This window comes from Pezoporus wallicus, unplaced genomic scaffold, assembly GCF_028554395.1.
Source record: "Pezoporus wallicus isolate ANWC-B61680 ecotype Strahan unplaced genomic scaffold, APGP_CSIRO_Pwel_v1 contig_9101, whole genome shotgun sequence".
In the NCBI taxonomy this organism is placed as follows: Eukaryota; Metazoa; Chordata; class Aves; order Psittaciformes; family Psittacidae; genus Pezoporus; species Pezoporus wallicus.
The window spans coordinates 240979-301520 of record NW_026637394.1 but is presented as its reverse complement, the minus strand read 5'-3'; the positions used below and the strand labels follow the sequence as shown (position 1 = coordinate 301520).

Genomic DNA, 60542 nt, shown 5'->3' with positions numbered 1-60542 from the left:
CTGATGTGTCACTCGGGCAGAGTGCGGGCCCGCCTGGCGCTGTGCCTGAGCCGGGCCACGGCGCCGCAGGTCCCGTTAGCGCTCGGTCGGGGTGTAAGAGCCTGAAATAGGGACTGTGCCGTGGCAAATCCAGCCTCGCTGAACATAGCTTCTGCGATTGAAGTACAGGTCAGGGATGTGACTGTGCTGAAAATGCGTCTAGGCTTCTGTAAAGCTCCATCCTCCTGTAAACTGTGTTGATATTCATGGTACATAAGGATCTACCTTAGTACGGTTTCTCTGCAGGACCTTCTAATGTGGAGTTTGGTTTTTTTGTTCGGTTGGCTTTAATGATGAGTGTGAATCTTGTACTAATGTTTCACATTACGCTGTAAGTGACCTGAAGGCAGCTGTCTACAGATAAGCTTTTTTTCAAGTAAATGATGACAAAAATGTTATTTAATACAAGTGAATGGATTTATGTATGTCTAATTTTACTTTATTAAAAAAAATAGAATATCTGTTACTAAAAAGCAAAACAGGAATCTGTGATTTGTGAAGAGTTATGTGAGATACAGGAGAAAGCTAAACCTGATTTTATTAATTTAATGTGTATCTTAATAGCGAGGCCAAGGTTCTACTTAAGTTGTACCTTGTGGCACCAAACAGAAGGTGATTAAGTCTTCTGAAAAGCACTGTTAACGAGCTGTTGAAGGTAAAAGTGTGTTTTGTTGTTGGGGTTTTTCCCCTTGTCAAGTGGTTGAGTGCTCCACTAAAAAGTGATTCTGAAAACTGTTCTCTAGTTGAGGAGACCAGAAAACCTTGACTTTAGAAGATCTGTTAATTGGCTGCTTAAGCACTTGCAATATGTTCTCTCTCATGTAATCGGTGTTGCTTCATTTCCTTTCTAGATGCCATACCAAGTGCGGATCAGATTCGTATAACAACATCTTTGAAAAGCCAAAGAGGGTCAGTGTGGACAAAAGCTAAGTCAATATTTGAATTTTGGGAAGTCGAAGTGACCTTTCGAGTTACAGGAAGAGGCCGCATTGGAGCTGATGGATTGGTATTAAGAATTTGATCTAACTGAAAAAAGAAATTGGACAAGCTGTAAAAAGTGATTATTGACTTGTGACTCTTACTTCTTTCTGTAATAGGCAATCTGGTATACAGAAGAGCAAGGCTTGGAAGGCCCTGTTTTTGGGGCAGCTGATCAATGGAATGGTGTTGGAATTTTCTTTGATTCCTTTGACAATGATGGAAAGGTTAGTTGAAAAAAGAATCTTCTGGCAAACTCTTCCTGCTTGTTTCGTACCTATCACTTGGCGGGGGGAAGATGATGTTATTTTCTTATTCTTTTGCTTTGAAGGGGTAAATTAAAATACTCAATTTTCCCTTTCATAATTTTTAATCGACTGTTTTACGCTTGTTTTTTAAGCTTGCAAGTTGAAGTGTGGCACATAATGTACCTCCTCTGAACATTGATGCATGGGTCTGGTTTGGAGGGAAAATAGCATATGTAACTGTATAAGCTGGAATTTGGAATGGCCATGTATGATTTGAAATGTTGATATGTGTGTGCTTTGTAACAGGCTTATTATGACAAAATATGACACTACAGAAACACTAATTTCTGTCTGTCTTCAGAGATGCTCTTTTTCTTGGAACACATCTTCCTTGAGTAGTTCAGCAGTGAAAAATCCGTAGCAGATGGGGATGGCAGTTGCTGTTTTGAATTTCCAGTTTCAAATCCAGCATGATCCCTAGAAACTTTAACAATAGATAGTGTGTCTCTTGCTTTTTTTTGTTGTTGTTGTCACAACCTATCAGAAGGAAAAGAACCACAGTTCTGTTGCAATTTGGTTCTTTTTGAAAACAAAGGACTCCCCTACCCCACCATTGTGAATTGAGAAGGACATTATTTTTTGAGTTCTTGAAATCTGTTTTGTTTGGTGTTTTTTAAGAGCTGGTAATCTATGTAGTGGTACAGTGTATTCCTTTATATCATGGGTTAACCCTTGTAGACAGCTAAGCACCATATGGCCAGTTACTTATTTTCTGATGGGATGGGGGATAAAATCAGAAGGCTAAAAGTGAGAAAACATGTGGATTGAGATAAGCCCAGTTTAATAGGCAAAGCAAAAGCTGCATGCTCGAGCAAAGAAAAAAATGTATTTGCTACTTCCCACTGTCAGGCAGGTGTTCAGCCGTCTCTAGTACCTCATAATGATGACTTGGGAAGGCAAAGTGCCATAAGTCTGAATGTTCCCCCTTCTTATTCTGAGCATGATGCCATATCTGGGATATTCCTTGGTCAGCTGTCCTAGCTGTGTCCCCTCACAACTCCTGCACCGCGGCCTACTCACTGGTGTGAAAAGCAGGAAAGGCTACTGCTGAACCCAGGACACCTGTGTAAGCAATAACTAAGACGTTGCTGTGTTGCCAACACTGGTTTTTACCATAAATCCAGAACATAGCCCCATACCATCTACAGTGAAGGAATTCTGTCTGTAGCGTAATGGTATCAGGTGCCTTATTGCAGAAAGGCTAACAGCGATGTTACTTACGTTTCCCATTGAATTTAACTTCCATTTTTTTGCTATTTATTTTTTCTAGAAAAACAATCCTGGAGTGATCGTTGTAGGCAACAATGGTAAACTTCTGTATGATCATCAGAAGTAAGTTTATTTTCAGCATTAACGATGGATGTTTGCTTTTGATTGATGAAATGTTGCATGAAACCCTTAAGAAACATTATTGTGAAAGTTTCTTTCGTGTGAAACCTTGTTTCCTTTGTTTGAGTTTTTCTATTTGTTAAAACACTGTTATGGCAGTAACAGCACAGAAATTGGCAACTGATGGATGTTAAATGGTATGTGTCCTTTGGGATGAACGAACTCAGATAAATGGAAGAACAGACTTTTTGCCTCTTTACTACCTGGTGGTATCTTCCACGCACAGCTAATAACAGACAGAAGTGACTGAAAGCTAATTGCTTGCTACTGCAATTAATTGGTTTAATTTTGATTTCAGATTGTTTATAGTCAGCAGCACAGCTGACGTATTTTTGGGTTCCGAGAAGCGTCTAGCTTAGTTGATGCTGTCTGGACTACAGCTTATTTCCATCTCAGTTTGTGTCTAGCTTCATTAGTGCAGTCCAGACTATAGCTTATTTCTGTCTTAGTTCACAGGTGTGGGAATATCTCTAACCTTGGAGATTTCCCCTGTGTTCAAGTTTCCCCGTTACTGCTGTCTAGCTGTAGTGCCCTGTGTAAAACATCTAGTACTGTTGATCTCAGACTTCAGAACACAGTGCAGTTGTGGGACAGCTTTTGAAAAACGTACATATTGACAAACTACCATGATGTTGCTTAGTGATATATTGATGCTTTTTTGTCTTAGCTGATAAATCATAAGATATAGTTTTATGCAAGTTGTCTTCTTGCATAGTGATGGGTCCACACAAGCATTGGCATCCTGTCAGAGGGACTTTCGTAACAAGCCCTATCCTGTTCGAGTAAAGATAACATACTACCAAAAAACCCTGACTGTAAGTACTCCGAAATAACATCATTATGTTTGTTTCTTGGCCGCTTAAGTGTGAAATTGTTGCAACTGTCTGAAAACCCAAAGCCCCCGTATGTTAATTCTGGCACGTTTGAAAATGTGGAGCTTGGTAGCAGAAGTTGGGAGGAGGTGCAGGGTTCAAACACTGGTCAGATTTTCAGCTACATTAGTGCATCTATAGGTTTAGGAGCTGACTTGGTAGATATTGCTGATTTCTCTGATGTTACTTAGGAGTCGGTTACGCTAAGTCATATGTGCTCGCAGCCTTCTGTTGCTGTTGACTTGCCTGTAGAGGTGTCTTAAAGCCAGCATGTTTCTCAGCTACCAACTGATTGAGCAGCTCCTCGACTTGAATGGTAGTTTTCAAGCTGACATGAGAGCTATGCAGGGTTTTGTAGCTGATCTGACCTGTAAGAGGCTCTTGAAATGTGTCAAAAAAAATGAAGCTCGCTCCCTGACAGTAGATTTAAATTTACTACTTGAGGCTTCCCATCTCCAAGAAATAATGGGGCTTTGAAGATGAAAGGTAGGAAAACAATGCTGTAAGAGAGTCTTCAACACTTCCTAAATACTGTTAGGATGATTGTGAATTCCTTCTAGATAAGGAAAGAATAATGTTATTATGGTGCTGGGTTGTAATGGCTACAAAGTGTGGATTTCTTGCTTTCTGAAAAGGTGCTATTCATAGGTATTAGCCATAAAATGCACAGCTGTTACTTTATAGTAAAAGTTTCTCTAAAAGTAAGCATGAATGCTCCTAGTAGAGGGTGGACCTTGTACTGTGTTGTAATGGTAAAAGCTATTTAACTTTTGAATGAAAATGAAATTTCAGACTCCAAGGCTGCTCACTTCTGGAATGTACCTGGTCCCTGATGTCTTATCTAGGAACTCCTCCGTCCAAATGTTGCTGTTAATCTTAGCAGTTCTGCAGATGCATCTATGCATTTTCTTTGTTAAAAGCATCTTTCAGGAAAGAAATAGTTTTTGCTTTCTAGTATCGGCTGTTAAATTATCCGATTAAGTTGTATTTGTGATGGTTACTGTAAACTGACAAAGCAATTAACACTAATAGATTTATGTGGTAAAATTTACATGTTTATCCTTTTAGGTATTAATTAATAATGGCTTTACTCCGGATAAAGAAGACTATGAATTTTGTGCAAAAGTGGAAGATATGGTGTTGCCATCACAAGGCTATTTTGGAATATCTGCAGCAACAGGGGGACTTGCAGGTAGAAAATGTTAAACGTTGTGACAAATTGTGTGGGGGCTTGCAAGAGATGGGGTTTTGTGTGTTGGCTTTTACTGCTAGTCTTGATGCATTATACCAACTTTTGACCATGATGATCTCATTAATTCTCTCCCATTCCCAAATAACTGGTATGCTTAGGCCTTTTCCTGGCCAGAGCAGGACTTTCAGTTTATCCTGAAAAAGATGTTGTGCAGTCTCATTTCCCACTGCATAAACTTTTGGGAGGACTTTGGGAGGATGCTGTTGCCTGAAGACCCTTTGCAAGTGCAAGGCTGGCTTGAGAAGTACCAGGATTTGTAGCCTGTAACAGTAGCAATTAACAGCGTGCTTTTGTTTTGTTGATTACAGATGATCACGACGTCCTGTCTTTTCTGACCTTCCAGTTGACAGAGCCTGGGAAAGAAGCAGTAAGCATCTTTATGCATAATTAATAAAATATGTGACTGTATGTATCTCGTATGTAGCACCTGATGATGGCGTTTCCTCTGAAGTCGTACTTGTCACCCCTGTTTCAGGATTTTGGCATGTGCTGTCATCCATTTTAGAAAAAGGAGACTAATAGTGTAATGTTTCAGTAATAATTCCATTTTCAAGACCAGAGCTCTTGAAGCAGCACCAAATCAACAGAAATCCTGACATTGAATCAAAACATGCAAAGAAAACAAATCGAGAGGTACACTTTGGGAAGTGGACAAGTAATCTCTTCTTGCCTTCAGCTTCTTATATCTCTGGAACAGTCTGTACTACCTAACAACGTCTATCCTTGTAAAACTTGGTTTCCTTTTAATCACAGAAAGTATGCATATATCAGGAAAAAGCTATGGGTCTCCAGAGGAATGTCTGGTTACTCACTTCAACTTAAACATGTTAATATGAATTAATATTCTGCTAATTGTGTTATGTCTTCAGATCTGAAGTACAAACAGCCTTGCTTAAGAGTAAGTTATATAGGAATGGTGGAGACGACCATGGGAAAAAAAATCTCTTTTCTCTTTCCCCCACCCCAATGTTTTAAAGCCAACGCCAGATGCAGAAATTCCTCAGAAAGATAAAGAGAAGTATCAAGAAGAGTTTGAGCATTTTCAACAAGAATTGGATAAAAAGAAGGAAGAGTTTCAAAAGGAACATCCTGACGTGCAGGGGCAGCCAGGCAGGTTATTTGAGCCATTTTTCACTTGTCAAGGAAAACATTTGCTTTCCAGGATACTCAGAACTGGGGCCTGATGCTCTGACTGATCTTCCTAAGCTTCTACTGGTGTTACCTACTTTAAGAATCTTTGGGGTTTTATTTGTAAACTGTTTTCTGAAATACAAAGTCCCTGTTGTCACGGCTGGATTGAGAATAAAACAAACAAGAGGAAACATGCTGGGAATGATGAAAGTCTTCTGGACTTTCTTCTTCTGATATTGCTGAAGCTGTGGAGAAACCCAAACGTGCAGTCACTCTCTATTTCAAGCTACATTTTAAAGCTTACTTTTTCTAAAAAGTACCTATTACTTAATACCTGCAATTTCCTTCTGAAGGATAGTTGGTAGCAAAGTGCTAGCTTGTGGAAAGATAGCGGCATCCTGTTTCCATTCTATGTTGCATATTGCCCAAATATTAAAATAGGAACTCTACCTTAGAGTCTGGGTTTGAATGCTTGCTTATCTCTGTTCAGTTGTGTCCCATTTGAGTCTCCTTTGCCATGGCAATAGCAAAAATTCAACACCAAATATATCAAATTATAGGGGGGAAAAAAAAGTATATTTGTGTGGAAACTTGAGGGGTGCAAGAGAAATGACACAATGCATATATGCAAGAGGAATGCTTATATGTAAGAACTCCTGTGCTTTTTTTTTTCCTTATCAGCGGATGATCTTTTTGAAACTGTAAGTGATCGTGAACTGAGGCAAATCTTTGAGGGACAGAATCGAATTCATCTTGAAATAAAACAGCTGAATAGGCAATTGGACATGATTCTGGATGAGCAAAGGAGATACGTCTCTCTAGTGACAGATGAGATTGCTAAAAGAGGAGCTGGTTTGCCAGGTCAACAAGGGCAGGTAAATAAAAACCCCCAACCGTCATTGCTGTCAGCCTAACTTCAGCAGCACGATTGATTTGCTTTTTCCAAGATATGTTGATCTTTTTCTCACACTCCCCTCCACCCACCAGGTTTCCCAGCAAGAGATTGAGACAGTTGTGAAAACTCAAGAAGAGGTTGTTAGACAAGTAAATGAAATAAGGTAAGTGTTTTCTGAATAGTAAGGCTGTGTCTTGATTTCTCTATTATTTTCCACCTTTTAAATCCTATTTATTATTTCAGTAGGAGAATACTGACAAACTTGAAATTTCTCTGTGCCAGTTTTTTAGTGACAACTCTCTGCGTACAGCTGATTTCTAGAATAACCCAAGTTCATGTACTGAGTGTGTCTGAGCTCTGAATTTGCCTCTTTTTGTGTTGTTTTTGTCATGATAGTCCACTTTCCAGTTAAGTCTATTCCCTTTAAAAACAATCCATTTCTACTAATGTGATAACCTTCTACCTTGTGGCAATCTGTTGCTCTGACTTAGGAGTATTGATAACAACATGAGCATAAATGCTCTGGACTTACAGCTAGTGAACCTAAAGGAGAAAAAGGGTATCTTGTCAATGTACTCAGTCTACTCATATATTAATAACCCCACGTAATCATTATATTAATAAAATGGATAATATTACGTTTAGATAATATTATGAGATATATTTGAGGGTTTTTTTAGTGTAAACAACCTGGCAAAGAAAAAGGCACTCTAATATGAAATTGCTGTCACATTGCGTAGTTAAGACAGAAATGTATTGGTTTAGTTGTGCCAATGCAGTGTATAGACCACTTTAGTGATTTGTCCCCATTTCTTACAGATTAAATGGGCTCTTTCTCTTTGGCTGGTTTGTTCTTTTGTTGGAGGACTTTCTGCCAGTGAACTTCCTCAAGGAACTTGTGTATCTGCACAGACGATTGCAAGTTCCCGATTGCTTATTAATTTTGCTTTTTCAGATGCAGTTTTTTAAAATGGATTGATTCAAATTATGTCTCCAAATGAAGTTAAGTCTTATTTTGACAGTGCTATACTTGTAAAGTGGATTGGAGAAAATTCTCGTGTTTGATAGGGATGGTTGTGTACTGCTTCCAGGATGTTTTACAGTTCCTGCCTTTAGCAGGAATGGCTTAAAGTTGGTTTAACCCTTCATTTTTAGTAGTTAAAAAATTCCTTACCTTGGGCTTAGAGTAAGGAGAAAAACAATTCCTACAGTTGTGGGGGTTTTTTCCCTGCATTAGTTCAAGGGCAGCTCTTGTGATTTATCTAAGTAGGTCAGGTTTTCTGTAGGATGAAGATTAGAGTGCTTCCATTTTTGCATTTGTTCTTCCACGAAAGCTTTCATGTTAATATTCTTGACAAATCTTTATACCTTGCAAGCAAATTAGATTTTCTTGTTAACGTTGGCAGTCTGCCCTTTTAGCGACTACTTATTAGGTATGAGTTTGCGTAACATCATCTTAATATTTTTCTTAGATTAAAGAAATGTTTTATTTAGAGAGAGAAATGAACAGCCCGCTGTTGCATTCCTGGTCATCCCGGAGGAAAAGGACTTAGTGTCTAAGTAATTTTCTTGTCAAGATTTGTGGATTTCTTAATCATCTGATTACAGAAGAATCTTGCATGTTCATACAATAGGAACTGCCAACATCGTATTGTTCATGCAAAAGTAAATGTAAATTAAATTTGATGCAGACCGTTATCTATTTAGGGAAGTTGTTTTGCCTTGAAGAGACACTGGATCAGTCAGAGGGAAGGTGGGTGTGCAGGTTTCTGTAGTTTCGTAGCCATGGTGGTATGAGGAGCGCAAAGAACAAAATGAGTATCACACTTTTCTGCCTTTTTTTTTTTTTTTTTTAGTGTTGTAGCACTAAAAGTAGTGGGGCAAGATAAACAGTGAGGTGGATGTGGATAGGCAGAATTGAGATCAGTGTTTATTAGGCAGTGGTCATGATGGTGGTTGCATGGGTTATTTAAGAAAGAAGCCTTCCAGTGGAAAACTTAACATCTAAAATAGGTTATTATAACACCAATTCAAAGTACAGGTTAACTATTAATCAAATTACTTTAAAATAATCTATACCATGATGATACAAAAATATAATTTCTGGCTAAGGCTAAATTAAGCTAGGACAGGAAGAGGGGTTTTGCATTCAGTGTGTGCGTGTGGGTTTGCTCTGTGTGTTGAATTTTAGTGGCATGAAGAGCAGCTGATACAAAGCTGAAAGACGGGCATCGTCCTTACAGAGCTTCCTTGAATCTTAACTAGCCATTTTCACAATGGATATGATCCGTTTAAATCACTAATGTAATTTTGTGTTTGGTTTTGGTTTTAGTTTCATTTCCTTTATGTGACAGTTAAAAAAGTAAGTATTCAAGGCCAGGTTAGATGGGGTTTTGAGGCATTGAAAGAAGTCCCTGCCGACAGCAGGCGGGTTAGACTAGCTGATCTCCAAAGATCCCTTCCAATCCAAACCACTCCATGGTACTATGACAGATTGCTGACCACTGTACAGTTAGGACTGTATCTTGAAGGCATCGAAGTAAGCTCTCTCATCTGAACAAAATGTAAAGTTTTAAGTAAATTAAAAAGAAATCCAAAGACAATCTATTTTGCTTGCTCTGTTAATAATGAAGAGATTAACATTCACATGATAAATATTTTAGCTGTAGAATAATCTTCTTTGCAACTGAAAAGAAACATCACAGTAGGGAAAAATTATATAAACATATTGATTAGAGATTAAGGGGTTTTCCTCTCATTGACTAGTTTACCTCAAACAAAATTAGTTATGGAACCTCAACTTTTTACAGATTTAATTTGATTTGATGTAGTAGCAAAATGAATTCATATGAAAACAATATTAAGTATTATGACAATGCATGTGGGAAATGAGTTTCTCGTATAAATGATTATCGTGAAGGAAGGATGTATCTAAATCTTTTCTTATCCCTAAAGCCTCTTCTTTATTTTTATTTCTTACATGACTGCTTTTATTTATTTATTTTTCAAATAGCTTTTGGTTTTCTTCAAAGATTGCATTAAACTCTGCTTATCCTAAAGCCTTCGCAAGAGCCTCAGATAAAACGCTCGGTTTTAGACTTCATCAGTCAGGCAAAGCGGATGCCTAGCCATAGAATATTTGCCAGATCTTGTTCTCCACGTGACTTTGAGAGATGGTACACTGGACAAATTGAAACTGCCTAACCCACAGTTTGATGAAGGAATTATTTCCTGATAGGTATTCTTGGAAACTAGAGCAAATGTTTTCTGCCTAACTGTTCTATGATTTGGGACAGCTCTGTATTTCAGACTAACCTTAATGGCCCAAAAGGTGCCCAGAGGAAGCGCTATTTGTAGAGAAGCTTTTCTATGCTGAAATGTTTTGTGTCTGTCTTTCTTTCAGAAATTCTGTGGCTGATACTCTGAGGTTGATCAGTGGTGCTCAACATCCTGGCTCTGCTGCCGGAGTCTATGAAACAACTCAGCACTTCAATGACATCAAAGAACACCTTCATGTAGTAAAGAGGGACATTGAGCATTTAGTACAACGAAATATGGTAATTTATGTGCTGGTAGCGTAAAGCATGGCTGTAATACTACTTTTTTTTTTTTGGCTGTTAGTGAAAGGCTAGGACGAGCCAGCACACAACTTACGGAGTAATTAATCCTTTATTAAGCTGCTTTGCTAAAACTGCACTGCCTTGACCTAACTGCATGATCTGTGTCTTGATGAGAAGTTTTGCACAAAGAGCATGATTTTTAGTCTAATTTCCTGTGGAAACAAGGTCAAGCAATTAGGTTTTCTGGGTGCTTTTTTATGTGTTTGTCCCCCTCCTTAACGGCTCTATACAGAGGAGATTGTTGCTTCTGCAGAGAAGGGAGAGCTTTAATCAGGGGAAAGTTGGGCAGACTTCACTTAAGGCCTCCTAAGTGTGAAAGATGACTGTGTTCACGTTCAAGAGCACCTTAGTCTAGCCTAGGTAGCAATTGAATGAGTTTATGATCCCATAGAAGGCTTTTTTATTATTTCCCCCTCAGGGTAGTGTCATTTCTGCCTCTTTTCTGCTTGTTCTTACTTTGATATCATGCTTTAAAGACCTAGTTTTGTTTCTTGCATGTAACAGTCTTTTGATGGCATGTCTTATTTGCTCTTTTCTCAAATATTGTTTTTCTTGGGTTTTAGCCATCTAGTGAGAAATCAAAATGTCCAGAACTGCCACCATTTCCATCCTGCTTATCTACGATGCACTTCTTCATCTTTGTAGCAGTGCAAACAGTGCTATTCATCAGTTATATCATGTACAGGTAAGTCCCTTTTTGTTTAAAGACAACAGGGCGAATGGTTTTGGGACTTCTGACTGGAAATAAAGTTGCAGTGATATGATTATGTTAATCACCTTTAAAACAAGCCATCATTCAGATGGGAAGAGACCTTGGGAGGTCTCTAGTTCAGTCGTCTGCTCAACGGAGGCTTAACACTGAATTCGCTTAGTCACTTAGTGTTTAGACTGCTCAGATCTTAACCTCCAAGCATGGAAAAGGTGCCACTATTACAGACCCCCCTGGGAATGTTTAATTCTCATAATGCAGTTTTAGCCTTCCCCCGCAGTGCACCAAGTGGGAACCTGCCTGGTTTCGGTTTGCATGTTGTCTCGTGTGGTGTGTGTCTTTGTGAAGAAACTGCCTCTGTCCCCTTAATAACATCTTATAGGTATTGGAAAGCTGATGTTAGACCTTTTGAAGCCGCCTTTTGTCCAGGATGAACAAGCCTAGTTCCATCCCTCCCTTCTCTTCAGGCGTGTGCCTCAGCTCTTAACCTCCACCCTTGTGGTCCTCTGGACTCACTGAAGTTTATCAATATCTTACGAAAACATGACGTGATTTTTTTTTTCCTTATTTCATGTGCTTGGTAGTCTTCCTTCTTGCTTCTCACAGACACTAATCAGGATAAGGAGCAGGGACCGGAACAGCTGCATTGCTCTTCAAAGGGAAAATGCTGTTTGCTACCTCTCTGGAAGGATATAAGACCACTGCTGCTGATTGCAGTAGTTTTTGTATGTCTCTTTCTCCACAAAGTGGAGAGAGCGTGTTTCCTACATATGTCATGTTATTCCATCAACTGAAATGATGGCTTGCAAGGCAAACAAGGACCCGGTCCCCACCAGTTTTTTGATGCCCTTGTAATTCTAGCATCTGTGTGTGGCTGATCCACAGTATCCACTAAGAAAATAAATATGTTCTGTGCTAGAGGGAGAAGGAAATCCCATTTGAAGTAAATTCTTCCACTGTTTGGTTGCATACATTTCCTTCTGTGTGATGGTTTTTAGAGCAATCAGGTACAGAGAAGCTTTAGAAAACTTTAGTTCCAACATTTTAAGAGTCATTTTGTATGTTCTTCCACAGCTTCTGGTTTGTCTGGGATGTCGTATTTCCTTCTGTGTCTGATGCAAAATTGAAACTAAAGTGATGATACTAATATCCTTGTAAATAGGAAAAAATGTACCCTGCTTGTGTGATATGACTTATATTTGATTTCCCTAAGTCTCCATTGACAAGGAATGGAGTCTTTTAATCCCCAAATAAATATTTAAACCGGTTAGCTAGCTTTATACTAAAAGTACTTAATGAATTCTCTTCTGCTTTCTCTTTCAGGAGTCAGCAAGAAGCAGCAGCCAAAAAGTTCTTTTGATGACCTGTTCCCTTTGTGTGTACGTTAACAGCAGTATGTATGCACAGAAAACTTTTATAAATGAGGGAAAACTTAGTGTTTGATATACTTCAATATTGTAAATTATTGAATTTTGTTAAACCAAATGAGTTCCTATTTAAACTGTTAATGCTAAAGTTACAAATGGACTGGGGAGCAGCAGAACAAATGCCAGATAGGGGTCACAGTCTTCCCTTATCTAGGTTGTGTTTTCAGCTAACTTCTCATAAATACTGGAAGGCAAATGCCATATTCCTCTTCTTTTGTTAAGATTGCAGAGGAAGGAATTGAAAAACCTGGGTTTGGTTGCTCATAAAGAGATTTGCAGTTGTATGATTTGTGCAAAAACCTTCCTATTAAGTGTCCTGACAAGCAAATAAACAAAACGCGTCCAAAAAAGCCAGCAACAACAAAAAGGACCACCAACCAACCCCAAACTGTTCTGTTTGTTTTTGAGGGGGCTGTAAAAGTGGTTTTTATAAACACTTCTTGACACTTGAATTTAACAGTTTAAGAATTACTATGTTAATTCTAACTCTTCACGAAATACAGATTTAAACATTTCTTAACATGTGGACACAAAGACAGACCTTTAACAGTCTGGCTGTTGATACCTGACGTAGAAAACAAAATATACTGAACAAGCAAATAAAGGCTAATCTCCTTATTTGGGGTTTTAGGTAGTGAGAAAAAACATGATAAAGTAGATTCTTCAAGTATATTGTGGACTGAGTTCTTTTTCATAGTTACAAGTGTGTCTGTAATTCTACTTGGAGATTTGTGGAACTTCTTCAGCAAAGATATCATTGCTTTATACCTCTTCAAATCTGTTTTTATTAAGGGTATGTTTAGTGTATAAATGTCTTATAAAACTGTCTTCTCTCTTTCATGTATCAAATACAAATGCTTTAAGTCTTGACATGGCAACTGTTCTGAACTACAGCTATTGAGTGTTTAACCCATTTCTTCACAGGCTGTTGTTTCAGACATGTTTGTTAGTCCAGTAGCTATTGTAGAGCCAGTATTGTGTGTCAGTTCCTGCTTGGTGTCAAAAGCATGAGACTGAACATGTGTGTTTGATGCCGCTTATCGGGTGAACATTTGCTTCAGGAAAGAAACAAAGTGGAGAGCCCAAAATAGGAATGTGAAATGAATTCATTTGGCCTTGTTTACGCATCTGTGGTGACTTTGTCCTTAGGTTGTTCACGTGTAGAGCTAGAATAGGGGGGTTTGGTTTGGGTTTTTTCTAATTCGATAAAGTACACAAATGCATTGGGATATTTCACTTTTAATTAATCTGTTTGTCTAGATCTGCATAAGTTACCTGGAATCTAGCATACTACTGCTGCATTCCTACACTCTACTCCCTTGGGGTGCAACACATGCTGCCAAATTTGCTGTAATGAAGAACACTTCAGTATTGTGCCTGTCAGTTTGGAGAAATGATAAATCTATGCAAACTATTTTGTTACTTACTGTGTTCAAAAAGTGGATATTTCTGCTATACCAATAGAACTGCCTACACACCTATTTACACAGCTACAGTATATAGTATACTGTATGTGGTATAGCTTTATAGATTCGTTTCTGAGTTTGAGAGGATTTTGCTGTGCTAATCAGAAACCACTGCTTCAGGCTGATCTTGCTGGATAAATAGGGTAAATCCTTACTTTCAACACCAGCAAATACTTACAGGTGCCTTGAGTCTAAGCTATTACAACCCTGACTCTTGTAACTAAACTTAATACATTTTCATAAATAGTTTTGAAAGTGAAGTGTTGTTCCTTTCAATTGCAGGCCTTCCTGTGTCAGTGCAGCATCTAAAGAGAACTCCTTCTCTCACAGCAGGCTTTGCAAGGCTTTTTGTACAGAAAGGCTAGCAACTTTATGTCTTAAGTAGGTGCACAGATCTGGGATAAGAGGAACAGCTCTAATGCATCGATTGGAGAAGGCCTGTACTTTTGTTACTGTGAATTTATCCAAATAGAACTTTCCTTTTAAAGCTGGAGCAGCCCATACCTTTGTGTCTTGTCTCAGAAAGATGATAAGGCTGGGGATGGTGTCTAGGGGGACAACCTGCAATTGCCTCTTCAGTATGAGGCTCAGCTCATGTGTTTGCTACTAACTGATCAGACACATCTCCCACGTGCAACTAGGAAACTTCAGTATTGGGGAGAAGAAGTTCCAATATGTAACAACCAAAAACTGATAATTTTGCTTCGTGCTTCATTTCACAGTTGTCTCCTTGGAACTTCCATAACTGCCTTGTCGCTCACTGGATCAAAGGAAAGCTCTCAATTGCCCAGCTCAAATTTTGTCCTGTATGTTCTTGAACTGATAGCACCAAATCTGTACCGTACGAATGTTAGTCAATGTAGCCTCCTGTTACAGCTGGCTACCAGAAGTTTCTTTTAACCCTAATAGTACGTTTGATTCTTATCAAATAAGATTTCAGGACTAGGAGAAGACACCTTGGAATTCAGTTTTACAGTATGGGGGAGAACAACTCTAACTACTTGAAGTGTGAATGCTAAGTAGCAAATATTTGGCAGTAATGAGAATTTCATTGTACTGGTCAGAGTATGTTATACGTAGTCACACCTGAATCTTTCAAAAGTAAAACCCACAATATGGTTTGTAAATTGCCTAACTTCCTGTTTGAAGAGAATTTGACACTTATCAATGCATCAGTTACTGTAACACCGAATACTGTCTACTGTTGGGGTTTTTTTTTTCTAATTCAAACAGCTGACATTGTCATATGTTTGTTTCTGACTAATGTAAATTGACACTTGGAGTTCAGAGATATCATTATTTGAATAAAGATGCATATTTTTAGTAAGTTTTTTCTTTTAATTGCGTATATGTCCACGAAATCCAGGCAAGTGCATCTGAAGCATTCTTTACCCTCGATTTAGAGAGTTCGAATACTTTGAGATCCGGGTTCAGTCCTGCCTGACACTGGAGAATTAACAGCATTCAGAGGCTGAGGCTCTGCCTGTGTTGAAGGGGCAGATGACTGGCAGTGGTTAGAAAGATACACTGAATCTAGAGTTCATTCTGCTCAGAGGAATTATATCCTCTGTGTTGTGGTCTAGTGCAAGAGTGGCTCTAACCTAAACCCAAGATTTGCTCTAAAGTTTGTGTTAAGAGTATCAGACTTGCCTTGAGGATCAGATGCTTAGAGTTAAATGTAAAGTAGGATGTCAACTTCTCAGTCTAACAGCCAATCGAGTTCCTTGCTGGTTGCTTTGTTTTTGATTCCCCAAACTGCTGTCACCAGAATGCTCTGTCTCCTTGTTTGCTTTTTGATTTTTGCTTTGGGTTTGGGTTTTAACTGTTCTGCCCAGTAAACTGTGTCTGTTTATTGGGCACAGTAAACTCTGTGGTAAACTCCCACAGGAAGAGTAAGAATTCCCTCACTGACCATCGTTTTTTCCCACCCAGAAGCTGTGAGCACCCCACTGTTGTGAGCAGTGGATGTGAAGGTCAGTGAGATCAAAGCTTTGCTCTGGAGTTGTGATGCACCCTCTGTCTCTATCCACTGTTTCTAGAAATGTGTGAGTGAGTTGACCAAGCACCTTCTCCCCTCACTTAGGCTTATCTGTCTTCTGCACTTGAGATCCACTGTGTTCTGAGCAGGATGGGGCAGGTTACATATTTTAGTCAGGCTGTAGTTTGGGCATTAGCCATTGCTTTTTTTTCCAGGGACTTGCTCTTGGCCAAGCCCCTCTTATATTTAAGTCAGCCCTTTATCTTCACTTCCTCCTTTTAAATTGGGCTGCATAGCAGAGAGGGGCTCCTGTGGACTTGTTCTGGGTCATGGGGTTGCCCTACTGCTCAGCAGTCTCAGTGCTCCTCCAAAGACTCTCCTTGTCCTGAAAGAGATGCTGGATTAGGATTTACTTCTGAAGTGCTAGCAAAGTAGTTCTGTTGTGATTTGGAATTTGTGCTTCTGAGTGTACTCTATTTAAAAAAGTAAGTTTCTTGTTTAATCATTAATAATCCAGGATTGTTGAACGTCCTGCCTTTTTTTTTGTTAACAGTAAGAGGCCTGCTTTAATTGAAGGCTCTAATACAGATTAAGGCCTTAGGCAAATGGGAATCCTCCCATCTCTCAGTGAATTTATGAGTGCTGGGAGAACCATTTAGATAATCAAAATTAGTGTTTCATTAAGGCATGTGCAGTTGGTCACAGTAGGATAAATGCTCAAAACCCAAACCCTGGAACTTTTGAAACCTATCAGGTCATTTTTCTTTCCCAAAATAGCCTGTAGTCTCGATAGCAGATTCTGAAAATCTTTACCTGAATAGACCTGGTGGGGCTACTGATGTGAATAAAAGGTTGAAAGAGGAAGACCTACAGAAGCAATCCACAAACAAAAGCTAGCGAGGGTGTATTATAGCATACAGAATCAGTGAGATTAATTTCTCCTTTACTGACAGTAAAGATTAAAGCCAGCAGGTATTCTGTGCAGCGCCAAAGTGGTGACCTAGATGGAGACAGCCTCCACCTGGAGGAGTTGAAATAAATACTAAGGAGTGAAAAGTAGCAAGATGTGGTTTGCTTTGTTTGCAATTGCTTCCTTGAAAATCAAGTAACCCTAGCAGTACTGCCCTATTCACATGTGAGGCAAACCAACCATACAAAAGGTGGATGAAGAAAAACCATTCCATGTACTTTCTGTCCAAGGTGATAAAATTTTAATGGATAAAAAGGGTCGGGGGTTTTGCTTAATGAGGAATTCTAGTGTATATCCAAAAGGGGTTTTGGCTCAGTAGCCCGAATTTCACTATGAGCATTTAGTCAGCCAGGCTTCTAATTCAGATCTGTTGTGTTCCAGGGAATGTTTTCATCTCTGAAAGTGAGAGTTTCGAGACTTAAGAAGTCAAAATGCTGTTTCACACTATGATTGATTGGTGTGTGTAAATTAGCTTAAGGTATTAATATAAAAAGTAGGTAGCTGCATCTAATGACTTTTTTGGAGTAATCTGAACCATCTGCCTCTAGATATTAAGGAGTTCACTCTTTAATCCAGATTATGGCTGACAAACTGGTTTTGGCATTCACGTTTCACTAGCATTGTGCCCTTGAAGAGCTGATGGGGCTGTAGAAACTCTCTTGCTTATAGTTGCTGATTTTGAGAACGTGTTTGGTTTGGTTTGGCTTTGTTGTAGTTGTTTGCTTATAGCTCCTTTTTCCTTGAAGATGGCTTTTCTAATGAAAAGTATGTTGAGCAACCAGGTAAAGAATTTGGGACTTGGAGGTGGAGGGGAAGAAAGCAAAGAAGAAAGCACTCCTTCTGATCCAGCAGCAGCTGCAGGAATGACCAGAGAGGAGTATGAGGAATATCAAAAGCAAATGGTTGAGGAGAAGTGAGTACCTGTTCCCTTATTATCAGTATGGGGCTGAGTGGTGGTAACTTTGTGCAGATAAAAATAACCCAAGAAAAAGCCAAACATTCGGTGTGCTTCCCTTTTCTTAAAGCAGATGAACCTTTGCTAAAGAGACTTTCCAAAATAAAAGTTCACCAACTGGAAACGATAAATACTATACGTGTCATCTGTCCGTCCGTGTCCCCTGTCGTCCCCCCCAACTCTCTCCTACGCTTCCCTCCTATCTCCACACCTCGATAGGCTGGATTCATTCCTAGTTGATGTTACTTTACCTGTCATTTATCCATAGGAGCAAGCTGTTGTGCAGGAGTTAATTCTAAAATATGTATGATTTGTTCACCTAGAACTCGGTGTGGATACACTTTCAGTACTCAGTCTTTTATTTGTCCGCATCTATTATGGCAGATGTGGAACAAGCAGTGAGTGCTGCTTTAAATGGATGATATTTATCTAGATAAAAGATTTGAGATGATTATTTTTTTTGTAGCTGCATTTTTCAGTTTGGTTTTTCTTTTACGAACTACAAAATCAGCGCTTTTCAACTGATGAATCTCAATCTTTTGACTGTGACTACAATTTTTACCAGTTGCTGTGTTTAAATATCCAACCAGAAGTAAAATAGAGGGACTTGACGGATAGGAGTTCAAATCATACATAATTATAAATAAAACGCTTGACTTTTAAATCTCAAACGCATCTGTTCCTGTAATGGTCAATTACATAATGGTCGTGTAAATCCTTCATGTAAGATGATTATAGGTGAAAGGTTAATGACTGACGGCATTGAGGTATCCGGGTCTGCATTTAGCAGCAGCCCTTTCTGTCATAAACCCCTGAATAGTATCATTTCCTTTGGAACAGAATACAGAATGTTTTGCTGTGCCTTTTGTCAAGGGGTATTTAAAAGGGAGAGAGCCTCCTGGCAGCAGGAAGATGCTTGATTGAAACGGAGAATCAAAACAGTATCCCTGGGATAGGGAAAACGCTTGGAAAAAGGATTCCTTCTGTCAGGTTTTCAAGTGTGGCATGTGTATTACACACTGACCTGTACTGAGGATTCGGTGCAGTACTTTGGGAAGTACAGTTTGGAGCCATGGTAGGAACACATGAAGTACTTTCAAAGAGGACAAAATCTGTGCACAAAAAGCGCAGGTTGCTGTGTCTCAGGAAAACGTCCTGTGCAGAAACAAACGGGTGGCTTGTGCTGGCAGTGTCACATAGAATCTGCTTCCAGCATCACAAGAGTTTAAGCACGAGGTGACCACCGGTTTGTGCTGTGCATCACAGCCTGTCACACAACTACTCTTACACCCGTTTCCTGTTCCTACACGGCTTCATGTTCCAGGGAGTGATTAGATCCTCTAGAACAAAAAGGCTTAAGATTAGGCCAGGCATTGGTGGGAGATTGGCCGACTGAGTTTTGCCAGGTCTTCCCATGATGCCAGAACAAGTGAAAAGCTCCAGTCTACCTGAGCAGAAAATCCCCTCCTGCCCCTCAGCCTCAAAGGACAGCCGAAGGGATGCGCAGTAATGCTGCACACCCACTGCCCTGTGGGAACATATCCCAGTACTGATTATGGCTGCTAATGGCTCCTCTGGAGGAGTGGGCAACATGGGAGGCAGGCTGAGAAACAGAGGGAAAACATGCCAGAGAGGCTCGAAACAATCTTCCTATCAGTGAGTGGCTGAAAGAAGTTTAAGATGGTTTCCAGTTAATTTATTCTTCTGAAACAATAAATGGATGCAGAAAAGAGCAGGAAAAGTCATGGATGACAGAGGCCATCCCAGGCTATTAAAAACAATGATGGAGAGACAATTTCCAGCTCCAGTACCCTACACCACTGATTTTTGGAAGCTGGGCAGTTTTGATGCTTTTGTTTCCATTACCGTCACCTGTGGAGATGGGTCTCCAGGACAGATAAACTTTTGGTCTGACCCAGAAAGGCTATTCTGCCATTGCGTGTGTGGTGGTATACTGAGAATGTCCCATTTGTACAACAGGAGAATTGGCGGGCGGCTGCGTCCTCTGTAAGTGCCTCAGTGGAATAAGCAAGGCATAAGCATAACTGCCCTGTTCTGCTTTGTGGAGTTGTTCATTGTTACAGTGAGCAGTAACAGCTACTACAGATAGAAATGCCAGACAAGCAGTTTATCCTTCCCAGTTGGTTTATCTTTCTTCTTCACAGGACTCAAGGGAAGTGTTCTGAGAACGAGCAGGAGGGTGGGAATTCTGGCCCCTTAGCATCACTTTATTGATATCAATAATTACTCCGTCTGTGCCTTTGGACAAGATCCGTAACTTTGGGAAAAACTCCTCTGTGTAGCTTTATGCAGCCAAGCAACTGCTTCAGTGTAAAAGACTCTATTTTAATGGTATCTTGAAACACTTTTTCTGACTTCCAGGATGGAAAGAGATGCAGCATTTGCACAGAAAAAAGCAGAGCGAGCCTGTCTGAGGGTTCACCTGAGAGAGAAGTACAGACTCCCAAAGGTACGCCTGTAGTTCCTGACCTCACCTAGGTCAGTCGCCAGCTTTGGAAACGCTGCCAACACAGTCCTGAAAATGACAAACTGCCTTCACTAGTGGGATCCCCTCTGCAGTTCAGTACAGAAATGGAGGAGCCCAGAGCTACGGTTTTCCCCAGTGATTGTTTCTTTTAGACCTGTTTTTCTCTGCTCAGTAGGTGAGTCTAACAGAAAGGCACCATAGGGAGCCCTACATCGATGAAATGAATGAACCAGAAGGCACTAACAAGGACCTGCAGGTTGGAGGGTTGTCTTTATTAGAATCGGTGCTGTCTTAAGCAGAGTTTTACATCGTTCTCAGAGATCTCTGTAGTTCCAGAGGTTGTGTTCAGACCCTTCTGAGGGGAGAGCAGGATCTTTGTTTCATGGACTTTCCAAATTATTCTACTATGTACATAACATTCATCGATTTTGTGTTCCGATCTCTTATGTTCCTTTGGTTTAGCCCCGTATGCTGTGTTACTCTGCACTATTTGCACCAAGACACAGATTCTGCAGTTGCTGTTGTTGACTTCATAGATTTACTGGGGAAAGGGAGAAAGATTAAGAGCTGCTTCCTTCCACCCTGACACAGATGGGTAGACCGTGTGTTCCCATAGCCTGGGGTACCACAGGGAGCCTCCCCTCTTCTAAAACCTGGGTTGCATCCATCCCTGAGCTTCAGTCTGTGTGCAGGCAGTGAAAAAAGCTTATTTCTGCTAAGTCTTTGGAGGCTCAGGGTTGCGTAGGCTCCTTACTCATAGATTGTTAAAGGGTCATGTGAGTTCTCCCAGGAATAACTAATCTGAGAATGGTGGTGGTTTATATGCCACTAAACTGCTTTTAGCCTGGTCACTCCTTCATTGCTTATAAAAGATTTCTAAAGAGGTTTATTTTCCCAGCTCCGTTAAGATGTCTTTATCTTGCAGTTATGTCAAGTATGACTTCAGGGACTCGCTCAAAGTTGTTTATTTGAGCAAATGCCTTATTTATCAAAGAATGGCTGTTACCCGGAGTCTTCTGGTTGCTGTTCCCTTCGCAGGCAGTGTCCTGATGGTCTGATCTGTGCGCGCTGGGTTTTCCCAGAAAGGAGGGACCCAGCAGTCAAGCAATTAGAAGCTGATAAAGTCACCTGTGCTCAGAAAGTGACCAGATGCTGTAAATACGAATTACAAATAAGGTCTTTTTTGCAGTGTGCTTGATGTTGTTTCTAAGCCTGAGCTGCCAAAGGCCCTCTAGTGCCACGTTCATCAAATTGCAGCACTCTTCCATCATTTGCTTTAACCCTCGAGGCCAGTTACAATTTGCATGCGAAGTGACTCAGCCTTGGAACTCAGATAAAAGTTATACCACCTGCATTTAACCGTTCGGGCAGGCCTTATAATCGGGGGGGGGGGGGGGGAAATGGCTTTTCTCTGACTTTGCAGCCAAACCCTTGCTAGGTGACTGCAAGAGAGAGAAGTGCTGTTTTAAAGGGGATGCCAGAATGGTTTGAGGCTGGTGCTGGGAGGGGGGAGCAAGAGGAGAAAATGCTGAGGCTTCTCCACAGTCAGTCAAGCTGCCCCTGCTCACCCTCTGCACGCATCAGCGTTGACCAAAGCTTTCAGAAGCAGATTTGAAGGGAGCACACTTCTCTGTAACAACTCGTTTCAGGTCAGCATGCTCTGTCAGGACATTTGACTTTTAAAATTGGCTGAAGGCACAGTTTGTCATCTTAAAAAATGAAGGGACCCCTTCCACTAGAGCAGCTTGCTCCAAGCCCCATCCAGCCTGGTCTTGAGCACTGCCAGGGATGAAGCAGCCACAGCTTCTCTGGGCACCCAGTGCCTCAGCACCCTCGTAGGGAAGAGCCTAAGCCTGAGAGCTCATCTCAGAATCCCCTCTTGCATCTTAAAGCCATCCCTCCTTGTCCTGTCCCTAAGTGCCCTTCATATATAGGGGTAGAAGGAGCAAGGGCAGATTATATGCTAATGCTTGTCTGCATTCATCAGTTGCAATATACCATTTGTTCTAGGCCTGGGTGCTCAGCAGAGTGACAAGGCAGAGGAAAGTGTATCTTGAGGGTGAGTTTAATTACAGAAAGATTAATTATGAAAAGAAAAAAGTACCAGATTTGAAGTGGCTGATTGGATTGCAGGCCTAAACCTCTAAACACCAGCATTTTCATTAGCAGCTGAGCAGTAAAATATCATTAGGCTTTGTTTTCCTTTAGGAGGCGTGCGCTGAGCCAGCTCCTGAGCAGCAGTAGTTTCAAAGGCTTCAGGACAACTTGGTGCCTAGCTCTCAACTCCAGGTCAGGGGAGCTTGGGTGTCTCTGATTTTGAAAGTCTCCCGTCTGTAGTGCTTCCTTCAGTTCTGAGGTGGCGTTTAGGTCTCTGCAGTCGCCGCTGGTGACCTCCAACGAGCACACTGCCACCTCCCTGCACTCGAGAGCATGCTGTGGTGATCTGTCCCATCTTCACAGCATCTTGACTTTGGTATGCGCAGTGCACTTTGGGGGCCAGATTGCAGTAACAGCAATAGAAGGCTTGCCTCCGAGGGCAGGAGGTCTCAGCCAGCAAAGAAGATACGAAGCATCCACTCAGCTTTGCTGAGGTGCAGTGGTTGCAAGTAAAATTTTGCAGGATATGCTTTTTGGCATTTGTGTCTACCTCAGTAGCACTTCTTGAGTGAAGGTCTGTTTTCTTTTCATCAGCCCTTGTGAAAACGTATGTTGTATCAGGAAGAAAATGAAATTATGATGTGCGTGCTGTGTATGTCCCTGATAAAAAAATTCCGCTCTGATACATTCTGGCAGCAAAATGCTCTCAGATGTGTGATAATGCATTAATTATTTTGAAAAATGAAAGTCATTTCAGGTAGCTTAGTAGGGGATAGAAACCCTGAATATTACCAGTATCAATCACTAGCACACATTGTAAATGAAAGCATGAAATTCAAGACTAAGCAGGGCCCCTTTTTCAGTGCAAAAGCTAACGCTCCATGCTCTCTGGGCTAGATTTATAAGAGAAAGCAGTCCCTTAATGAACCTAATCCTATTAACAGAATTGTCAACTTAGGTTTGTCATCAGAAAGATGTTTTTAGCCATGAGACGTTTGATCTATGGACAACTTTTTCATCTCCAGAGTATTCAATACTTCACCTCTATGCAAAATATTTAAAGAAAATAAATAGATAAATATTATAATTAAATAAAAAACCACATCAAACTCTCTTAATCGTTTCTCTTTCCTTAACTGAGATCCAGTAATCAATTACCTTCTGCAAGGTCTAAACACAGGGGTGTGAGTTGATGGTGCCCGGAGAGGAACATCTGACCACAGGCCTGTCCAAGGACCTCATCTGCGGTATGGCAACCTCAGGGCATGCATATTGACCACGGGCCCCACCACCCCTTTCACATCAGTGGTCTGCACATGTATCCACCACGTCACCTCAGCTGGCGCTGCTCCCTGTCAGTGTATTGCCACATCAGTGCTGCTGTTCTGCCCAAGTGCTGGGGGTTGTGTTGTGATGTATGAATTTCTAGCACCTCGGGAAGGGGCTGTGTCATCTGCTCCATGCAGGTGGATCCCTTCCCTAGTCAAAGCACTTGTGTGGGCATTGCTCTGTGAGATTCTGTTACTGAACAGCAGGATGTTTCTCATTCACTGATGTTTAGAGAGAAAGTATTCGGATGCAATCAGGTGTCTTTTCAATCACAAGTGCTGCTGTAGACATTAAAAAGGAAAGTTCTCCCCATGAAAGGGGTGTGTAGTCATGTAATCTCTTGGTCTATTGTGTTATGATGGGAATATTGTCAAGGCTTGATTTCATGAATAGCACCATTCCAGAATTAAAGGATTTTTAACTCGTATGCAGCCCTTGCATAAGCTCTGGCTGTGCTGCAGGGGATGCACATTGACCAGGCAGAAACAGAAACTTGGCTCAGGGGAAGCTCTTCGTAAAGCATACAGGCTGTAGATAAGCATCTGAAAACAAGCATTTGCTAAGCTTGAAGAAGAGCAGGGGCTGTTGGCACATAATGGGTTGGTAAGTGGGGTAACTGGAGGACTTAGACAACAAAAGAGAGGATGAAGGAGAAAGCAAAAGGAGGTGGGAGAAGGAACTGGATAAGCAATTAGAAGGGCTGAGCTGCAGTAAGTGCTGAATTCTTTTGCTGATCTAAAGGATTTTTAGACCAGAGTGAAACAGCTGTGGATCCGCTGTGGCAAAATGGAATCACTGTGAGTGTCAGGAGCAGTGGGAACAGGATTGCTCCTGTTCCTACATAGGAAGATGCCTACGAGGCCCTGACAGCTGGGGTGTTGAGCAGCTTCCGCACACCTTCCTGTGCTGCAAAGTGTGATCCCTGTGCAGGGATGCACAAATGGGTGTTTGGGAGTGGGAGACAGGGCTGCTGGTTGCAACCTGTGGCTCCTTGTGCCTCCCTGTGAGGTACCTGCAGCCCTTGGAGGGCACAGTCAGCGTGGGGCTGCTGTGCTACTTACCAAAAATCCCACTTGCAGGTCAAGGCAGGATGAATTCTGATTTTGTATGTAACTGGAACATTATAGGTGATGACTCACAGGATGAGGTCTGGATTCACCCACCCAAAGGATCTTTGCACATAGCCATAGGTCAATCTTAAGACAGGGTAAGTTAGACATAAGGGAAGCAGTTCATCACACAGTGATGCTGAAAACCGTTTGGCTCCCCTGTGGGTTAGTCTGTGAACTTTGATCTGTTTACAGTCAGCCTTCATATAGACAGGTTTAGGCTGTATTTAGATTATAGACTGTGTTTTCTGTTTACACTTGTGTATCACGTCTGCATAAAGACGTCTGTGTTACATTGCACCTCTCACTAGGTGGATCTGAGTGACTACTCCAGATGCATAATCAGGGTCAAAGAATATGAGCAGTCACTAGGGCTGTATTACCTATGCTGTTGGATTGTCGGAGTAGCGTCTGACCCAATTTTGGCCTGGGCACTCTCCCAGGCACTTCCCAGGGCTGGTCGTGGAGTTAGGACAGGCATTGCCAATGGGCAGTTAGAGGGGACCACCCTGTTTGGTTGGGCAAGAGAGCTCAATGGCATTGCAGTGGGTTGTTCCAGGCCAGCTGGCCTTGGGGCAAGAGACCAGTGCCAGGCATATTTAATTTACTAGAATAGATGTTGCTTCTGTGTTCTCAGAGATCCTAAAAGCGTGGCTGAACACTTGCAGAGACCTGGAGACTATGAGGATTGGAGTCATCAGGAGGGAGGCCAGCCAGTCCAGTGCAGGTTTGGCAGGGTCCAGAGCGGCTTTCTGTATGGGTTTGTTAGAGCCCACAGCCCCAGCTGGCCTGTCCATGAGCTCTGCCTGTTTTGGGTGCCCTCTGTAGTCCAAGCTGAGTGTGTTCTGCTGCGGGGTCGTGCCTCTATCGCTGTCCAGCCCCTCTCTGACCTTCAGCAAGGCACAGTCCCCACATACGTCCAGGTGGGACAGTCAGGATCTGCACACCCTGCTCACACTCTGATTGCAAGCTGCTGTCTGAAGCTAACAGACACAGTGCCTTTACAGCACCACATTTCTGGTCCTGACTTTCAGAAGTGAGAGCTTGGCGCTTGCAACCTCACTGTGGATTTGCACTTGCAGCATTAGCCTGACTTTGAGAACATCCTGTGGGAAAATACTCTGGTCTCTCCTTGTGAGAAAACACGCTTTAACTTACTTCCCCCAGACCTGAAAAACAAAACACAACACAACAGGTCAAATCAGAAACTTCATCCTACATTTCCATTTCAAATCCAAGTAACAGGACGAGTTCTGGCAAATTCTAGAAGAAAGAAGAGGCCACACACATCTTAGGTACTGCTTTGCTTGTGGTTGAGCAGCCCTACCCCGTTGAAGCTCATACTCGGTCTGTTCAAGGACAGACTAAATGCAAAGTGGGTAGAGGCAGGTGACTTGGGCAGAATTGTACTACTTTAGATTGTACTAGATTTTATTTAGAGCTGTGCTACTTTAGACTGCCTCTGAATGTGCTCTTCTTTGGTCAGAGACCACTTTGAACACCAAACCGGGCTGTGCGTCACATTTCAGGCTTCTGGAGGGCAGGGGGCTTTGGGGCAACAACGCCCCGAACAGCCGTGCATGTTGCCAGAGTGGCCTTTGTGTGCACTGTATAAAGAACCCTTTTGCCAATTGGGATATTGTTTCTAGCTCCCACAGATCTGCCAGCAGCAAGCCTCACCCAGAGGAGTCAAGAGACATCCCTACTCGTTTTAGCCACATAGTAGTAACTGTCATGATAACACTCCTCCATATTTTCCTAACAAAAAAGAGGAGAAATGAGGTTAATCAGTACAGCTGTTGCAAATACAAAGCTGTGTAAGTACACGTCACAGTAAATAGTGGCTATGCGGTCAAGCTTCCCGGTCTGCCTGTCTTGCTAGGGCCCGAACTACACAGACACTGCTCATATGCATCCTCTCATTCATTCTTGCATTCATTCATTCATGCAAACCCGAGACCTCGCTCACTCTCAAAAACACCTCCTGCTGATAGCATTGCTGCTTATTCATATCAGGCCTTTGCTGCTGTCATGCTTCATTTTGGAGATGTAATGAGGCATTAATGCTTATCTTTGATGTGTGAACTGTGTCAAAATATCCTGTTCTTCTGAGCTCTAGATGCAGCAGAATCCACCATAAAATGTGAACAAAATCACCATTGTTTAGGAACTGACACAGCCCCACTGATGGAGCGTTTCAGTGGGCAGGCAGGAAGCGAGTGTGCGTAGCACTTGCTGCAGCTCAGCCCTTCTAATTGCTTATCCAGTTCCTTCTGGTCTCCTTTTGCTTTCTCAGACTCACACCCAACCTTCATCCTCTCTTTTGTTGTCTAAGTCCTCCTATTACCCCACTTACCAGCACATTATGTGCCAGCAGCGCCTGCTCTTCTTTACAGCTCAGGGATGCCAACCAAAGACCTAGATACAGTTTAGATGCAGTCTGGGGAAGATGGAGACCTTTGTTTCCAGTAATTCTTTCCTAAGTTTAATGCGTCTTTCTTCAGGAAAGCATCAGTTTAGTGCTGATACCTAAAAAGCACACACCAACAAATGCATAGGGAAACAATAGCCACACAGTTCCTCTAAAGCTCCTGCTTCATGGACTGCATCACACAACAGATGACAGTCTATTTGGCACGTCTTTGGTGGATGCAAATAACTTGTGGCTTTCCTGCAGTATCAGCTTGTTACCACAGGTAACACATATGGCAAAGACTTCAAAAATGGCAAGTGCCACTGAGGGCTTTGTTTCGAAAACTACTGACACCTCCGAACAACCACTGAAACCCTTCAGGGAGAGAGAACAGAAATCTTAGCACTTGTATGGGGGCTCCTGAGCCCCTGAGTTCACAGCTTTGACTGAAAAATCTGTGCCTATGGTTTTGTTCTCCTTAAAACCAGTAAAACCCCCAGACAAGTGACCAGAAGAGGCTCAGTGGTAGATCCTGGCGCAGCAGAAAGGCTCTCATGCGCTGTTCTTGTTTTCTCCTCTTTGTACCAGAGTGAATTGGATGAGAATCAAATACAGATGGCTGGAGATGACGTGGGTTTGCCAGAAGACCTTCAGAAGATGGTGGCAGAAGATCAAGTGGAGGAAGAGGACAAGGACTCTATCCTGGGACAGCTGCAGAACATCCAGAATATGGACATGGATGCGATCAAGGAAAAAGCGCAAGCCACCTTCACTGAAATCAAACAGGCAGCAGAGCAGAAATGTTCTGTGATGTAGAAGAGCCACCAAGGTCCAAGGGTTATGACTTCAGCCTTGTCTCAGAGGGGCTGGGCTGCAGAGTGAGGGCAGGCTGAGGAATGCACTTAGCTCTATAGCATTAAATGTAAATACAGAAGAGAGAGAGAGAGACTTAAAACCCCGGGGGGGGGGGGGGGGGGGGGGGATGACATGCTGTGACTGCTCAGTGTGAAGTTAGAACTGAGCCTCACTTTTTAACAGAGCATTTTTCCCCATAGAAAAAAAAAAAGTAGCTTCAAGAAAGCTGACAGTGGGGAAAAAATGTGCCTTCCTCCATGTTTTCAAGGTGATCAGAATGCTGTTAAATGTGTATTGAGAAAAAACGTGCTTCTGGTGCACCAACATACAGGCAGCCACTCATTTAATAGTGCTTTCAGCAAGAAATCTGTCTCTTTCTAATAAAACCATGGACATTTCAAACATTTTGACACAAACCCAGTATTGCGATGCGGGCATTTCTGCAGAAGCTTCTTTAAAACCTGGGTTTGACCATCTCTGTTCTCAATACAGCGAAAGGCTAAAGTGAAGCATTTAACTCTACAGCTTGGGACAAAAATGGCCAAGGCCTGGTAGCTATCCACGAAGCATGGTCAGGCAGCAACACAGACTTCTCCAGGCTGCTTTAATGTCTCTTGGCTTCAAATGCTGGTCAAACACCAAGAGCCAGCAGAGGCCCCCAGCTTGGCTGCTCTGTGCCAGATTCTGGGGCTTGGGTACCAGCAAATCCCTTGGAGAGGCTACAGTGAAAATGAGCTCACAGGAGCATCAGTCAGGAGCATCTGTGCTGTGTGCTTGCACAGATGTAGTCACCGTGCATGACAGCCCACCCCAGAGCTGTACAGCCCATGCACATGGATGCTGTACACAACTCCTGAGCCTAGTAAACGAAGGACTTTGTATGCTCTCCCAAGAGCTAGCCTGTGAATGAAGTTTGCAAATGAGCACATGTAGCACCTTCCTACAGGTTTGTAAGTCCCTTTCTCTCTTCCTCCACCCAATCAAGTAAAAGTGTTCATTTTAAATGAATTAATGCACTAAGTATGGTTTGGTTTGTCTCCTTTCTTTCCCTCTTTTCCTGCCTTCCTGCCACGTTTTTCTTTCTTTTTACCCTTCTCTTCTGGAGATGTTGGTCCTGTCCTCCATGGGACAGCGATTTGTAGGGGGGTTCTTGGGTGCAAGAGATCATCTTGGAAAAGCTCTTTCAGCAATCACTGTTTGAATATAAGCTACATAGGCTTGTCTGAAAACCTGTTATCAAGTATTTTCCCCAGTGCAGTCCTATGAAATGTGCCTTGTCTTCTTGCTCAATTCTTTCTTACTTAAGAAACACAGAAGTTGCCAAGTTTTCCTTCCTCACTTTTTCCAGAGGATGCCCTGGTCCATTTAGAGAGGAATGCCAGTGGCTCTCACATTGCAACAGGTCATTTCTTCAGTGGAGGAGTCCTATGTTCAGCATGCTCATCAAGCATCAGGGCTAGCAAATGCTAACTCGGTTTCAAACACTGCCTAAACCCACCAAGGCTTCTGATGCGCTTTCTGTCTTCCCTCTGTGTTTGTATAAATCTGGTAGGTGTCTCCATGCTGTTCTGGTGCTTCACAGACTGAATTATCTCACCCACGAAACACAAGCCTGAGGCTTTCGATCTTTGAATTAAAATGTGCCTGGGACATCCTGGAAAGCTTCCTGGGAGCACCTGAAGGTTTGAAGGAGCCGATGACATTTGTCAGCACATTTGGGACCACCATGTCCCGGTTCACGGTTTCAGAGGTCAGAGAAGAGAGTACAACCAAAATCACCCAACAAGCAATGAATGAGGTTCCGAGGGCCTGCTGGGGCTGGCAGAAGTGAGTGGAGCTGGGGGGCAGCTGCAGGATGGGGCCCCCCCCATGCATAGTGAGGGCTGCTCCCAGCCCTGGCTGCACCGACCTGCTGCTGGGAGGGCAGGGGCAAATGCATGTGTACATATGTGCGTGCACCTGTGTGCATGCATGCAGGTGTACATGTCTGTGTGCGTGTGTGTGTGCTGCATGGAAAAGGAGCAGATTAAAGTGTTAGGTCACATGGGAGCTACTGCTGGACGGACCCTACCTGGGATTTGGGTTCTTACAGTTAATAGGATCGCTGGAGCTCAAGGCCATCATCCCATCAGGATAAATGTCTCTAGTGCCCACTTTTAAGCAATCCGAATTCAATTAGGCTAATTGGAAAACAAGTAAAGAAGGATTGCATTAATATAGCCTTATAGCATGAACCTGCACTCCCTCTCTCCGGAGGGATGGCTGAGTGTGGTGAGCCCAGCCCAGCTGCTCCCCAGCCAGCAAGGGCCGCCCTGCTCCCCGAGCAGCCATGGCCCACCCTGTACCCACAGCCAGGATGTGGGGCAGCAGAGCCCATAGCGGCTCAGGCTCTGTGCTGCACTCCCCGTGAGAGTCCAGCCTGCCACAGAGCACCTTGGACGCGGTGCAGAAAACACAACCAGCTCCCCCAGGGCAGGCACAAATCGCACCAGGGAGCAAGCAGGAGGCGACTGTCAAGGTGTGAGGGCTGCAGTGATGGGAGGACGCAGCAGCTTTCTCACACCCTCTGCTTTGAGAAGGTTCTTACGCTGCACAAGGAGGAGCTTCTGGGGAGAAAAAAGGCAAAGCCAGTTCTTTCAGCTGTTAGCAACCTGGAAGTGACACAGTATGCAAAGTGCAGCGGGTGCAGGTTCCCTAGCATGACGTATGTCCCAGGTGACTCTGGCAGCAGAGGGTTTAGCTGACAGCCCACACATTAGACCCACAGGGGGATATTCAGTTACCTTTCTTTGCCATCCTAGCATCTCTGTGTCAGTCTATGATTACCAGAGGAGCTGTTAGACTTCGTCCCCCCAGAGCAGTGCAGTGCCACCACACTGTGCCTGAAGCAAAGCAAGAGGGAAAGGATGGAGATGGAGCTGGAGGGGCTGATCCCTGCTCTGCTGCTGGGGGGGGGGGGGGGGGGTGTCAGAGTTTCACAGGCTGTGATGAAGGGAAGTTGCTTCCTCTCTCGACAGCTCCACTGCCTTCACGAAGGGTGCTCCAGTGACAAATGCAGTTCCCAAATGCAGTTCCATACAGCGAGTACAACTGTAATAAGGAGCACCCTCCTCTCTTAGGGAGGAAGCTCTCTCCTGTGCCATGTGGGACGTGTGCCCTGCTTGGGGGGGGGGGAAGGTTTTTTGCTCTGCTTTTGCATTATAGGCAAAACCAATGTGTCTTGTCCCTGTATTTGACAATTTTGACACGTGACCTAAAAGCAGCATCTGTACCAGGCCACAACAAGTAAAGCCCATTCCCCAGTTTGCCCAGGGCTTCTGGAGGGCCAGGCACATTTTGTGCTGGTTGCGGTGCCATGAACCCCCCCCCCCCCCCCCCAGCCCCCGCGCCAAATTAGCAGAAATTAGGGACATTGCACAGTTCATTCATCTTCACTAATAGAGTTCTTGGGAAACACACATGTAGATTAAAGGAGCACAATGGCCCCTGGCTGATTGCTTTGAGTACCCTCCAATGCCCCTACAATGGTATTGACTTGCTTTTCATATTGTGCACAAAAGCCACACTAACCTTTTCTTGTCTCTTCTGTTGGCCTCTCCCCTCTTTGCCAGTGGATGGCTGAGTTCTTTCGGCCCCAGCCCCCCAGAGCAGTGAGTAAGGCAAAGCTCACCTGGAGCCAGGAAAAGCTGAGCACTTCCACAAGGAATTAACTTTGGAACGCCGGACCATAAACCTCCAAAAGGTGGGCACCGGCAGAGGCAAGCACTCACAACCTTTGGCTTGAAGTGATTCCTCTGGGAAGAAACTACACAGAATGCATCCTGCTGGGGAAGGGAGGGAAAATGCAGATTTGTTGAGAGAGGTCACACTTTTTATTAGGCCAGCTCCTATGTCTGGAAGCAGCAGCGTCCATTCACATACACTCTCCTCAGGCTTGAAACAGAAGAGTCTTCAAAGCTGAGTGCAGGCTGAAAACCACTGTGGATGTTACTGTGTTTGTCACTTCACTTGGTGCCGCAGAGGGATTCGCAAGTGCTACCATGAAAAAGTGGTAAACTGAAGAGAAAAGTGGGATAAATGCTGCTCCAGGAAGGAGGACCTTGGAGGCAGGAGACATGAGGCCACTGCCTGGTTAAGTACTGTGCCAAGTCCAAGTGCTCCACCTGGCCAAGCGCAAAGGGAGGGTTGGGACTTGACTCTCTGCCTTACCTCCAAAAGCATTCTGTGGTCTCCCATGAAGCCATGCCCTGCCCTCCAGCCTCCCACCCTACTCCGGTCCTGGAGGACAAGAGCACAGAGGCAGCTCTCTCCACAGGGTCTGTCCCATACCAGTGTCTTGGAAAGTGTCCTCAGAAGGCCAGCGCCTTCCCCACACCTGTGAAGGCTGAGCCCACCTCCTCCTGCAGAATCCATCCTTCCCCCCCCACGCCCCGCAAAAGAAAGCCAGCACGCACCTTCACAAGGTCTTGAAGGCAGCCCGGTGCAGGGCAGAGCCCAGCAAGGAACCAGAGCATCAGGTTTTACCCTCAGGGCGTTTTACCCTCGCATTTGACACAAGATAGGGCCACGGCATCCTCCTGCATGTCATCTCCTGCGAGGCTGCCTATGAAACCGATGCACTTAGAAAATGCCAGGGACGGATCTAGGCTGGAGCTAAGTGGGAGAAATTCCGAGCGGCTCCCAGAGCCCGCAGAGCAGCGCAGGGCTGAGCCCCACCGAGAGCTGGCCCCGGCCTCCCGCTCTCCCGTCCCTCCCCAGCCCCTCCGTGGACCAGGAGCCGCTTTCCCGGCTCCGTTCGCCGCCCTCCCGACAAGCGGCTCCCGCCCCGTCCCGCGCGGCTCCCCGGGGCCCGGCAGCCGCCGGTCCCACGACGGTTTCCGACGGCAGCACGGCCCCGGTGCTCCGGCTGCGGGTCTCGGCGGGGAGCCCGGCCGGGAGCAGTCCCCGGCAGCAGCCGTGGGCTGGGCCCGCCCCGCCTCGAGGGCCCTGGATGGCATCGCCCGGCGCCGTCTGGGGCCGGGACCAGGGTCGGCGGGGCGGGGCGGGGGGGCCGCGGGCCGTGCCGGCGGGGCGCGGGGATGCCCTGCCTCCGTGCCGAGTGGCGCGGGGGCCTCGCCTTCCCCTTCACCCGCCGCCCCCCGGCACTCCTCCCCCGCCCCAAGGAGGCCACAGCCCGCCCGGCGGCGCCGTGCCAGAGCTGCCCGCACCGCCCCGGGGCCGGGCGGGAGCGCAGCGCCGTGCCGGGGCCCCGGGCCGGCAGCCCCATGCACCCGCCCGGCGCCCCGCTCGCCATGGCCGAGGGCGCCTTCTCGCTGTCCGCGCAGGCGGCGCGGAGCCCCGGGGGAAACCCGTCGAGGCTGCACAGCATCGAGGCCATCCTGGGGTTCACCAAGGAGGACGGGATGCTGGGCCCCTTCCCGCCCGACGGCAGCGCCAAGGAGGCGGACCGGCGCGGTGCCCGCCACTGCCTCCCCAAGATGCCCGGGGAGCCGCCGCCGGCCGAGCCCCAGGCCCGCGCCGAGCGCTTCCAAGGTGAGCGCGGCGGGCGGGAGGCGCCGGGGGGGGCGGGCGGGCGAGCGAAGGGGCTCGCCCTCGGGCGGGCCCGGCGGGGAGGTCGCCCTCCCGGTGACACGCCGCTCTTCCCCCGCCAGAGCCGTACTGCCCCGGCAGCGCCAGCCCCGAGCTGCCCGCCGGCAGCGGCGGCGAGGGGAAGCCGTCGGACGAGGAGCAGCCCAAGAAGAAGCACCGGCGGAACCGCACCACCTTCACCACGTACCAGCTCCACGAGCTGGAGCGCGCCTTCGAGAAGTCCCACTACCCCGACGTGTACAGCCGCGAGGAGCTCGCCATGAAGGTCAACCTCCCCGAGGTCCGCGTCCAGGTAACGCCCGCACTGGCAGCCCCCGGCCCCGGGAGCCCCTCACGGCCTGCCCCGGCACAGCCGCGCGTTCCTGGAGCCCCCAGCTCCCCGGCCCGGCGTGGAGCAGCACTCCCGGCGGCCGGAGCAGCACCGGCCCTGGAGCCCAGCCCGGCACCGACCGGTGCGTGCGGAGCGGCCCCACGGGGCTGCAGCGCGGGGCCGTTCTCCGTTCAGCAGCCGCGGCCGCTGCCCTTTGGCTGGCGTGACCCGGCCCGGGGCAGCCGAAACGGTTGTGACCCAGGGCGGCGGCTTGCGGGCAGCTGAGCCGGGCGGGCAGGGCAGGAGGGCGGGCAGGCAGGCACAGTCGGGCGGGCAGGGGAGGCAGGACGGGCCGGCCGCGCTGCCGGCTCACGCTGCTCTGCTCTGCTCTCCCCGTGGCGGGGCTCCCCCCGTGCCCCGCGGCTGCCGCTCCGTGTGTTCCACTTCGTGTGCACCGCTGCGCCTGGGGCAGAGCCCCTGTCCTCCGCGGGGCCGCCGGTCCCCCCGGTGCCGTCCCGGCTAACGCCGCTCTGCCCGCAGGTGTGGTTTCAGAACAGACGGGCCAAGTGGAGGCGGCAGGAGAAGCTGGAAGTGACCTCCATGAAGCTGCAGGACTCGCCCATCCTCTCCTTCAACCGCTCACCGCAGGCAACACCCATGGGTCCTCTCAGCAGCAACCTGCCCCTGGAGACGTGGCTCAGCCCACCAGTGCCCAGCAGCACGGCCCTGCAGAGCCTGCCCGGCTTCGTGTCCCCGCCGCAGAGCCTGCCCGGCACCTACACCCCACCGCCCTTCCTGAACTCTCCCGCAGTGACCCACGCGCTGCAGCCGCTGGGGGCTATGGGGCCACCGCCGCCATACCAGTGTGGAGCCACCTTTGTGGACAAGTTCCCCTTGGACGAGGCAGACCCCCGCAACACCAGCATTGCTGCCCTGCGGCTGAAGGCCAAGGAGCACATCCAGTCCATCGGCAAACCCTGGCAGACAATCTGAACTTCCTCTTCGGCGCCCCGGGAGAAACCCGCAGGGAAGGCTGCTCCTGGGACGCCCAAGGGACACCCTCGCCCTGCTCTTGCTCTGTGGACAGCCAGGTGAAAGAGGGCTGTCCCTCGCGCCAGCCTTTCCCCCACGCCTTGACTTGCTTTGTATTTTGTGGTCCTTTTAATTCCCTTTTCCACGTGCCCTGCAGAGTTAGGGCCCTGATCATAGCTTAGAAGAGAAAACAACCTTTGCTCTCCCTCCTTGGCTGGACACTTTAGTTGCAATAAAAGCTGCAGTAGGGTGAGGAGCTGTGTAAGGTGCCTGGAAACCGAGGCCTGCGTTGCCTGGGGAGGGTTTTCTGCTTTTGCTGCACCCTCACATGGCGCGTCCTGTGTGAGGGCTGTGTGTGGGGCTGTGCACCCAAACGGGCTGCTCGGGCCAGGTCTGCGCCGCCGGGGACCGCGGAGGGTTGGGCCAGGCCTGGCTGCGGGACACGGGCAGTAGCTGCCGGGCACTGGGAGCATGGAGCTGTCAGCAGGGCCCACGGGGGCGCATCCTGCCCAGTGCAGCCCCCGGGGGCCAGAACGGTGCTGAGCCGAGCCGGCTCCCCTGCGCGCGCGGTGCCCATCGCCAGGCTGCTGAAACCAAAACTGTGGCATCTTTCTTTTCCATTATCTCCGTTACTGCCTGTAATGGGGCTGAGAAGCTGTAATGAAACACCCCTTCTCCTCCGCTGGGCACAGGGTGCTCTACACACTCTGGAGGTTGTGGCAATTAACGTTTCTCATTAGGGAAGAGAGAAGGATGCACAAGTGCCCTCATTGTGTCCTGGGGATGATTCAATGCAGACTGGGAGACCTCTCCTTTCACCATTTCCCACTCGTTGTGGCCAGACAAAGGCTGGCGTCTAATTATATTTTCACAATCTGTGCGTATCTTTTAAGAGTCCTGTCAGAAACAAGTATGTCAGCTTTGTTCAGCTTCACTTCAGAGAGCTTTTTAACCTTAGACAGCAGTTTCTAAACATCCCTTCACAGCCTTCTCCTCAGCAGCCCCCGCCTATTGTCTGGAGAGCTGCTTTTACAGATAATAACAGGAATCCCTCTATTTTGAAATGCCTTTTCCTCTCTCCCCAGCGTCCCTGCAGGTCCAACCTGCCTCTGGAGCGGAGCTCACCCTGGGCCCGGGCTTCTCTTCCCTGAGCAGCTCTGCTCCGGGGGGTGCAGGGAGCCCCAGCGAGTGCTCCCCAGTGAACCGAGGGGGGATGTAGCTCTGCTTGGGCCATGGTGCATGGCCGCTGTTTGTACGGCCATGGTGGTGCCCAGCCTTCCCAGCACACTGCTGTTTGCTTCCCTGGCAAAGAAGGTGCCCTGCACTTAGGGAAAGAAAGCGCTGCTGCTCTCAGAACCAGGGAGATACTTTGCTAGCTCTGTGAGGAGGCCTCAGTAAACTCAGGGGGAAACAGGAGAAGAGCAAAAAACTGTTTCTTTGGGCTCAGGTCTCACTCCAGCGGTCCTTTCCCAGGTGAGCTTTGTTGGCATCCCCAAGGGGGCTGCAAAGGAAGGATGCCTCTTGGTGTGCTCGAGAAGCGCCCGCACACCCCGGGCTGCGTCAGTAGCGACGCACACTAAGGAATGATGGCGCAGGCTCCGCGCGCTCTTCCTCCTCCTCGCCATGGGAACAATCCCTCTTGTCATTACTCGGCTGTGGTCCAGCTGTGGCTCTGATGCCCAAAACCCTCCTGCGTGCGAGCACGTTCAACTGGCGCCCGATTCCTGCCTGTGCTTATTGCTCTTGATGAGCAAGCAACCCCCCGAGATGTCAGCGATGTTCTCCCCCATTCTGACAGCCCTGCCCTCCCTTCCCTGCTGCCCCTGGTTCTTCTGAGCCTGTAAGGACATTGGACTGCCCCCCCCCCAACTTTCTGATCAGTGCTGTCATCGGCACTGGTGCTTGCTTGAGGTGCTTGGGGACTAACACTAGAGAAAAGCATGACAGGATAGCAGAAAACAAACCAGATCCTCACTTCCATTACGGTCCTGGGAGTAAGGAGTGAAGGAGAACCTCAAGCTGTGGCGATTGTTCTTTTACTGACATATTAAGCGGGTCTTTTTTAATACATTGCGTATGTGAACCCTGTAATGCATAAACTGTGCTGTCACGTCCTTCCAGGAAAGCTATGAGCTTATTGCTAAAAAGAAAGAGTTCGACAGCCAAGCAGCAGCGGGCACAGGCAGGTAAATATTGCCCAAAGAACGACAGGGACAGAGGCACACAGAAAATCAGGGCTCCCTTGGGCCCTGCCTGGTTGTCTGTGCTCCTACACTTCCCTCAAACTGTCCCATTCCATTTTAAAAGCTCATTTGTTCATTTTGTTGTAAATATCTTCTCCTTAATTGGGTGCTGAGTCTAATAATCCTGCCTCCGGTTGTTAACTGTACAATAGCAGTCAGAGTTAATGACCCATTAGTGATTAATTCCTTAAACAGCATCTAATTGCTCACTGTAAAACCTTTTCTTAAAAGTGGATTAAATCATCTAGATCCTTAACCACTTCTTTACTCCAACTTTGCTAAGGCTATTAGCATGGCCTGTTCCGAGTGATCTAGTTCTTCTTTTGCTTAAACTGTATTAGCGAGGAAGTATTTTTAGCGTCTGTATTTGTATTCTTTGCAACATCTGAATAAGGAATAACAGCACGGATAAAAGAAATAGTGGGAATGCTAAGAAATGTACTCCTTTGCAAGGAGGCAGTTGCAGACAGCGAACGTTGTTACCTTTGGGGAGAGGTGAACTTGTAGGACAGGGTTTGTCAGTGGTCACAGTGACTCGTGGCACCAGGCTTAGGGTCTGGGGAGCGAAGCTGTGAGTACTTGTGAGAGCTTTCCCAAGAGCAGCTTTTTCCACTGGGAACAGTACGGATGGGCACGCATTCCTTTATGCTATACATGAAATCGTCCGGTTTGCATCTGCTGCAAAGCTCTGGAAAAGTAGAATCTGGGCATCTCTGCAGCTGCTTCACCTGTAGCAATGCCTCCGCTGGCAAAGGAGGTTAATCCCGGGTGAGTTCTCATTAAGATGTGAAATGCAGACAGGTAGACAGACCTCTGTTCGTGAGAAGTCTTTCCGTTAGGCCTGGCTGCCTCTGCCCAGCTCAGAAATCCCAGGCTCAGCACACACAGGTGTAAAGCTTTGCACAGGTCGGTGCTATGAGGGACAGAAGACAGCATAAAGAGCTTTGAAGATCTCTGAATACATAATTATCAGGAAAATGCCATCATGACACTCTTGTCTCGAGGGCACCATTTCCCACAGAAAGTGCGTTCTGATCTCTCTGCCTTCCCACCGCTGTTCAAACTCCTGTCAGAACTCAAGCAGACTTCCAAGGACACCTGACCTATTTAAGCCACGGAGAGGTCTGGCACGGAGTCCAGCTCAGCTGCTTTCCAGCAGCGCAGGGCTGGCTCTGGCCGGGGCCAACCCTCCATCCCTGCCGGATGGGCTCGGGAGACCCTTCCAGTTTATTTGGTGCCGTCTGCGGGACGGGGGAGCCCCATTTTACGTGCAGGGAAACTGAGGCAGGGCTTTCTCCTCTCCGGGTGTCCTGGCAAAGCGCTTGGGTAGAGCTGCCCAGGGTGGCCCTGCACGGAGCCAGGAGCCCCCCGCCCGACGGCAGGACCGGGGCGCACGGGAGCTCCCTCCTTTGCCGGGACCGGCCGGGCACGGACAGTGGCGCGAGGGCGCCGCCTGGTGGACGCGGCCGGAACTTCACCTCAAGCGGCCGCGGCGCTGGCTCCGGGGTGGCTGGCGGGGGGGGGGGGGGGGGGGGGTCATTGCCCGGGACCGGCGGGGCCGGGACCGTTTGCACGAGCTGTGTGCAAGGACGCGCATTTGCCCCATTTCACCCCTTCACTGCCGGCCGGCCGGGGTGGACGTCACTGTGCGACCCAGCACCGGTTACCCAGAACCGTGCCCAGGTGGCTTGTGGATAGCTCCAAAGAGGGAGGCTCCACCGTCACAGTGACAAAGTGTTTCCTGACGTTCAGAGGTGCCCAGTGCCCACGGTTCTGTCACTGATACCACTGGAAAGAGCCCGGCCCTCTCTCCTTTACACCCTCCCTGGTAAGACCCCCCCGAGCCTTCTCTTCTCCAGGCTGAACAGCTCATAGAGCCATAGCATCACGGAATACAGGCTGGAATAGACCTTAAAGGCCACCTGGTCCAACAAAAGCCATAGCCTTTCCTTCTAGGAGAGACGGAAAAGCCCCTGAATCACCTTTTGTGGCCCTTTACTGCCCTCTCCTTGGTCTGTCTGTCCAGCAGATCTCCTTGCTGCCTGCATGTGGGGGAGCACCACACACTCCATGCCTTGGGAAGGCTGTGTCAGCTCCCCTGGAGTGACAAAAAACTACAGAGCAGGGAGCAATTCAGTTGGAGAAGAGCTTCGGTGGGAATGAATCATTGTGCTGTTTCTTTGTTACTGGCTGTGGCACAGCCAATTTCCATTTTATTAACCCAAATGAGAGTATAAAGTCAGCCTTTTCGATAGTACTATTTATTGCGAATGTGGAAATGTCATCTAGTTTTGAGCTAAGAGATGAACTGATTAGATAAGTCATATCATTAATTGGAAGACCCTTCCATGACAATTAAATGTATCAAAGCCATTCAAGTGAGAAAATGCAGCCTTGAAGTAAAGAGTTTAGTCACTGCTTGAACATACAAGAATATGTGTATTTAGGTATTTTACACCAAGGAAATCTTGTTTACAGAAAAGAGACCTTGTTAATTATCTGATGCAATCAAGTGCTTGCGAAATATAGTCTCTTATTGAAAGTATTCCACTTCTTGATGATTTAGAGACCTTCTTTCAGCTTGGAGTGCTCTCTTTCGTATTCACAACTTGAAGCAGATAGTCCACCATCTGATCAAAAGAGAAGAATATTACTTATAGAACAGTCCTGGAGAAAGTCATTCGCTAAGTTAATAAGCCCGGTACAGATCTGCTCTGTGTGTTCACATAACAAGTGCATTCCCAATAAGCTGTCCAAACTAGCCCTAGCTCTGGGTATTCACACAGCAAACACATTCCTAATAATCTTTCCAAAATAGACCTCATTTGTCTCAGTTAGTGTAATAACCAACTGCCAAAGCATGAGGGAAGTCATCCTCCCAAAGACTTCTGCCTGCTGTCTCATTTATATGGTGTCTCATTAGTGTTGAAAAGCCAAGCCACAGAAACAATGTAAAGCTTATTTTCCAAGTTACTTTTACTTAGTGTAAACCGAGCGTCTAACTTGCAGCAGAGTTCCTTTCTGATCTTTACCTACTTTAGCTGTCATTTTTTCACAGGCAAGAGCTTAATTTGCCTGCTAATAACTGAAAACAGAAGAAGTTAACTGAGGTGCACCGCTGTAGGCCTAGTTCTCACTCCCAATCAGTGGATGGGAACACAGAGCTGCACACACAGAGCCAGGGACTCATGGTCAGCACCTCTGCAAGTGTATGCTCAGCCGACAAAGAGCACCCACAGCCCCTTGCTGGTGATCCGGTCCTGGGATGGCTGCTCCATCGCTCATGATGGGGTTCATGATTTCCTGGGTTTTGGTCACATTCCAATGCCTCAGTCCAAAAGGGCATTTCACAGTGAGCAGTAGTCCACTGGAAATACAGTGCCTCACTCCTCCTAGAGCAGTTCCTATTTTGAACTCAAACACAATATGCCTGGAGAAGTATTCAGTGCCAGGTACAAGGTTCCTACGTGCACCGCACCATCATCACCAGCTTGCTCCCCTCAGGCAAACAGCTACATCCACCATTCCTGTACACGGGGCCCCTGTGGGAGCTGTGGGACAGCAGCACCTTAAACAAGGGGGATGTCTAACCTGTGCAACACCGAACCCCTCACACCCAGGGAAATCTAGAGTCAAGAGCTACAGAATCCAAATGCTCTTGTATCCCTTTGTGCGCACATGACTGGCATTCACAGGTACCCGTAAATACGGCCTCCTCTATTGAAAATAATAATGATCATTATTTAAATATCTATCACAGCCCTGAAGAAAAGTAAAGCACATTCCTTCCCATCTTCTGATCTTCACCTGGAAGACAGATTTCAAGCAGACACAAAGCTTAACCATCAGGTGCTAGGGTTTTACTTTCTGAAGGCAAAGGAAAACCGATAAAACACATCTATCTGGGCTGCAGAGAATCAGGTATCGGTGTCCAGCAGTAGGAAAGCACAGGGCACCTACTACTCATACTACTCTCATGGTTATGTTTTACTTCAAGATAGAGACAAAGTAACTGCTGAATGCTGGATATCCAAGGTTCAGTCCTGCAAGTCCTGCTCACACAGAAGACACGGTTTTCAGCAGAAATCTAATCACTGGAGAAATCTGGATATTTAAGGCGATAATCTCATTATTCCATGTACATGTTCACGGTCTGAGCACAAAAATGTGGCTATTGCTGCAGGGTAAAAGAACACACACTTGGATATGTCTACACTTACCGGGGGTAACTTTCAGCCTTTGAAAGTACGATTCATTACCAAGTACTTTTCAAAGTCAAAATATTTCCCTCTTTCCATAGCAAAATGGGATTTGTCTCATCTGATGACAAAGCTGCCCACTGCAGAGCTGAAGACGACACAGTTCCCTCTTTTGATAAGAGCAATCACTGTTACTGCAAGTATCACTGTCATAAAGCCAGAAAGAAACCTATGGATGGCATTTGTATTAGTGGTATGAGAGACTTAAATATCGGCTCTCATTTCTTACCCATATTCAAATCAAACCCCAAATACTGACTTCAGCGCACCAGGATTTCAGGAGGGAGGAATAGTAATTACATGATATTGCAGTAGAATATAGGAAGAAAAGAATCTTCCCACCAATGTCTTTAAGGGGCTGTAGTAATCTTTGCGTTCTATTTCAAACCCCTGCAGTTCTGTCACCGTGGCTGTACCTGAGGCATTATAAAGGCAGGAGTTTTCTAGTAAATTCTGCAATTTTGTGTCATTTAGGCCCTGCCTATTTTCTCTAAAGCCTCACTGATACACTTCCAAGTGTGGTTTACAGGATTTTCCGAAAGAACAGGGGTGAGTCTGGTCCAAAGACGTGTTATCTCGTGAAATAGTGCTGGTAAATCCATTAACCTGAGGGAAGAAGAAGACGAGCCAGAGCTGGGAACAGAGGAAACTCCTCAACCCAGATGCTCCGTCCTCTGATGAGCACTCGAGGGTGACAGGCGATGTGATGTGCTGCTATACACAACACACTCTGCCTTCTTCCTGCCCGCTATACTCACACCTGGTTTTCACACCAGCTTATTTTTGCTGGATTAATACACAGCTGGGTGCTGATGTGGCCAGATGAGCATGAGGTGCTGGAAAAGAAGAGAATGGAACAACCGAGTGACTTGAAGGAAATGCAGGCACTAAAATCTGAGTTTATGTCCAGTGGCAAATTAACCCACTAAAATTACAACATATATAATACATATAATAATATATATAACCATAGAATCACAGAATGGTTTGGGTTGAAGGCTCATCCAGTTCCAAATCCCCTGCCACGGGCAGGGACACCTTCCAATAGCCCAGGTAGCTCCAAGCCCCGTCCAGCCTGGTCTTAAACACTGCCAGGGACAGGGCAATCAAGATAATCACTAATCAGTAAAGCAGTGATCGAGAGCAGACTCTTACTTTACTGAATGACTAGTGCACAAGATGCATTTGTGCTGCTTTTCTGGACAACCCACAAGCCAGAGGAAGCTGGTCTGTTACTTTTTCAATGAAAAGTGAACAATATGGAGTGCTCATACAGGTTTTTCCTTACTTACGTTTTTCCAGCTGCTGTTGTCATCTGTGTCCCAGGTATTCCTGGTGTACCAGGGAAGCCCTCCTTTTACAACATGAGCACTTCTATTTTCGCTCCTTTCCAGCAGCCGTAGCAAATACTTGGAGATTTCCTCCCACTGCAGGTAGTCTTCCAGCTGCTTCATATTTTCAGGTAATGCTGAAAATGGGGTCTTATTTTCTTCTTCATAAGCATAAGGAAAATCTCCAGTGCTCTTTTTCCCCATTAGATGCCCTGGAACAACAATTACGGTAGCATGAAATTACCCAAGACTGGTATAGATTTGGTTGCTCAAGCATCAGCTGGAAGATGAAACTGATGGATAGCACGGAGGGAATGGCTTAGACAATGTCAAAGCACAGCTGGAACTGGAAATGCCACACACCATTTCCCCCATCTTTTATTCTACATTGCCAGAGAAAAAGTTGCTGAGAAAAGGCAGAGAAACCCAAGCACTGTGCCTGGCGCTAGAGACAGGCACCTGGTAAGATTGCTGGAATAAGAAGTGGGTGGAGACTCATAGAATCAGCTAGGTTGGAAAAGACCTTTAAGAGCGTTGAGTCCAACCGTATGAAGCAGGCTTGAGACATTCCCTGCCTTGACCTGCCATGCGGGAACTGCGGTGTAAAGCTATGTTCCGGTGCCTTTCTAGGAGCTAAACTGGGTGCACTTTTGATATACCGTACTTTATGGCCATCAAACTGAAATCGTAGCTGGCTTTAGTTTGCAAAGGAGGTTACTGGGATGGGGAGGGTGAGAGGCAGCGCTGGAGGAGCCCCCCCGCCGAGCGCCCCGGGGCGTCGGCCGGACCAGGGCTTCCCAAGGTGCCGACAGCTCCCTGGGCTGCTTCGGGCTCTGGTTTGGGCTCCTGCATCTCTGAGGAAAGGCAGCGGTAGAAGCATCATCGCCAAATGAACCCGTCAAAGCTGCGTTACCCCGCCAAGCGCGGGGTGCTGGGGCAGAGCCTGCCCGGCACGCAGGTTGCCGACCCTCGGGGAGCGCACAGAGCCCGCCCGCACCGGCGGGTACAGGGAAGCGCCCGTCGGGGACTCGCTCGCCCCGAGCCGTCGGTTCCAGGGCAGCGGCGGGAGCCGGGGCTTCTGCCGGCAGCCATCCCCCGAGCCGACGGCGGGGACAGGGGCGCTCGGTTGGACTCCGGGCGGTCGCACCCGTGTCCTCCGGAACGAGGCACCTGGAGCCGCCGCGGGAGCGCCGTCGGGCCGGACGGAGACTTACCCACAGCCCAGTGGCTGCCGCGGGGGTAGATCTTGGAGAGCGCGGGGGAGCCGCCGGGCTGCAGGGGAGCCGAGCCGCCCTGTGCCGCCAGCAGCGCCAGCGCCAGCAGCGGCAGAGCTCCGGGCCGCCGCGGGCCGCCGCCGCCCATCCTGCCGCGCCGGGGCCGCCGGTGCCGCCGCTGCGCAGCTCCAGCTCCAGCTCCGGCTCCGTCCGGGTGAAGCGCTGCCGCCGCCGCCGCCGCCGCCGCCGCCGCCCATTTATACGGAGCCGGGACCGGGCGCGAGCGGGACTCCGGCGCCTGACGCCTCCTGGCGGGGCTGCGGCCGCCCCCCGGCCCCCGCCCCGACGGGGGGGCCCTTCCCTGCGAAGCACCGCGCTGCCCCCGCCCGCCCGATGCCGTCCGCAGCCCCGGGACCCGCTCCCAGGCGTCCCGCTCGCGTTCGCCCCGTCCTGCCCCCACGGCTGCAGAGGTCGGGCATGGGGCCGGCAGGAGCGTCCTGCGGCGCTCACTGCAGCGCCCAAACCGGGGCATGGGTTTTAACAAGAGCTTGTAGCGTGCTCCAGCGTTTCTGTAGCGGGAGGGACGGCTGTGAAGCGACCAGGCTCACAGGATAGCATCGCCCGAGGCTCACTGGAATAGAGCACCTTGTGCAAAGGGTCTCTTTAGTTTCCACTCTCACATAAATTTGCCTTCACGGGTGACGGGGACGCCCCTCACAGATCTACAGGACTGGCTGGTTTTGTTGCGCAGAGAACCCGTGAAACTTCCAGCAGTCTAAAGCACCTGGAACCGGTCAGCTTTGTAATAGCGGGTGAAGGGACCTTCATCCCGAAGAGGCAGTGCAGAGGGGAGGGTGGGTGAATCAGTGAAGGAGGCAATGGGCGACAGTAAGGGCCACAAAAAAGTGGAAGCTGAAACACGTACTCAGTAGTTCCACTGAGGTGAAGGTGGAGGTAGCAGAGGGATATGGAGTCCTGATGTGCTGTTTGTCTCGAGGAGAACAGAGGCAGGGATGGAGGCACATGGAATTGGTACACTTTATGTGGTGTCTCGCTCCCTAGGCACCTCGGTGGAGTACACTGTTAACAGAGCCGAGTGCCAGGGGCTTGCCAGATCCTTCAGCTGGCCTTGCCTGGCCGGGACTGAACTACACCCACTGGGAACTACCATGGATGCAAACTAACATGATTACTGGGCAAGCCATCGAGTACAATCGCTTTGGAATTCGATTGTGTATCCTCCTGTACGAGCTAAATTGTTCCCTTGCTTAGTCTCAGCTTATTGCATCTTCTTCTACTGATTAATGTGATTCATTCCTTTATTTTGGTTATTAATTATGCGTTCTTGTTTAATGTACAATGGTATTCTGATGCCTCAGTGGCATTCCTCTAGCAGCCTGCAGTGCAGCACGTGCTCTGTGCCGAGTGACGGTGATCCAGCACAAAATTGCCACCCGTGGGACATCCTCATTGCTCTTTGCCAGAAACTGGAAATCCAGGAAGCTGTCCAGAATGCTGAGGATGTGCTGGGCTGAGGGATCCCACCGGCACCCAGGGAGATGGGTGCAAAGGTGGGCACAGAAGAGGCTGTCAAGGTCTGGACCATGTGTAGGTTGATGAGCGCCTTGGTCTGTGCTCATCAGGTTATTTGGGTGCTGGGCAAGGACAGCAGGGATGCTCCCAAATAAGCACCCTTCCTCCTTGGCCTCACCACCTTCCTCAGCCCAGCTGAAGATCCAGCTCGCTCTTGGAATACATTTGTGCATCATTATAATTTCTTTCTTTACTTGTTCATAAGGATAAAAAAAGGTAATAGGGGTTTATTTAAATTATTATATTTATTAACCCTTCAGAATAATACTCATCTGATAACATACGGAAATAATACAGTGGACCCCCCCACCACCAACAGAAAGAAGAGCCAGATACCATAAACGTACGTTAGGAACTGTGACTCAGTTGAGACAAGCCTTGTTAAAGAGGAAACCTGATCACATCGATCTGTGTTGGAGCACCCAGAAGCAGCTCTCTCCATTTTAAAATACCTTTCTACCTTTCATGTATCCCACGGCAAAGTGAACTCTCGTAGTGCTCCGCAGCAGGAAACACGAACGGGTTTTAAATGCTGTTACCACAGTGACACTCTTTAATTTGCTTCCTTTACATTTTAGACAGCTCTGAGCGTTCTATCAGCAAGGCAGGGTCCCGGCAAGAGAAAGGGCTAGCTAACAGAAGAATGGTGCGCCTTTCATCACTCCCTTTGTAGGGATCCTGCCGTCGGAGGCAGCTGTAATGGATGTACAGAGCAAACAATGGCTGGAGCGTATCAGCAATGCAATAATAGGGCACAATCACCCAGGAATACTTGGTAAATGTTGGAGGTGCTGAATAGACTTCATCTGCAGCACTTCCCACCTGCAGGGAGGGCAGGCGCCCGCAGACAGCCCCAGAGCTGACCGCAGCAGCAGCTCTCTGAGGAGCTGAAGACATTTTGCCATCAAGAGCTCCCCGCCTTACAGGGGCTGAGCAGTAGGAAACAGGAAACGTGGTTGACGGGGCACAGCCGACGTTTGTGCTGTGTTTCGGAAGTGCCCGGCTCAGGCAGCTTGTTGCTTGGTGCTCGTCAGGGGAAGCACCTCTCAGCATGGGCTCAGGGTGCAGGTTAAGCGCAGGGCTCATGGTGAAGGGTCAGGGCTCTTCTTCCCTGGACAGCCTGAGCTGTTCCAGCAGGATTTCCACACGAGCTGGGGCTGGGACAGTGCAGCCAGTGGCAGGTGACTCATCTGCAATTTGTTGGGTTGCAACTAAATCCATGGAAAATAAGCACTGAAGGAATCTGAAACTACCAGGTTTATTTCCCAAATGACAACTTCCTTCCACATATAGCTGCTGGGTTTATAAATACTGGATTGTGTTGGAGAAAACAGCTGAGGAACCTGTGTGACACAAATCCAGGGGGGAAGCAAAGACAAAACAGCAGGACAAGTGCGGGCGACGAAGGAAGGACAGGCATCAGCAAACCAAAGGGCTCTCAAGGGACCCTAGACTCCCATCGCAAGAAGCAAAACGGGAAGCAGCAGCCATCCAGCAGCTGGCAGAAGGGGCACTGTCCCTTGGGAGCAAGGAGAGGCCACAGTCCAGCGCCCAGCGCTGGGCTGCCCGCAACTGCTGGAGCCCTGTGCTGGCTGGAAGGTAAGCCAAAGGCTTCAGACATCCCCAGGGCAGAGCCACGCTGTGCATCAGGCAAACAGAGCCAGGGGGCTCCACTCCCAGCCCTTCTTGCACTCGGATTGTCCACATATACCTTTAGTTTTATTTCTAGCAAAAGTGCTCATCAGCACCGGGCACTGACGTCCTAATGTGGTTGCAGAAGGAACAAAGCTTTGTCCACAGCAGAGGACAAACACGTGCAAACAGATTCAAAATCCAGGCGATGGCCATGTCCACGTCAGACCTCCACGCACCTACATGTAGACACCGACTATCTATAGCGCATGTGTGTGTATATACAGTCTGTGCTGATAGTGTATTCACACAGATGATAGAGAAGCAGTTAGTTCTCTAGACAAAAGCAGGGTACTGGAGCATAAATGATGACAGAAGAGATGGAATATACTTATTTAAGTCAAGCTGCGGAGCAGAGAAGCGTATTGAGTTTTTGCCATGTGGGTGGCTTATGCTTTGTTTGCTTTTAGCCCTTAAGATGTTCAAAGAAACATTGGTAAAATCCATGTACACAGAGGAAAACGTCCTTTTCATCACCGTTGCTTACTATCTTGATTAAACAGTGAGAGAAACGAGTTGCTGAACAAGGCTTAAACTGGAGTTCTCCCTCCAGTTACTCCACATACTCACTTTCCCTCTACCAACACAGGCAACAGTTCAGCCTGAGTATGTGGCAGCAGGACTCGGCCACCTCCAGCGCTGCCCTTCCAGAAGGGCAGTGAGGAGCAGAGGGGCACAGCAAGCAGTGGCAGGGCTGCCCTGCGCCCCCAGCCTAACACCAAACACCAAAGTGCTGAGAAGTGCTTTCAAATGCTCCCTCCTTTTCTCCAGGGACACACTGCACAGTATTTCACACCAGTAGCCAAGCCAGCCGTGCTCCCCAGGGGTACTGATGTCTAAAGCAGCGTGTAGGCTGAGGTGAACCAGCTACCGCAGCTTCAAGGATCACTGCAGCACTGCCTCCACTTAGGAAGTCAGCAGGTCTGCTTATTAGATCCTTGATGTGCCCTGGCTTCAAAGGGAAGCTGCAGCCTGGAAGCAGAGCAGGCAACTGCAGTAGTTGTATTTATAGAAAAAGGAAAGCATCCAATACAAAGCATCTTAACCCACTTTTTGTCAGTCAGCCCCATCTATAACCTGCCAAACCACAGGCACAAGAGCAGTCTGTCCCTCCTTTCTGGGGAGAGAATGTAACACTCTGCTTGAAGCACAAGGAGCAGCAATATACCTGAATTTAATGTGGGTAAGTTTGGCTGTAACATGTTAAATCACCTTACAAAAACACACAACATCCCCTTAAAATCGCCTTAGCGGGACGAGCAGAGAGAGCTGGTGATATGCAATTACAAATCGTTATCAAACAGCAACTGCAGTCTCTCTGTTGCAAACACAATTTAACATTTAGCAGACATTAAATCATTCTAGCGTCAGAGTGCAATTCACAGCAGAAAGTATTCTCCTGCTACGCACTTGCCCACTGAAGCTCATTTATCATTGCTTATCGGCCCAAGAACTAAAACATTCTGTATGTTACCTGGCAGAAGGAAAGGGTTTATACCAGAGATTCAGGTTCTGGGCAAAGCTTTTGGCACTCCTTTCCTCTCTGACTTCTCCTCTACAGAAATTAATAAGCAGCACTATCTCCCTAGATCATCAGAAATGGAAGTGGGGGCTTGAAGCTGCTCCATGACAGGAATGAAAAGTCAAGAGCAGGATCGAGAACAACCCGATCCAGACGTTGTGAGTGGTCTCCACAGGCAGCCAACCAAACTGGCTGGACAAAGCAGCCACCAGCCAGCAAGCTAATATATTTCTGCATGGAAAGGTACCATCTTTTAGTGCTTTCACTCTTGTTTTTAGTGGTTTCGCTATGGTTTCAGCCTATTTCAGTAAAAGTTACTGGTTCTAACGTTCAGATGGAATTCTTTCTTGCCTTATCGCTGGGCACCACTGAGAAAAGCTGAGCTCCATCTTCTTTACAGCCTTACCCATGTAGATGGGTAAATTACCTATACGGTTAACCAAGTGAGTGTATATGTGCTGACCAAAGTTGCTTTGGCAGATGCACTAGCAGATCTCTGGGCAAGCAGCCAAACCCATACAAAGCAGGCCTGCACTGACATCCAGCATTATGGAACATGAAGAGCAGCAGATACAGCCACACTGACAACCACATGTGCAGGAAGTTAAAGTAAGACAGGGGATATCACACCTGAGAAATACAACCTGCTTTTCTGAGCATAAACCCACATGCTTAGATGTTTTCCTTGTCTTTTTACTAACCCATATTTCCTCATCTTTTTACTAACCCATATTTCCTCAACAGAATAATAAACTCCCACAATAATGTGTCAAATCTGTCATGGGGGTTCTACCAGAAATCCCCCTCCCAGAGCCAGAGCTGGCTGTGATTGCACCGAGGAGGTGGATTCTGATTTCAGCAATACAGGAGGAGGAGGGAAAGAAACAACATCAATGTCCCCTACTACACATACACCATCTCCAAAACTAAACTCAATTTTCTGAGTTGTGACAGAGACTTCCAGGAAGGCTGCACTACAGATACCTAAATTATTCTGACATGCCATTTATTATAGCCAATTTTATTTCCACACAATTTGACACAAAATAAGTCATTTTATAATACAGTTTGTCATGAAAATTGCTTACTAGGACACAAAAGGAGTACTTGGAAAAATGTAGCAGTTGTCTGCCTTCAGCAGTAGCTTTACAACAGAAGAGGTGCCATTATTGTATAATAGGATATAGTTTTGTAGAGCTAAGGGATTACAGAAGAAACAACACGCCACTGGAAGAAGCCTCATGCTGTTCCTTATCAAGGCTACAAAAACAAAGCAAGCAAGGAAAACAAGTTCTGTTTTGTTGAGCGTAAAACACTGACATTTGAAGAGAAATGAGAGAAAAAGCCAGAATTTCATATAAAACACTGATCAGGCAAGTTTTTAAATGAAAAAGCCACTTTATGTTTAACACTATTCAGGTATCAGATGATAGAAGAGCACAATACAGCCTCAACACTGGAATATGAGTTATGTCATACCCATATTGGTAATATTACTGAAGTGAACTACTCTGCTATTCACCCAGCAATTTACTGGTGTTAACAAAGCCCCATAACATCTTGTTGTTAGGTTTGGTTTATAGCTGGGAACACAAAGGCAGTATGGTTACAGCTACAGAGTCCCTACAAATCAGGCCTCTCAAAATCAGGCCATCAGGTTATGTGCCCCTATAGCACTAAAGAACACGTTTCAAATCCAGGGGAAAAGCCCCAAGTTTCTACACTCAGTTCTTAATCAAAAATACCCCTTGTTGTTTATTGTTGTCAGCCCTACCTGGACAGCTTTCTTCAGGCATCAGTTCGACTAAACTCCCTCAACCCACTTCCCATCCTAACCCCTATGCTGTGTCCTTGCAAGCACTGATCAAAACACTGTGTATGGTCACGAAAAGAGGGATTGAAAGCAATCAGGAAACAAAAATACTTAACAGGAGGGAGAAGGTGGGTTCAGGTGCAGCACCACTTCATCGAAACCAGCAGCATCCCAAGGAGTGACACAAGCTGCTTTAGCATATGGCAGGCAAAAGCCTAACTGAAAGCAGCATTTATGTAAGGCAGTAAACATGCCATTACACAATTAACCATCAGACAACAGCTTTTCTCATCAGTTTATTCAGACAAGACAGAAACTTGCAATTTTGTATACAGAAATGATCTGAAATATATTAGTTTTTTTCCCTCCTGTATATTTAACTCTGGACTTTTGCAAGAACAAAGCGACCTTTGGTTCAGGATTCACGTTTCAGCAGTACATATGCTCCCATTACAGCCAGCAGAGCATACTGCAAGAGAAAAGAGGGAATAAAGGTGGTTATCATTTTTCTTACAAAGTGTTCCAAGCATGCCCTGTCCAACACTACACCATCTAGGTCAGTACACCATTATGGAGCTGGGTTCCTACAGGTTTACAGGACTATTTCAATGGGATCATATTCATTACAAACAGCCATCACAACTGCAAACACTTCTGGAAATCCTACAAGCTAAAAGTTTTCAGGTTAGTCCAAATACTAAGTCCCACTGTATAACAGACAGGCTAAAACAAGCAAGAGCACCCAGCTCATTTTACATTAGGTACCAAAACACAGAACCACATTTATTAACCTGTTTTTATAGGCAACATTCTTACTGTCTTCACTTGCTATTTTAAAGTATCCGAAATGTCTGCATACATACCTTAAATTTCGGATAGTCATTCATTATTATAGTCACCATCCCAACGTAAGGCAAAAACCTGTAATTCACAAAGCAGCTGAATGTAAGATGAACCCTAAAATATTACATGGAAGCTTCTCAGTGTTACTCAGTGTTGGTGTAAAACAATCATTTATCCTGCCACTAATGGATGGCTGAATGGGAAACAATTGGTTTTCCCCCCCTTAGATAAAAAAAATTAATCAAGTTATGCAAGATGTATCTTGGAGATCCACACTGGTGAGAGGAACCAGAGGCAACTTTTCCATGTAAAGTACTTTACTTCCCATTTTCTTTAAGAAATTCAAAGCCCCCCATACCAAACCCACTTTGTACCAACAGTGGAAGTGATTTAAGTTCCACATTTTCTTTCTATTAAACCATCAAGAACGTTTTCATTACTTACCCTCTTGCTCTTCCAACAACGTCTTTTTTCTCTAACCAGTTCTGACCTTCTTTGTACAAGCCTCTGTCATCGACTTCATTATTATCACCTTTAGTCAGAAATTTGATGTTCCCATTTCCTCTAGAAGGCAAAGAGGTGATAAACTAAATACCACTTAATATAAAAGCCTCAATTAACATCTACAAAGCACAACACAGATAAACAGTGTTATCTAATCTTGTAGCACTTTTCGCTTCCAGCCCTGCTTATTTAACACCATTAAATCATTAACATTACAGACCTTACTGACAGAATTAATAGATTTTAACAAGAAATGCCTTTTAAAAACATTCCTAGATTGTCATTTAATATAGGCAATGACACAATGGACGTGAAAGGGATATTGTCCATCCAGAGCAAAAGCTGTATGTGCCTATCAGAGAGAAACAACCCCAGCCCTCTGCATTTTCAACAGATCAGAAAGTTAACTCTGAAAGGCTGAACGGTTTCCACTAAGAGGTCTTGTCTATTTTAATCTTATTGCACAAATTGTGGAGCAAAAGCCCCTGAAGTCATCACACCTTGGAGAATTAACTTAACTCACAAGTTTCATTTGAGGGAGACCCTGAAAGTCTTCCCTCGGGAAGAAAGTGGTGTAACAACACAGTGCAATTTGCTTCCAAGTTCTAGACACTTGTTTAATTCTCAGTAATTACACTTATGGCAAAAGAAAGCTTTGTCCTTCCCTTGATGGAAACAGATACTGGAGACCCTCTAAAGCAGCTGCAAAGCTACATCAAAATCAGTATTTTGTCACTAACACTAATACAGTTCTAGTCACTCACTGAAGCATCAGGCAGACATGCAGGTGATGCATGCAAGACTTTGGCTCAATGCTCCCGTTTAAATAAAATCATTAAGTTATTAATTTTGCTCAAGAAGCTGCTAATTGCAAGGAGTGATATCAAGAAACAAGGAGTTTTCACAAAGACAAATTAGGTATTAAAAAAAGGCAGCTCTTGGATGTACAGATCTGTTACAAAAAGCACTGAAGAACAGATACTTCTCAAAAGATACTTCTCAACACCTTCAGTTCATGGCCAGCACTTCCTGAGGGGCAAGTATGTTTGCACCCTTCACTGTGCAGAATTAGAAGCACTCTGCTCCCATACTGCTACTGCTGGCAAAACCAACGGGTACAGCTCGTGTTACTGGACTCCTCTTTGGCACAGGTTTACCTGCTTCAAACCTCTGATGAGGAACAGAACTCAGGGTCTCAAGAAGCGTGCCACAGGACTGGGGACAAAAGTGGATCACACCCTAGAGATGACTTATGTTCCAGCATGGCCTCACTGCCTTTTGTCATCAAATACCAACAAATCAGAACACGAGCAAAAGCCGTGGTGAAGGAGAGCACATTTAGAAACAAGGAAAACGCCAAGTTGCATTACTTTTCATGTACTTTGATTACTCTGTGAACTATTGGAATGTCTCTGCCTTCAACTTTAAAAACAACTATTTCACCAGCTCTGATTGGGTCATCGTGGAAATTTGTCAAGAAGAGCAGGTCTCCCCTGTGGAAAGCTGGTTCCATGCTCCCACTACAAGCAGAAAGAGAGAGAGACTTTATAAGCATTATGGAAGAACCACCATGAAAACAAAGTTCATTCTTACAAATAAACTCACAATTTTAACTGAAGTGTGTTGCTACACCCATTCAGTAACACTGCACAGACATTTAGCACAACCCAAGCCTCAGCAAGCCCCGAGCTGAGCCAGCCTATAGAAGGCTTCCTTACTGCCCCAGGGAAGCAATGAGATAACCTGGATTTTCAAAGGTGTCACATATCCACTGCTGCTACAAACTGCAGTGAAAACTAGACTGCAATTACAAAAGCAGCCTAACTCTTACGAAACCAGAGTTAGGAAAAAGGAAGCGTTTGAGAGCTCCTTTAAATAGGTGAGCCTTCAAACTCCAAATCTATCCAAGGGGAAGGGGAGGAGACACAGGACAAAATTCACATTTGGACTTGAACAAAAAAAGTCTTTACATTCACTTACCTGAGCACCACGACAATGGGGCTCTCACTTCCAGTCACCACGATCAGCCCTTTCCATATCATAAGGGCAGAAGACACAATCATAGCAAAGTTTAAGACCTGGTAATACAGCTGCATGAAACAAGACAATCGTTTCACAAAGTTACTGTGCTGTAGTTAAAAGCTTAACGCAGGACTTCAACCCATATGCACCGCTGACCCACACGGCAGGCCTGTGGACTTCCATGCTAAAATCACATTCCCACAGAAGCTGGTGGAACAGATGGCTGGAGCGCCAACGCAACCGTGCACACCACACTGCAGCACGAACCCAGCGTGTGCTTCAATCCTGCCTTGCTCTGCCTGGGCGATGCGCCCATGCGCTCCTGCTAGGAGCCAGCGAGCTCGCTAACAAAGGCTTCTCGCACACAGGCCTCGAACACTGCCGCCGATGGGGCAGCCGCAGCTCCCCCGGACACCCTCCGCCAGCCCCGGCCGGCCCCGAAGCTCCAGAACCTCCGAGCGGCCCCCACCTCCCGCCCCGCCCCGCGGGCCCGGGCCCTGGCCGCTACCTGCCGCTTGTTCATGCGCCGCAGGTCCCCGAAGAGATCCATGGCGGAGCCCCGGGCCGGGCCGCCCGCCGCCGGCGTCCTCCCGGGCGGCTCCTTAGGGCGGAGCGCGGCGGAAGAAGCTCGGGTCCCGAGGCCAACGCGCACCACCGGCCGCAGCCACCGCCGGAACGGAAGAAAGCGAGCCCCGTGCGCCCCGGGAGTTGTAGTCCTCCTCCTGGCCCCGCCCCGCTCACCTTCGCTGGGCCTTCACGGCACTTGAACTACAATTCCCAGCATGCACCGCAGCGAAGGGTCCTCAGGACAAAGCCCTTCGCCCCTGCCCGCAGGGGTGCCTGACCAGTTTGCCGTTGGAGGGGGCTCCCGGTGGGAGCTGAGAAACCCCCGGCAGGGCGGAATGAGCCAGGCTCGGGCGGGAAGCGACACAACGGCGGCGCCGGCCTCCCTCGCCCTCCCATTTGGGTCAGGCGGCTGCCGGCCACCTCTCTCTGGGACCGTTGCGACGTCCGCGCAGCTCATTGGCCAGCCGAGGCAGCGCGGGAGTCGGAGGGGCAGGAGCGGTGGGCCGGTAGGGGGCGCTGTGCTGAGGGGCAGCGCTGTGAGGGGTGCGATGGCGGCGCGGGCCGTGCCTCAGGGAGCCCGCGGGCGGAGCAGCTCCTTTCCTTGCCGTGCAGAAGGGCGGAGCACAGGAGCTCCGGAGGCCTCTTCCAGCTCTTCGTTTGAAAAGCTGTGTGAAAGTCTGAACCGACCTGCAGCGAAAGAGGGACAGGTCACGGCCCAGGGCTGTGGATCTCCTGGGAATGAGATGAACTGGGCTGGGTTTTCACCGAGTCCAGAAGGAGTTCCCGGAGAGTGGATACGACCAAGGGAGAGCAAAGAGCGCGGGAAATGCGACTGAGATAAATGGGACCAAAAAGTTTGCCTGAAGGAGGGTGGAAAAGTGTTTGCTCCAGGCTTTCTGTTAGCAAACAGCCGGGAAAGAGTGCCCAACAGTGCTAGAACTGGCCTTAGGGCACAGGAGAGCCTGAGAGCTGGGGCTGCTCATCCTGGAGAGAAGAGAGCTCCAGGGGATCTTGCTAATGTATATCAATACCTGAATAAAGAGCCAGACTCTTCCTGCTGGTGGTCAAAGTACGTGACACAATTTGCCATTATCCCCGTTGGAGCAGATGTAGGATTCACAAGCAGTTACTAAGCCGGAAGGAAAATACATCAGAGCAAACTCGGAGGTGGCTGAATTCTCTTTGTGTAATGAAGATTGGGATGAAAAAGCTCTGGAACAAAGTTGCCTGTTCTTCAGGAGTGGGATCTGCCACGGGAATGTTTGGTAGGTGCTTGTCCAGTGACAGCTTTTCTGCTGTTCCCCTGGAGCAGCTTTTTCATCCAGGGTGCTTGGACACGGTTTTGGTCTTTAAACAGAGGGTTTCTCCTTTAAAGATTAAAAGTGGTGACCAGGAAGCACATTCAGTGTGAGGGAGACTTTCACATCACATCCTGTGGGTGACTGAACCACGGGATCTGGAGCCGTGTGTTGATTGTCATGCACATCTATGACATGCGAGTCCGGCAGAGTTTGCAGATGTGTCCGTGTAAGACAGAGAAAAGGAATGATAGAGGTCACAGTTCAGTTTAGCTGTTGGTTACCTCCTGCCCGTAACACAAACGTGGGACTTGTTACTGCAAGAGTCACTCAGGTCTTTGTTTGTTCATTTGCTCCTCCGACAGCAGCTGATTGCCCAGAAAATTGTGCCTTTGGAGCAAAAGAGGCCAAATTCTCACTTGCACCAGAGTAAACCTCAACATCTCGTTGGATACACCACTGACTCGTACCAAGGTGTAACAGAACTGAGTTCAGATGTGCAACTCATAGGCAGTTCTAACCAGCCTGACAATCAAAAGCTTGCTTAAAATGACTTTGCCACTGGAATGCCATCTTTATGTTATTTCTTGTGGTTATAGATGTACATTTCACTTTAGCTGTTAAAATAATTCATTATTTTAGTGTAGAATATCATATAGGCCTTAATATAAGAAAAACCCCACAACAAAACAGCTTTTGTTCCACAATACCGTGTACCACAGCCAAATTCGTACTAAAGTAGAATAGATTTAAATATTACTTTGCATGGAATTAAATGTTGACATTTACCAGTAAATATTTGACCCTTTTCTATTATCCAGTTCTTCTAAGCAAGTTTATAACATGTTTGCAAGGTTATTTCATACTGGCTGTCATGTTTGAGGTACTTTGGGTTCTTACCAATATCTTCTCCATGAACTATTTCAGATTTCCTGGTTCAACAACTGCCCAGTGCAGTGCTGCAGTGTGTGATTGTGACCCAGCTCTCTAACTGAACCACACTGTGCAATCCTCCAGGGCTGCTACTCAGGTATGAAATATGGACCAGACCAGTGCAAGAAGGTGTGGCCGGAAGCATGTGGGCTGGTTGATGTCTTGCTGTGCTCTCTTGTGGCTGCTGCAACCTAGAATTAATCATGAGACTTTTGAGGCTGTTGCAGGGTTTCACTGATGCAAAGGGCACAGGAGGACTTAGGATGTGACTGTGCTTCTACATCCTCCCACAAACAGAGCTGTGTGCAGTCTCTCTGTGTTTAGGAAGTCACAGAGATGTGACATCCTTTTGTCCAAGGCACAAACCCACACTTCACTCTGGGGCCCTAGTATCAGTTTGCCATTGATTTCAGTTCCAAAGCTCAGAAAACACTTTACTCACCCACTGTTCGTGATGAAACAAGGGAAACACATTAGTAAGGTGCTGGGAATCATCCCCACTTCTGCTGGTGGCTTTGTTCTTTCCTCATCTCATGATTTTGGTTATTAAAGGTTACATGTGTTTCGAAATCTTCTGCTCCTGTGAATGTTTGTCTTCAATATTTGTCCAGCAGATCTGTTGGAGCTCCGCACCTAGAAAATGATGCTCATTTTTTAGTACACAGAAAAATGTAGCTCTTGACATTCTGGCTGATTTGCCAGACCTTTGCAAACAGCCAGGCCTTAGTGCTACCTCTGAGGATAATATTTGAATGATGGCTCTGTGTTTTCAAAGAGATTGGTCATGGGCAAATAACCAGCACCTTGCACCTGAGCTGAACAGTGTAGGTTAATAAGGAAAGCCATTGGAGTCCATTTGCGGCCACTGTGGGTAAAGCACAGAAGAAATGCAGTAACCCATTTCCTCAGTGAGCACTCTTCTTTTCAAATACATTTGGAACTCTTCTGCTGCCCATTCCTGTTGCTCAACAGGCTGTTAGGGCAGCCGGTAATACAGAGTGGTGTCCAAAAGCAACGGGATGCCACTTACACCAATACCACTCTCTGGATTATTCTAATACTTGGAGCACTAAGCTGCCTGTGTGAGTGGTTGCATCTGAGTGCAAGTAAGTGGAAAGCATCATTACACCATTTTCTGAGCCACAAAGCTGAGGGAATGTACCCCTGCCTCAGTTCCCTCATTCCACATGAAATCGTGTTCCGACAAAGACAGCTCTCCTGCAGCACCAACACGGAGCCCTGGGCCCCTCTTTCCTCCTTCTTGTGTGGTTTACATGTGGCTTCATTATCTCCAGCACGTCAGCCTCATTCATTTTCACACACACGATATCCACTGATGGGCTGAAGGGCTTTGTTCTGTGTGTGAAAAATACTTCAGTGGAATATGGCCCCAGGCACACACCTTTGCTCTTCAAAGTCATTTCGGAATTTCAGCTGCTTCTGTTAGCCCACACACCCAGTGGTCTCAGGCAAAACTACATGTCTTGCCTTTGAAATCTCATTAAGGCTCCTTAAAACTGGGCTCCCAACACGCAGGACTCTGTGTCCTGTCACTGGAGAAATGGAGAACTTTATGTTTGGGGTTGTAATGGGTCCCTCTGGCTTCACCTTTCAATCACAGAAAGTCCAAGTACAGACCTTCCCCTGGGGCTTGGGAAGGCTCTGGTTTATCTTTTGTTTTCCATGCATGCTTCCCCCAGGCATTTTTATTTTGCCATTGTGTCTTCTGTTGGGTTTGTATCACATTCAGATTTCTCTGCCCTTTAGCTCAATAAAACTCCTTTCTTTGCTTTAAGGGTAGATGTTAGCTGGATAGTGAGAGTTTTAGAATCTAAAAGACCTCAGCAAGGATTCTTTTGTAAACAGCCTTTGAGAATTTCCTTTCCTTTCCTTTCCTTTCCTTTCCTTTCCTTTCCTTTCCTTTCCTTTCCTTTCCTTTCCTTTCCTTTCCTTTCCTTTCCTTTCCTTTCCTTTCCTTTCCTTTCCTTTCCTTTCCTTTCCTTTCCTTTCCTTTCCTTTCCTTTCCTTTCCTTTCCTTTCCTTTCCCTTTCCCTTTCCCTTTCCCTGTCCTGTCCTGTCCTGTCCTGTCCTGTCCTGTCCTGTCCTGTGAATCAGGCTCTGCCTGTACCTCCAGCCAGCCTGGAGCTGCCTCTGCCCCATCCCTGAGGCTGCAGCTCATGGTGAGACACAACCACATGTGCCCAAAGCCCTCACGCAGATCCAGCTCCAGAGAGTCCCTGCTGCTGTGTGTGACACGAGGAGGAACCCTGAGGAGCCCCACTGTGTGAAACACCAGTCATGTACTGGAGCGTTGGCTCAGAGCATCACTTCTTTATTCATCACAATATGATATTAATACCTGATGAATCTCCTGTGAAGCAGGAAAACAGTCTCAGGGGTTGTAGTAAGCATTACCAATAAAGGTTAATGTTTCTTGGGTGCTTTTGGCATTGATGTGCTGATATCTTTGTAACAGGGACCTGGTGCTGTGAAGTGTTTGCTGTCATCTCCCCCAGGGTACCTCTGTAGGGAAGCAAGGAGACAGACCTGATCTGTGGTTAAATCAAGAGATCTGCCTCTGCCCTCTTGGCCTGTGAGCGGTTCCCTTTCAGCACAGCAGAATCTAACATCTTTAGAAAACATCCTAGCCTAAGTGCAACTGCTTCTGGAAGGGTCTGGGAGCTCTCACAAACCCGAGCTCCCTCAGCTCAGGTTAGACAGGGCTGAAGGTGATACAGGAGACCGGGAACACCTTGGAAACCTCTGTCTGCTTCCAGATTGAGGCATGGCTGTTCTGGGAGCCACAGCTGTACAGTGCTGGAAAACTCAGAGGCTGCTGGTGATTTAGTGATGAGGGAAAGGTCGTGTCGCTCCACTGCCTTCCCAATGCACTTTAATTCCTGAACAGTTCTGATTTAGTTCCCAGAGTTTATGTGCAGCTCTTGTTTTCTGGTCACCTCAGTGTCTTGAACTATGATGACTTTTCCATGAGCTCTTCTCTCTGCTGTAACTGTATTACCTGGGAAGATGAGCAGTGTAGCATCAGTAATTGGCCGGTAATGATACCTGTTTATCTCTTTCATCTGCTCTGAAGAACTGAGGGTAAAACACTGCCTATGAAGTATTTATATGTGTGAAGGGCCTTGAAGGCCTTGGTCATAGCATCACACAAGACAATCTGGTCCCTTGTCCCTGAGTTCAGTGGAGACAAATTTGGCCTCTGGCCGTAGAATCTGCTATCTGATGCTTGTGCCTTGACCTTCCTGAGATTTGGAAAGTGCTTGACATTACATGAGTGAAGCACATCATGTGTGGGCAACACCTCAGCGAGTGTAAAGCATCCAGAGCAATGCTGGTGCTGCGTGATGGAGATGTTTCTGTGCTTATAAAGGGCTCTGCTCATTTTGCTAACAGCAACAGTATGGAAATGTGATGACCAAGGGCTATTTTGAGACAGTAGCTCCTCCACTTGCAACTTGAATGCATCCATCAGGGGC

The 60542-nt window shown here is 46.7% G+C and overlaps 5 protein-coding genes across 7 annotated transcripts; 3 read left to right on the top strand and 2 right to left on the bottom strand.

The window, feature by feature from the left end:
• Window positions 1-836: 836 nt before the first annotated feature.
• On the top strand, window positions 837-15409 carry LMAN1 (lectin, mannose binding 1; the record flags this gene model as incomplete). The annotated part of the gene is made up of 13 exons (XM_057405309.1): window positions 837-1045; window positions 1137-1244; window positions 2596-2657; window positions 3430-3529; window positions 4655-4778; window positions 5147-5205; window positions 5816-5948; window positions 6648-6844; window positions 6957-7027; window positions 10268-10421; window positions 11048-11169; window positions 12517-12572; window positions 14809-15409. Coding segments are annotated over 12 exons (1376 nt in total), but the record flags the coding sequence as incomplete, so codon positions are not given.
• Window positions 15410-17363: 1954 nt separating this feature from the next.
• On the top strand, window positions 17364-28799 carry CPLX4 (complexin 4). 2 transcript variants are annotated; one of them, XM_057405340.1, is made up of 3 exons: window positions 17364-17947; window positions 20372-20459; window positions 28014-28799. In XM_057405340.1, the coding sequence occupies exons 1-3, from the start codon at window positions 17781-17783 to the stop codon at window positions 28239-28241; spliced, it is 483 nt and encodes a 160-aa protein (XP_057261323.1). In that variant the 5' UTR covers window positions 17364-17780; the 3' UTR covers window positions 28242-28799. The 2 variants fall into 2 exon arrangements, with proteins under 2 accessions (XP_057261323.1, XP_057261324.1); XM_057405341.1 differs by having other exon boundaries at window positions 17825-18387.
• Window positions 28800-33142: 4343 nt separating this feature from the next.
• Window positions 33143-35479, top strand: RAX (retina and anterior neural fold homeobox). 2 transcript variants are annotated; one of them, XM_057405347.1, is made up of 3 exons: window positions 33143-33812; window positions 33932-34149; window positions 34720-35479. In XM_057405347.1, exons 1-3 carry the CDS (start codon window positions 33359-33361, stop codon window positions 35170-35172), a joined length of 1125 nt encoding a protein of 374 aa, XP_057261330.1. In that variant the 5' UTR covers window positions 33143-33358; the 3' UTR covers window positions 35173-35479. The 2 variants fall into 2 exon arrangements, with proteins under 2 accessions (XP_057261330.1, XP_057261329.1); XM_057405346.1 differs by having other exon boundaries at window positions 33147-33812; window positions 33932-34161.
• A 4228-nt stretch (window positions 35480-39707) lies between these two features.
• On the bottom strand, window positions 39708-44448 carry GRP (gastrin releasing peptide). The gene is made up of 3 exons (XM_057405345.1): window positions 44259-44448; window positions 43006-43256; window positions 39708-40084 (listed from the first exon to the last, which is right to left on the bottom strand). The coding sequence occupies exons 1-3, from the start codon at window positions 44404-44406 to the stop codon at window positions 40031-40033; spliced, it is 453 nt and encodes a 150-aa protein (XP_057261328.1). The 5' UTR covers window positions 44407-44448; the 3' UTR covers window positions 39708-40030.
• Window positions 44449-51161: 6713 nt separating this feature from the next.
• Window positions 51162-55031, bottom strand: SEC11C (SEC11 homolog C, signal peptidase complex subunit). The gene is given in 6 exon segments (XM_057405339.1): window positions 51162-51347; window positions 51742-51799; window positions 52166-52285; window positions 53596-53745; window positions 54206-54315; window positions 54756-55031. Coding segments are annotated over 6 exon segments (768 nt in total). The 3' UTR covers window positions 51162-51293.
• Between the last annotated feature and the right edge of the window lie 5511 nt (window positions 55032-60542).

Bases quoted from the DNA above. Each gene is read 5' to 3' on its own strand.
- CPLX4 (XM_057405340.1), top strand. From the start codon at position 17,781: ATGGCTTTTCTAATGAAAAGTATGTTGAGCAACCAGGTAAAGAATTTG. The intron at 17,948-20,371 runs GTGAGTACCTGT...TCTGACTTCCAG, and splicing joins AAGCAAATGGTTGAGGAGAA to GATGGAAAGAGATGCAGCAT. The intron at 20,460-28,013 runs GTACGCCTGTAG...TCTTTGTACCAG, and splicing joins AGAAGTACAGACTCCCAAAG to AGTGAATTGGATGAGAATCA.
- GRP (XM_057405345.1), bottom strand. From the start codon at position 44,406: ATGGGCGGCGGCGGCCCGCGGCGGCCCGGAGCTCTGCCGCTGCTGGCG. The intron at 43,257-44,258 runs GTAAGTCTCCGT...TTGTTGTTCCAG, and splicing joins CGGCAGCCACTGGGCTGTGG to GGCATCTAATGGGGAAAAAG. The intron at 40,085-43,005 runs GTAAGTAAGGAA...TCTTTTGATCAG, and splicing joins ACAACAGCAGCTGGAAAAAC to ATGGTGGACTATCTGCTTCA.
- RAX (XM_057405346.1), top strand. From the start codon at position 33,359: ATGCCCTGCCTCCGTGCCGAGTGGCGCGGGGGCCTCGCCTTCCCCTTC. The intron at 33,813-33,931 runs GTGAGCGCGGCG...TTCCCCCGCCAG, and splicing joins CCGCGCCGAGCGCTTCCAAG to AGCCGTACTGCCCCGGCAGC. The intron at 34,162-34,719 runs GTAACGCCCGCA...CTCTGCCCGCAG, and splicing joins TCCCCGAGGTCCGCGTCCAG to GTGTGGTTTCAGAACAGACG.